Source organism: Lissotriton vulgaris, chromosome 10, assembly GCF_964263255.1.
Source record: "Lissotriton vulgaris chromosome 10, aLisVul1.2, whole genome shotgun sequence".
Classification (NCBI taxonomy): domain Eukaryota; kingdom Metazoa; phylum Chordata; class Amphibia; order Caudata; family Salamandridae; genus Lissotriton; species Lissotriton vulgaris.
The window spans coordinates 620231790-620303878 of NC_141698.1; positions in this window are offsets into that span (position 1 = coordinate 620231790).

A 72089-nucleotide genomic window follows, 5' to 3' on the forward strand; every position below is an offset into this window, starting at 1 on the left:
CAAGCTAGCCGGGCTGATGAGAGGTGTTACCTCGAAACCGGTCCGGTCCTCGGATGCTTGATTCCGGTCTGGGAAAGATATGGCTGTTGTAGTTCGGACTGGACTGTTCCCATGGGGCACAGGGTCAGAGCTGATTTGCATAAAGCCATTATCTGACCCAGGGTGGTGTGGAGTGCAAAAAACGATGGATTTAGGCCCAGATCCTTGTACTGGGGTGAATGTAAGACATTGATCTACATTCTGTCCATCAAATTGTTTTTTGTAATTTTCTCCCTGAGTGTACTGGGGTAGCTCAGACGTGGGTCCCAGAGCCTCCACACCACTGGAGTCAAGCTAGCCGGGCTGATGAGAGGTGTTACCTCGAAACCGGTCCGGTCCTCGGATGCTTGATTCCGGTCTGGGAAAGATATGGCTGTTGTAGTTCGGACTGGACTGTTCCCATGGGGCACAGGGTCAGAGCTAATTTGCATAAAGCCATTATCTGACCCAGGGTTGTGTGGAGTGCAAAAAACAATGGATTTAGGCCCAGATCCTTGTACTGGGGTGAATGTAAGACATTGATCTACATTCTGTCCATCAAATTGTTTTTTGTAATTTTCTCCCTGAGTGTACTGGGGTAGCTCAGACGTGGGTCCCAGAGCCTCCACACCACTGGAGTCAAGCTAGCCGGGCTGATGAGAGGTGTTACCTCGAAACCGGTCCGGTCCGGTCCTCGGATGCTTGATTCCGGTCTGGGAAAGATATGGCTGTTGTAGTTCGGACTGGACTGTTCCCATGGGGCACAGGGTCAGAGCTGATTTGCATGAAGCCATTATCTGACCCAGGGTGGTGTGGAGTGCAAAAAACGATGGATTTAGGCCCAGATCCTTGTACTGGGGTGAATGTAAGACATTGATCTACATTCTGTCCATCAAATTGTTTTTTGTAATTTTCTCCCTGAGTGTACTGGGGTAGCTCAGGCGTGGGTCCCAGAGCCTCCACACCACTGGAGTCAAGCTAGCCGGGCTGATGAGAGGTGTTACCTCGAAACTGGTCCGGTCCTCGGATGCTTGATTCCGGTCTGGGAAAGATATGGCTGTTGTAGTTCGGACTGGACTGTTCCCATGGGGCACAGGGTCAGAGCTGATTTGCATAAAGCCATTATCTGACCCAGGGTGGTGTGGAGTGCAAAAAACGATGGATTTAGGCCCAGATCCTTGTACTGGGGTGAATGTAAGACATTGATCTACATTCTGTCCATCAAATTGTTTTTTGTAATTTTCTCCCTGAGTGTACTGGGGTAGCTCAGACGTGGGTCCCAGAGCCTCCACACCACTGGAGTCAAGCTAGCCGGGCTGATGAGAGGTGTTACCTCGAAACCAGTCTGGTCCTCGGATGCTTGATTCCGGTCTGGGAAAGATATGGCTGTTGTAGTTCGGACTGGACTGTTCCCATGGGGCACAGGGTCAGAGCTGATTTGCATAAAGCCATTATCTGACCCAGGGTGGTGTGGAGTGCAAAATACGATGGATTTAGGCCCAGATCCTTGTACTGGGGTGAATGTAAGACATTGATCTACATTCTGTCCATCAAATTGTTTTTTGTAATTTTCTCGCAATTAGAGAAGGTGCGCATCGTATGTGTATGGTCGCTGATTTCAATCTCTTTCAGATCCTTAGTGTTCGGACACACAGCACAGTTCATACAGCGGTAGTGTCCGATCACGGGTGGCAATCCTAGTAGGCTCCTAGTATCTTTTTGGCTTATCACCACCCTACTCGCCTTCACCAAATGCTGCTTTATATTTTTTCCTTTCCGAAACGCAAATAGCGGTTTTGGAATATTCAGATGTTCTATTAGTCTCCAATTTTTTTAAATGATCTGTTTCACCTTATTAGCTTTAGGATTGAATGTTAGGACGCAGGTCAACAATTTTCCCTCCTTCTTTTCTTTTGGTGTCAACAAACTTTCCCGGGGCGTGTACCAAGCACGTTTAAGTGCTGCTCTAACTAACTTCCTGGGGTATCCTCTATTGCAGAGTTTATTCATTAGAGTTTCCGCATTATCAAAGTAGTCGCTTTTGTTGGAACAATTGCGAACGAATACGCAAAAATTGCCCATAGGGCAAGTTTTCTTTAAGATTCCTGGGGTGGCCACTACTGAATTCTAAAAGTGTATTCCGGTCAGTAGGCTTAGTGTAAAGATTAACCTCCAGGTGTCCCTCGCTGTTATAAATCCACACATCAAGGAAATTGATTTTATCATTGCTTGAACTCATTGTGAATCTCAAATAAGATGAACATGCATTAAGCCACTCATGAAACCTAGTGAGTTCCTCACTATTACTATCCCAGATTAGGAATATGTCGTCGATGAAGTGCACCCACCTCGACAACAAGTGCCGAAATGGGTGCGCTTCACCGAAGACATACACCTCCTCAAATTGATCCATCACCAGGTTGGCAATCTCCAGTGCAAACCAACGCCCCATTGCGACTCCCTTAAGTTGTAAATAAAGGAAGTATTTAAAAGTGAAAAAGTTATTTTTCAGACAGATTTTAGCCAGTTCTAAGATGAATTTCGTAGGGACCTGGTGAGGTCTACTTCAACGGGCTAACACCATCCCCATTACCAGCAGTGCCTCATCCTGTGGTATGTTGGTGTAGAGACTCTCGATGTCGAAGGTGACCAACAACTGCTGGTCACCATCGAACACTGAGTTCTCTACCTTCTGAATACAATCCATAGTATCACGCACAAAGGCCCTGGTGGTACAGACAAATGGCTTAAGGAATGTGTCGATATATTTGGCTAAGGGCTCAAGCATTGAGCCGAATGCCGCAATAATCGGGCGTCCTGGAGGCTTTTGGGCGTCCTTATGTACCTTCGGAAGTACATATATGGTGGGTGTCTTTTGTTCCGAAGTATTCAAAAATTCATATTCGTTTTTGCCAAGATATCCCATGTCTAAGGCTTCAGTGGTCAGATGAAGGATTTTGGCTCTCAACATAGGGGCAGGGCTATTGTCTATTTTACGATAATGTGCAGGGTTACTCAGCTGTCTCAGTACTTTGCTGTCATACTCATCACTATCCCAAAGCACAATTCCCCCATCCTTATCGGCTGGTTTTATCACTGCTAAGGGGTTACTCGCTAAACTGATAAGGGCTTGTTGATCTTCTTTCCAAAAATTTAATCTATAAGAGATTCTCTTTTTATTCAATGTATCCAATTCCCTTAACACCTGGTTCTCAAAGAATATCACTTCATCTGGCATTCTTGCAGAGTCAGGGTAAAAGGTGGATCTAAGTTTCAGTCCACTCACATTCCATTCTGTTGGTTGTTCTTGATCTAAAAAAAAAGTCTTTAACCTAACCTTTCTGAGGAACTGTAGGACCTCCGTTTTCGTATCTACAGGGTCTTGTATAGTTAAAGGCACAAAGGTTAATCCTTTCTGGAGGACTCTTAATTCCACTGGGGTCAAAGATATTTTGGACAAATTATAAATAGGTATAGGCTCCGTATTCATGGAGCCATTTCTATGATTACCACCAGGGCCCTGGAGGTTGTTGGTCATATTCAACGTGGGTACACTCGTTGTCGCGTCCGAAAAAAATGTGGATCTTGCGCTGGAACTGGCTGTGGGAAAGATTGGAAAGGTTGATATTGTGGTTGTCTCTACCCTCGTCTATATCCCTACCACGCCTCCCCCCTCTGTCTGCCAAGGGTGGCGGGTTTTGCTGGTATTGGTAGTGGGGCTGATATAGCGGGTAAGGAGGATAATAATAACCTCCGTCACTTTGATCTGAATCAGATGAGGAATTAGAAAAAGTCAAAAATCTCGTTCTGGATCTTTCCTTGTACTGGGTATTAAGATTACCCGGATTTGTGTTCTTAAAGAAGTCGTCCTTCAAATAGGGATATACCAGTTCTTGTTGAAAGTTTTTTATATCCCTACTTAATTTAGTTGTTTTCAAATTAACAGTATGGGTTTTTAAGTCAAAGAGGGTCTTGTCAATACTATCTAGTAAAGCTTTAATATCAACTATAGTGGAATCTCCCTGTATCTCTTCCTCCAATTTTTTAATCTCCTTTAACTCTTCCTCACTGATACGTAATGCTGTATTAATAGATAGAACTATCCAGTCCTGTGAGCATTTCGTACCAACCCCACTAAAGTCAATCAAATAGGGTTTATCTTGAAGAAAAAGCACTGGGCTATTTCTCACCTGTAACCCTACAGGTATATGAACAAAAACGGGGATAGGTGACATACTTGCCTGGTTCCCCAACCAATTGGGAATTCGGAAGATGTTTTTCCATTAACCCTAACTATCGCACCCGGGCTGTTGAGGAGCACCTCCACCCACTTCCTGAATTGGGGCCAAAGCCAAATCTCAGAAACGTCTCTCTCAAGGAAAAGCCAGTGTCCTTCTGTACATTGTTGACATCTCAATGGTGTGGAGGGTCCCTAAAGAGACACTGATCAATCTAATAAACTGAATGCAAAGCATTAATAACCTTTTCAGCCAACTTAATATTTTAACTTAAGGGGTGGTGTACCTTTTTATGCAAATGAGGGAGAAACATTGTAACAATGTACTTCCAAAATAGTCTTCACTAAACCACTTATGTAATAACTTTTTTACATGGGGCCTGCTAATCATCCCTTCTTGAGCTCTGCCATTTGGTGGGTATTGGGTGTGGGTAGTCGAAAAGGGTGCTCTCTTTTGTTGTGCAGAGGGAATCTACTAGGTAGGACCTGCCACTTTCTTGCTACACAGACTGCTAATCAAAATGTCTGATAACAGCCAAATGAAGTGTCTTCCCCATTCATTGTGCTCCTGTTTGGTTGGGTACTCTAGTTTTGAGACACACTTGACAACACCTGCTGTGAGAGCCATAACCTTCAACAAAGACTGCACATGCTCTGCAGAGGGAGAATGCATTTTTTAAAAGGAACCACTACAAAGTGGTTATAGAGCCATTCCAGCTGACTCAATAGCCTCTGTCTGGAAAATGAATATATGAGTGGGACAAAAGATAACCCCCTTGGTTCCAGTTTTCTCATGATCAAGAGAACTGTTGATATTCAGGGTTGGTATCCTTGACAGCTAACCCAGAGGTGAGAGCACATCTCCTGAAGTCTGTGCCATCTTGTTGAAAGAGCTGCAGGTCTGCATGGTGCCCGGGAACCTGGCTGGGAACCTGGCTGACCTGCTTAGAGTGGGGGAAGAAGATTCTGACCCTCCAAGGATACGGCAGCCCAAGGAGAAAAATGTGAGGTGCTCTGCTCACAGCATGGTACGGCTCAGAAGAGTAAACTAAATCAAGGGAGTGTAACCGGTGCTGAGTCTAGATGTGGACCTCTGGCATTCCAGTAAGCTTCTTGACTAAGTTTTTATGCTTGCACATGTAATAACTTGAAAGCATGACTATCAGCACAAATGTTACATTGCAACCTGCTGACAGTATTTGACTGACTTTTGCTACTCTGCCACGGGATGACACTGCAGTCAGGGGACCTTTGATCAGCAAAATCCAGCTGTAGGGAGGATACATTTCTTGTTTTTGGGTGGTGGGACCACCTGGGTCTGATCTGCTTTCCCAGAGCAAGTGCTTTCCTAGAATGGCTGTGGGAAAAAGAGGCATAGCCACCTGCCCATGCCACTAATGTAAACAAAAAGGACCACTCATTCTCCTGTTGTCTGAGCCTTGCACTCAATATTTCCAAGTACCTGACACTGCAGTTAAAACAACCAAGTGAACTAGAACTTTCATTGTGCTTCTACCACTATTCCGAATTGACGTTTTGCTCTTTATGTATTGAAGGCTGAGGAAACATTTATCAATGGATTACAAAACAAGGAAGGCTGTTCATCTATGATATTCTGATCTTGCACATATAACATATTCTCACTAGCCATTTTTGGTGTGATTATAATCCACTGGGCTGGATAGCATTTAGTGTTCCTGTTTCCTAACCATTCGAGTTCTCATGATGCTTATTGACAAGCCCCTTGCGCCACCCATACATCACTTTTTCCCATATTAAAGTGAGGCACAGGCGGTGCAAGTGGCTTGTAAATAAGCCCCTGAGTCTCTACCACACACTGCCTCCTCGAAAAGCCTTTAACTGCTTGCGCTCGCTACCCTGAGAGGAAATTGCATAAGGGGATGTGCTTGGCACACAGTTTTTAGTACCATACTTGTTCTTTCTCAGGACGTCTATTGTAAAAGGCCGAAACCAGCATAGTTAATGCCCAACAACATGCACAAGATGGCCCAGCACCCTTGAAATATTTTTCACAGTATTCAAAGACGTTTTCACAAATATTTATATCACAAACAATTCATGGATGACCAAATGTTTTCTCAAGGAGAAGTCAGAATGAAGGCTCTTCAAAACAGCTTTCAAGGGATAAAACTTACTCTCAAAATACCACAAATCATCATTGCTAAGAAATCATCAAAGTATCTCTCCCAGCGGCAACTATACCAGGCTTACCTTAAAGCACCTGAAGGCAAATAAATGTTCATCAGTCACAGCATATAAAGATGCAAGGAATCTGGATGCTCCAGAGCTAAATTTACTAAAATGATACATTAAAGACTTTAGAATGATAACATGCTATCTTATTCTTATAGAGGTAACACTTCTGCAAAGAATGCATAGAGTTACTGTTTATTCAATGTCTTAAGGGTGATGTTTTTTTTTAAAGACAATATCCCATTGCAACCGGAAAAGCAGTATATATGAAAAGAATCAAAATCTTGCCACATATGTTACCTTTAGTTTGACAGCCAATGCGTCTTTAGTAGGCAGGGTTGTGCTTTATAGAAATCTTTAATCGAAATGAAATGGTTGACAAACGTACAATGAACATGCTTTCTAGTTAAGCCCAACAAATCTCAGCGGCTTGGTACTGTGGCGAATGATAAAGGGCAGGCCAAGCACTTTTCAGTCGAGTGCAAGTATATTGTTGTGATCTGGGCAGCTGACGGAGATCTAACAAATACTTGCTGCAATAACATTGAAAACTCTTTTTAACATATTTTCACAATCCAATAAAGAGATCAAGAGATAAAAAAGGTTCATACACCAGTCTCAAAACATAGAGTACAGAACTGAAAATAACCATTTCATTCTACTAGAAGAAGGTATTCATCACATTTTGCATGTGTTATTTTCCAAAAACGATTTTTCTGGGACAATCCAACAGTCGCTTATACCGGAACTAAGAAACGATCAAAATGTAGTAACTAGACCTGGTGTGAAGGCATGATTTCAAGAACAATGGGTTTATACCCCTTGGAAAAGGAGTGAAGTCCTTTCGCTAAAGTCACAACTCCCCGACCCCCGAAAGAACCCTGCAGCTTACCATAAGGAGCTTACAGAAGCGGCCTCCTCAGCTGTTATGACCTTAGCTGATATAGAGCTATTTTTTGGGTTACTAGTCCCCGTTGACGTGTGGTGTCAGGTGCATGACCAGGACCATGCCGCAGAGTTGGGCGGGACTTGGTATCAGATTAAAGATTGGGATAAGGATCGAAAGACTGGTGATAAACCAAAACCCGAACTATTGGCTTTACCGGGTCAGATTAATACCTATATACATTCTTTAATTCCACCCCATAAAGTAGATTGGGACAAATTGACAGCGTGTAAGCGGAAGAAGGACGAAAGTGTTTCGGATTTCTTCACTAGATTTGAGGGTGTACTTATTGACTTTAGTAGGCAAGATTTGTCAGTGGAAGGTGGTATATGATTATTTGTTAATCGTTTCATGACAAATCTGTTACCAGAAGTCTTTGCACGACTACAAGCCACTGAGAGTACTCGAACCACTTCTACAACTTAGGTTATACTGAGTATGGCTCAGTATTATGAACATAGGGAAAATAAGAGTAAGGATGAGACGGAAAAGAAAACAAAGGATCTTAAGACACGAGTGTTGTTACAGCAAGTCATCAGAGGACGAGGCAGAGAGAGAGACGGTAGAGGGTTCGTCCCAAGGGGGGGCGGGAACTGGACGAGGCGGAGGACCAGCTGTTGTTTTGGGAATAAACCAGTGCGACTACTGTAAACAGGAAGGCCATTGGCGGTTTCAGTGTATGTTGTTGCTGGCTCAGAATGGGGCAATAAAAGGGAGAGGAAGAGGTCGAGGTGGTGTGGATCAGAGTCATATGGGGAGAGAGGAGACAACTCACAATGAATCTGAAAAGAATTATTTGATAATCCGAGAGGTAGGCAGTACTATTACGAAGACTGTGTGATTGATGGGACCGAAGGGTATGCTTACACGTAGGACAGCCAAGGACAGAGTAGGGGACAGGTGTCAGTACCCGTTCATCAGCAAGGTCCTTATATGCAAGGGCGGTTGATGGGGACATCTGAAAACTTTTTTGTTGATACGGGTGCGATGAATAGTTCCATTTCTCGTTCGCTGGTCCCAGGGGCTTCTCTGTCTGAGCAGAATAATGTTTCGGTGGGATTTTCTGGAATTCCGGTGGTGAGCCCCATTTCTAAACTTATTCCATTTACAATTGGTCCGGTTACAGTGGACTCTCCGTTTCTGTTGACTTCGCATTGTGGGGAGAATCTATTAGGATTAGATCTGTTGAAGAAATGGCATGCACAGATTCATTTTTCCCCTGATGGTGTTTATCTGACCATACAATCCCCTGGTAAACATACTTTGCAGTGCTTTGATAAAAATGAACGCCTCCCTCCTGAGTTTGCTGCTATCCCAGCGACACTGTGGGCCACAGGAGACACAGATGTAGGATTGTGAAAGATTCCACCCGTTTCTATTACTTTGAAACAAAATGCTTATTTACCGTGGATACCTCAGTACAAGATTTCACAAGCAGGCAAGAAAGCTCTGCTCTCCATCATACAAGATTTGATCCAAAAGTGTGTGGTGGAGGAAACGGCTGCCAATATATGCAACAGTCCCATTTTACCGATTTTGAAAAAGGCCCTTGTCAGGAGCAACTCTGACCATGTTGATACTTACAGCTTTGTAATTGACCTGCGAGAAATCAACAAGATAGTGGTGCCGCAATACCCTGTGGGTTCTGACATCACTACTATCCTCACGATGATTCATCCCACTGCTAAATATTTTTCCATTATTGATTTAAAGAATGCTTTCTTTAGCATTCCGATTCACCCTGATAGCCGTCATATTTTCGGCTTCTCCTTATCTGGTCACAGCTTCCGGTTTTGTTGCTCTTCCCAGGGGTACACTGAGAGTCCTAGTATTCATAGTCAGGCTTTGAAAGCATTATTGGATGATTTGAGCTTGCCTCCTGGTAATGTGCTCTTGAAATATGTTGACGATCTGTTGGTGGCCTCCGACACTGAAGAAGGATGTAAAGTAGCCACGGTTAAATTATTGTCTCATTTGGCGGCCAATGGTAATAAAGTATCTCTTTCCAAATTTCAATATTGTCGACAGTAGGTGACCTACCTTGGTCATCTTCTGTCGAAAGAGGGGAGGAGACTAACCCCTGAGCGTGTGACTACCATTTCTGACATGTCTGTACCTCGTACTCAGCGTGATGTTCGTGCATTTCTTGGCATAACTTCTTACTGCCGCCAGTAGATTCCTAATGTTTCTCTTCTCACTAAACCTCTCCTGTACTTAACCACTAAAGATGTGCATGAACCTCTACCCTGGACTGATGAGTGTCAAAGCTTTTGATTCTTTGAAATCTGCACTTTGCTCTGCACCCCTCTTAGGTACGCCTGATTACCGAAAACTTTTTGTGCTTTATGTACACAAGGTGGACGGTTGCTCGCTTTCTGTGTTGACACAAGGATTTGGTAGTAAGCAGAGACCTTGTGCCTATTTCTCGGCGGTGTTGGATAACGTCGCCAGAGCACTTCCTAGCTGTTTAAGGGCTAATGCTGCGGCCGCAGTGGCCATTCGACAGTCGGAAGGGCTAGTTCTGAATACTGACCTCACAGTGATGGTAGTGCACGCTGAGGATACATTACTGAACAAAATGAAGACCCAGCACCTTACGAGGGCGCGTCTTACAGGCAATGAATTGACTTTGTTTGCTCCCCATTTTACAATAAACAGTGTGCCACTCTGAATCCCACCATGTTACTACCCCTCCCTTCGGACGAAAAAAACAATGATGTACATGATTTTATATTTCGGATGGAGGAAGAGACAAAGGGATGGGTAGATCTCACAGACATTCCTCTATATGACCCTCAAGGGGAATTGTATGTCGATGGCTCTTGTTTCAAATTACCAGATGGCATGACAACTGCTGCATATGCGATAACTACTCTTCACACTGTGGTTGAGGCTGCTCGAGTACCCTATCAATCGGCACAGGCAGCGGAGTTAGTGGCATTGCTTCAGGTCTATAAGTTAAGTGAAGGATTGAGAGTAAATATTTACACAGACAGCCAATACGCCTTCGGCGTGGCTCCTAGCTTCGGGCGCCTGTGGGCGGAAAGGGGATTTCTCACTTCCCATGGTCAGAGAATACAACATGGCCCTTTGATTTTACGATTAAAGACAGCATTGACGTTACCAGAAATGGTGGCCGACGTTAAATGCAGTGCACATAAGACAGTAGTGGATACAGTAGGTGAAGGTAATGCTTTTTGCTGATCAGATTGCTAAAGAAACTGCAAAATCCAAAATGACCTCAATGTTCGTGACTACTTCTGCTAGATGGATGTTGGAGACGGACATGTTTGACAGTACAATGGAGAGTGTCCGAGAAATACAGAAAGAAGCTACCCCTGCTGAACTGGCTTATTGGGAGAAGGAAGTGGGGAAATTAGTTGCAAATGATTGCTGGATTGATTTATCTGAGAAATAGTGATGGTTGTTGCCCAATGCATTAGTAAATGCCGTATTGACCATGGCACACGGCTCAGCACATATTGGGGCAAAGGGTATTTGTGCACTTCTAGACCCTGTGTGGAATAATCCTAATATCCCAGGAACTGCTGCTCAATTGGTGCAATATTGCTTGGTTTGTTTACGACATAATCCTGGAAGGAGGGAACCTGTTTTGAGTGGAAATTTTGCACCACCATGTTTTCCTTTTGAGGGGCTCCAAATGGTTTATATCCAGCTGGAACGTGTGAATAATCTAAAGTATGTCCTGGTTGTGATGTGTTTCTTCAGTAAATGGGTGGAGGCCTACCCAACCAAAGAAAACACTGCTCAGGCAAAAGCAAGGGCTCTCATAAAGGAGTACTTCTCACGCTATGGATTGCCTAGGGTGATCTGGAGTGATAACGGGGGCACTTTAATGCAGATCTTATCAGTCATGTTTGTAATGGGTTACAAATTTAGCAGAAATTCCATGCGGCTTGACACCCTCAATCTGCAGGATTGGTTGAGAAGTATAATGGGATACTGAAACTTAAACTGGCCAAGATTCAAGAAAGTACTGGGTTGAGTTGGCCAGATGCCTTACCACTAGCACTGATGTCAATACGAGTTGCCCCACATTCTCATTCTGGCTTATCTCTCTACGAGGTGATCTTTGGGCGCCCTGCCAACCTTTGGGGCGTCCTGAGACCCAGAACATTTCGTGATATTGAATATCCTATGATGACAGATTATCTGTATGCCCTGACTAAAGATCTTCGTTCTATTCATCAACAAGTTTCAGCAGTTTTGCAGCCCCTTGCATTTTTTGGAACATGGACAGTTGGTTCTGGTCTGCAACTATCAGCGGAAATCCAGTGTGGACCCTCATTGGTCCGAGCCCTTTCAGATTCTACTGGCCACACGGACGGCGGTTAAGGTGAACGGCAAGAGACATTGGATCCATGTCTCGCACGTAAAAAAACTGCCTCTCCCGCTTCCTTATGATCAGCAAAACCAGGAAGGAGTTTTGACCCAGGAAAGTGAACGCACCCCTCGCTTTGTTCCTTTTTCTGTTGGAGAAGGGCTAGGAGAAGGAGCATCGGGCTCAGAAGGGGTTTTGTCATCTGCACAAGTGATTGCCCGGTATTCTGTTGCTCCTTTAGTTGAACGAACGGCTCGTAATACCCCTGTTGCGACAGATTCGCCATCCTCTTGCTTGTTCCCTGATCAGGAAACGCCTGGCCATGTTCGATACAATCTGCGGCCCGGAAAACGACACAGTACCCTAGGTGAAGATGGTAGGAGATAGGGAGAGACTTGAGTAATAGGGTTTGTTAGGTACGCTTCTGGGGTACTGAGCGAGACACTGGACTGAACACGCTGAGAGGCTTGAACATTTGCTTGCTCTATTCAGAAAGAAATTCTTAATTTTTCTGTTTAAGAGGGCCCAGGTTGTATTTTCTTCAAGGGTTGTGTGAGAACATAACTCCAACGTGAGAAGTTGTTTGGTTTTATTTGTGATGAACGATAGAAGCCTGCCTGTGAGGCTCTAGACGAACACCGGAAAGAAGCACCCTCCGGCAGGTTGGACTGCATTGCCCGAGTTTATTTTTTGGACTGTAAGCTAGCATGTATCCTTTTGCTCGTTTTGTCCCTAAAGAGGAGCGTCCTTTTGCACCACATCATCTCCCTGTAAATATGCCTGTCTTTTCTAGTTAGACCCAACGTGTTAAAGTCGCATTTGTGGTCATTATACCGACCTTGTTAATAATATTGATGGGAGTGTTTATATATTTAGAATTTCGCCACCCTATGCATACTGTCTTAGGAACCATTGCCCCGCCTCTGGAACATGTATTTTATACCTTGGCCCCACATAAGGAAAGGCACCTTCAGACTTACACAAAAAATGTATTTGTTGAAATGCTTCATCAAACACACAGTGCTACCAATACTACGAATTGTTGGGTCTGTGGCATTCTGACCTCTGTTATGCACAAGCACAATTAGTTTATATCTTTACCCCTGTCTTATTTAGGAAGTTGTGAAACTTGGTTTAAATTACTCTCTATGATGTATATGCACAATTCAGTGGATACTCAAAGATATTCAGAGAAGAATTATGAGATGATTCTAGCATATATAGAAATTCACCAAGGATTTGACCCAAAGGGAAATGATGAGGAGGGATCCCTAGATCCGAATGCATGTGTGAATATGTATACGACACATGAAAATATCAACTGGTTAAAGAATGACATTTTGGATTTCGCAGAGTTCAACTTCACCCAGTATTTTCAACAATTCAAAGAAAGAAATGTTACAGATGATAGGGCCATTCCAGTACCTATATTAAATAGTACCTCTGCATTTGTGTTCAGGGAGCAGAGTCCATCTCGGTAGGGGAAAGTCGATGCAATTATACCTATCGGTTATGTACCTTTAGTAGTCCACCATTGTTGACTCCCCCTAATGTATATTTCGTTTGTGGTGAAAATGCCTATACTTGGCTTCCCCGCAGCTGGATCGGCCATTGTTACCTGTCTTTCTTGTACCCTCCAGTTTATATAGCCCCTTTTAATTATCACAAGGATCATCGTTTAGATAAACGAAGCCTGCCACTTACCAGGAATAGAAGAGAGATAGATGCCACTGACTTAGACCAAACTGATACCCCTGAACAGCATTTCATCGATATTGTAAAGGGAGTATTTCCTATTTGGGGACCTATAATTACTACTAAGGAAGAACGGCGTTTGTCCAGAGTAGTTGAAAGGGTTTTTAACACTACTGCGGGCATATTAACCAATTTAACTGTAGAGCTTCAAGCGACAAGTCTGGTTTAGCTTCAGAATTGTATTGTTTTAGATGTTATCTTGGCTGATCGAGGTGGAGCATGCTGTGTGATCGGCAGTTCCTGTTGCGTATATATCCCTGACTCCGCCCCCTCTGTTCATTTGTCCATTCAAAAGTTACATCGACTGGCAGCTGAAGTACATGCGGAAACTGGTACCTGGTCCCTCTCTGGTTGGTTCTGGGGTCTGTTGTCCACTTGGGGATGGAAGATTCTGATGGTGCTGGCAAGTATAGCTGGTATCATATTCACCTGTTGCCTTTGCATACAATGTGGGCCCGCATGTTGCTCTTACTGTGCTACTAAACTCACCTCCTCTGTGGCTGATCCTTCCCCCGCTGCGGTAAAAGCCCAATTAGTTCAGCAAGAAATAAAGGATATAATGCAGATTGATGAAGGGATATTTGAAGACTGAACAATTTTAGTTAGCTACATCATGTTAAAAGGGCCATTCTGAGGGATAAAAAATAGATTTTGCAGAAACGGGGAGTATCGGACATATATATTGTGTTAGCCTGATGTAGGTATATATCCACTCTGCTTAATATGTACACAACATATTCCAAATATGCTTTAGCTGGCATTAAAGGTTTATTCTTAGTGCTGTGCTCCATACTAATAGAGCAGGCCGAGAACCATACAGACGCCTTATTCTCTCCTTCGTGCTAGAACACAAGCTGTGATCATGTGTTATTCTCCAGTAGTTGTCAAGTCCCAGTTCATTTGACCTACTGAGAGCAGCTGAAGGTAAACTGTTTTCCCTCTGTCCTGGGACTTAAGGTCGCATCTGGCTTTGGGTGCGATCAGAACATTCCTGAAGGCGCCATACCTACACTCCCGGGAACCAGGACGAAAGGGAGTCACCCCTCCTGACCTTCCCAGTAATAAATAGTAAAGCTTTGAACCAATCATGTGTGCCATATATGGTCCTTCCTTGGGGCTCAAGGGCCGAGTGGTATTTTTCCATTTACGGTGACTTCATGTGTTGAACTGAAAGTATATATGTTTGGTTTTGACTGTAAGCCAGCAGTCTTCTCCGCGCACCTGATGGGTGAGGGATGGAGAGGCTCCTCTATAGAGTATTTTGCTTAATAAATGATTGACCCTTCTTCACTGCCAACTGACTGGTTATTTGGTAATGGTATTGGGGCTATGTGGTAGGTATAGAATTTTCTGTTATTATTACTGTACATCAGTTTTTTTTAGAAAAATTTGGTGTTTTTGGTCACCTCTCTGGCCTTGGCCTGGCAGCTGTTGTTATCCAGGTCGCTGGTTGTGGGCCCCTTTCGTGTGTTGAATTCTCCTCCAGACCCCCAACCTCCTCTTCCCCTATTGGAGCATCTACTTTGTTGATATGTTCCAGGCCACTGTCTCCTCACCTTGGTAGGGGATCACCATGGTATCTTCCACAGTAGTAACCTTTTATGCTCCAGGCTCATAGAGTATGTGGAACTTCCAGCCAGGCCGGCGTTTTCACATGAGTATATGATTCCAGTGTCCCAAGGGGCAGAAATGGGCTTTTCATTGTTGTCCAGCCTTTGTATTCTGTTCTCTTTGGACTTGTGTGCCGTCTGGGTCATCCTCTGGTTGGGACCATACTGGATGGACCAGCATTGTGTCTCACTGGCGTCCTTTAAGCGGGATGGTCCACGGGGGCACCAGGCTGCCCAGTTTGGTGTCCCTCTGAATTCTTGCAGGATTTCATGAAAGCATCTTTCAAGGTTTGCCCTTTTATGTAGTGCGATCCTTAATGTCTTCTTTAGGGTGCACATGAAACGCTCAATGTTCTCATTTGCTTGAGGCCTCTGTGGAATGATTCGTTGGTTTCATATACCAACTTTTTCCAGGAAGTTTTGGAATTCTATCCCCTGAAATGGTGGCCTATTGTCGGTTTTGATCTCTTCCAAGAGTCCAAACAGAGCCAGGACCTTCTCGAGTGCAGGTCCGAAATTGGAGAATGCTGTTGACTCAATTAGCTCCATTGCAGGGTACTTCTAGTGACTGTCCACTAGTGCCATGGTGGTGTGTACAATGGGGAAAGTGTCGAAGTCGAGAAAGACCTTCCTCCATGTCATGTCACACTGCGTCTCATTGATTACAGGCCCAGGGGCCTCTGGGCTGCTGGTTACTTGGCATGTGTGACATTGTTGCACAAGGTCCTCCACAATTGCTTTCAGTCCAGGAAACCATACTTTCTCTCTTAGATGATCTATCTCTTGGTAGCTCCTCGGTGACCTCCTTGGGCTAGCTCTAACACGTGGTGTATCATCCCGTTGGGAATGACAATGCGGTGCCCCTGTAATAGCAGGCCTTCCAAGGTACTACTCTGCTCATGAGTGACTCTCAAGAGCTGCATCAGACGTTCTTTGTCAGGGATCCCTACTGGTTGATATCTTGTAGGAACCCATGCCAGTTACCTTTTTGCATGGTGTTGATGACCTTCACAAGTACTGTGCTTTTTGTTGTAGCAAGTCTGATTTCCTGTGGGTTAGTGCCTTCGGTAAGTTCCCTCAGATTCACAAGGTTTATGTACTCCCCCATTTGTCAGGCGTCATGTCCGGTTGTGTCTCCCTCTGGTGATAGTAGTCTGGAGTGGAAGTCTGCTGGTTTCTTGGAGCCTTGCCAGTATACAATCTCGAACCAGTATTGCTGCAGCCGTATCACCCATCTCTTGGTGGGAGAAGCAGTAGGGTTCCCTTGAAGAGTGTAAGCAATGGTTGGTGGTCAGTGACTACTCAGAATGTCTGCCCCAGAGGTACAGATGGAGGTGCACTTCATTGCGAGAACCTCTCTATTCTTTTCAGTCATATCTGGCTTCCATCAGTGTGAGGGCCCACCTGGTGTCGGCCCTCATAGGACCATTAGGGGTTTCGTGATGGTCGCTGTGTTAGGAAATAAGTGTCTGCAGTAGGTGGCCATCCCGAGAATGCTGAAAAATTCTGTGGCAGTTCAAGGTGCTGAGGCTTGTTGGATCACATGCAACTTCTGGGGGTCTACTTGGATTCCATTATTCGTAAAAATGTAACCAAAGAACTCTATGCTTATCTCAAAGAAGGAGAATTTCTCGTTGTGGAGAGGGACGCCTTGATCGCTCAACCACTTTGGGGTGGCTATAAAATGATGATTGTGTTCTTCCCCTTTCATGGAGAATATGAGGATGTCATCACTAATCTTCAAAACCCTTTGTAGGCTGGAGAGAATCTCTCGAATGGCATTCTAAAATCTCTCCGCCGCAGATGTGATCCCAAAGTTTCAGCGCTTCTATCGCCTCAGACCTGGGTGTGTTGAGAAGGTTTTAATGTATCTACCATCCTCATTGAGCTGAAGTTGGTGGTACCCGGTATTCGGTACAACCTTTGAGAACCACCTGGCCCCATGAGGTCTGCGATTATGTCATTCACGGTGGGTGTGATGTGCCTCTATCGCTTGATGACTTTGTTGGGGAGGCACATGTTCAGGCAGATCGTGCCCATCTGCTTGAGTTTTTCTACAATGACCATTTGGGACACACATGACATGAGGCCAGAGACTTTCTCAATGATACCCAACCTCTAGAACTTGTCCATATCCTGCTTGACTAATTGACGCAGGTGAAATGGGACTCTCCAGTGTCGGAGTGCCACTAACTGGACTCACTTCCCTACATGTAGTTATATTGGAAGGCCCTTCAGGCACTCCAGCCATCAAAAAAGGGGTGAACAGGCTTAGGTGTTTGTCTATCTGGAAGGCTTGAACATTACTGGCAAATAATATGAGGCCCAGGTCTTGTTCCGTGAGGCATCCTATGAGGATCTCGGCTTCCCCTGCAGTGACATGAAACTGTCTTAGGACTATACATCCATTGTTCCTTTCAGTGGTAGGGGCATCCACCCTCTATATGTGTAGATCTTGGTAGTTTATGGTGAGAGTATTGGCCTTGGGCAGAGGTGTCTGTATTGCTGGAGGCACATTACATTTATGGATGTTCCTGTGTCAATGAGGGCTTAGACTGCCGTGCCTGCCACATTAATTTTGCAGGTGAACTGTGGCTTCCGATTTTTCTTGAGGTGCTCAGTGAATAATACAAGAAAGACATCCTCGTCTTCTGATGGTGTCTCTTCCTGGCAGCTGCTCGGACACAATTGCCAGGGGACTAGACTCTGATCTTCAGGGTCATCCAATGAGAGCTGTAGAATGGCCTTCGCTGCTGGTGTACGTCCTCTGGACCCTCATTTTGAGGGCCCCTGCAGCACACTTTGACGAAGTACTTGAGCTTGATTCTGTTGGAGCATGTTTACCCCTGGGCTGGGCAGCTTTCTATGGGTGTTTGTCCCTTCCGCTGTTGTTGCATTGTGTGCTAGATGCAGAAGGTTGCTGCTGCCTCTAGTTCAGGTGGAAACTGCAGCTACGGTCTCCATTTTGTTGGTGGGTGGCCTGCCGCTGCTGTTGCTGTGGGTAAGAGCCATCTCTATCTCTTTGGCTCGCACTATAGAGAGGTTGTGGGATTGAGCCAAGATCAAGATGCCTTCTGTCTTCCAGGCTGATGGAGGGTTGTCACAGGATCAGACCTCAGAGGGTTTTAGACCACATATTTGGATAATTTGCAGTCGGACTTCCTTCAGCTGGTCATTGGCAGTGCAGGTGCTGCCCAATTTGTGGAGGTGGACATAGAAGCTCTCGTGGACTCCCTTTCAAGTTGGTGGCCTGTCATAATTCGAAAAGTTCGAAGTCTGGGTTTTGGGTTCAGTTGAGGGTCGAAATGTGCATTCAGGGCTTTGACGGCTGCTTTGTAGTCATCGTGTGCACCTGTGCCTGAGAGGGGTTTGAAGACTGTATATATTTCTTCCTATGTGTAGTGGACCAGGAGGGAACACTCGAAGGTGCAATCAATTTGGCTGGTTCCACTGAAGTAGTTGTTTAACTGTCCCACCCACATCTTCTATCTAGGGGGCAGCGGTTGCTGGGTCGGCCAGTTCACTGAATGGTTGAAGCGCTGCAACAGGGTTATGCTGCAGAGTTGCGTGGCATGTGTGTTGCATGTACTGAGCACATGAATCAGTCGTGACTGCCTGGCCCCGCAGGCCAAGGGGCATACTGATGGGCTGCTGCAGTGTGATGTCCAATGCAGCATAGCGTGGGGGGTGGGCAAGAGGCCGACATCATCGTTCTGTGGCCATGCGGCAGGGACAACCTTTATGGTGTAGCGTGCAGTATTGGCTGGATCCAGGCTCACCATGGGTATGATTGGCTCAGCGTCAGCTCCTGGCACTCGGAGCACACTGCGGAGGTGCTGTGCTGATGCACTGTCCCCGGACAGCTGGTGGCAGGAGACGAGGAGGCAATCATTGGCAAGTAAGGGGACTGTGTTATGGCCTGTGGCTTGCATGGACTGAGCAGGAGGCAACAAGGACACAGAGACTGATGCGCCATCCTGGGCAGTTGCAGGGGAATGGCTGCTGGGGTCTGGTTGAAATGAAAATGAAATGAAATAAAAAAGAGATTTATAAAGCTTCTCTTAACGAGGGTTGCAGAGTGCAGCTGCCAAAGGTGATGTGGGGGTACGATGGCGGTGAGAATGGCGGAGTTGCCTCATCACCAATGTGATGCGGTGCACTATGGGAAACGTAGGACGCACAGGAGGCAAGGAAAAACAGTTTCACACACGTAGCTCTACTGTAGGGCGGAAAACCCTGACCAGTCTTCCGCCCATTTATTTATACCATCGGGCCACACCCGGCCTCGAGGGTTGGGTGCAACTAAATCTGGGTCAGGGTCACTTGTATGGTGGTCATGTATATGTAGCTCACTACAGCACGAAGCGGTCAGGAACAGGCTGTTGTTCTGTGTGAACTGGAGAGAGGGTAGGATCATTGTGTACAAATCATGGGAGAAGGTGAGTAGCCAGAGTGTCCTGTGAAAGTGTGCCTCAAGCAGACATCTCCAGATGAAGCCCCGAGGAGAATACCAGGAACAATGTGCATGTTAGTAGAGGGCTTTCAGTGATTTCTCAAAGAAAGATGCCTTTTCTCAGAGTAGTCTGACATACTCCCAGGTTTATTTTGCATGAAAGATCCTTTGTCTGACATGCATCGGAACGGCGCGCTGTCTGTGTTTGCACTTTCTTTGAGTTAAATTTTCCTCAAAAAGCACTGCCTGAAGTTTGGCCCTACAGGTTTTTGCGCGTCACTTTCAAGAAAAGCACAGTTTCATTTTCTGTCTTCATTTATTAAAGTGCAGAACTTGATGAAAGTAAACATGTGTAGTCTCTCGTACAGTCTTTGGAGCAGTGATAAGTCTAAGTGATTTTTTGGTTACTTCACCTCTGAGGTTTCCCTTCCTATTCACCCAATTCAATTTCATTTAAATTAAATATAACTGGTTGGTCATAGTCTAAGAAACAACTATAATAAACATCCACGTTGACAAACGTATGTATGTCCGAGTACAGGCGATGCTGTTTTGCAAATACGAAGCATATGCTTATTGCAATCCTGCGCGGGTTGACCTTTCTTTTACTTTCTCTCCTTCGTGCCTCTCTACAGGGTGATTGGCTCTAAAGAGCCCTTGTTGGCTGCATTTTTTTGACTCACCTAAGGTATACTTTGTATGAAGACAAGCTTTGGCAAACTTTAAGCCATGTTTTACAACAGCCAGTCTGCTGTCAGCATTGTTGAAAGTGAAGAAGAAACTGACTGTCATAGCACTTTTTAAAAATTTTAGTCATACACATGGCTAAAAAAAACATTGAGAATGCCATTAGCTCTTGCATAGGCGAGACCTTTTTGCTTTACCAATGCGTGTTTATTGAGCAACTTTCAGCAAACAGAATGTTCACAGAGGATCTCAAATTTTGAAGATCGTCAGCGGAAACTAATACAAGCAATTTAAAAGGAAACATGACAAAGCACACATACATACCAAAAACCTATCCATCCATCTATATGACCTTATATCCAGAATTAGCAGCAATATTCCTACCAACTGCTGCCTGAATCATTTTGTTTAATATTTCCGTTTGCTTATTAGCAGCAGTGTGGAATAGACCCCATGAAAAAGTTACATCATACAAAGGTATATAAAAAAACACATAGGGGCTGATTCACAGGACTAATCTGAGATAAACACCTAAACGTACTACTTTTGGTATTCAAAGAAGGCATTTAGTAGTAGTAAAATTAGGACTACTACTAAACTAAGACAACATCCTAACTATATGACTTGCGGTATTCACAAATAGCATTTAGTAGTAGTAAAGTTAGGAGTCCTAACTTTACTACTACTAAACTGAGACAAAAGCCTAACTTTATGATTTTTGTTATTCACAAAAGGCATTTAGTAGTAGTAAAGTTAGCAGTCCTATCTTTTCTACTACTAAATGCCTTCTGTGAATACCAAAAGTAGTACGTTTAGGATTTTATCGCAGATTAGTTCTGTGAATCGGCCCCTTCGTGGAGACTAAAATGTACATATTTATCCTAGTATTACTTGATACACATACATTGGGAGCAAAACATCAGTGTAACATCGTATATTTATAATCTATATTGAGGCAGAGAGATATCTATTGGTGCAACAGGCCAACATGCAGGAAGACTAAAAAACCCAAGCATGTTTACATATAGATCTGTAAAAAGCTTTATTATAATGGTAATAGAGGTTGCATATGAGAAAATACCAGAGTAGATAGAGAAAGACACAACCACTCCTTTCATAAGTGGAAGTGGTATTGGAACAACAGGCATTTCATCTCTTTTTTAAGGTTTCATTGGAATGTGTTGTCCTGTTGGTTGGTCCAGATCAAGGGGGCATTTCGAGCAAGGACTGCTTTCGTCACTAGTGGTTTTGTTTTCTTGAAGAATATTATTTCTAAAACAGGGTTATCAGATCTTTGCAGCTGGATCGCTCCCCCTGATTTAATCAATTTCTGTGAAAGGTCATTTGGGGACCAAGAGTGGGTTGTTATGTGTCTTATGTAGGTTGGTCTATAGATAGCCATTGTCTCATCTGCGAGCCACTTCAGTATGATCAGATTTGGAGAGATATGGCGAAACCTTTTCGAGACAGTTGCCAGCTTAGCTGCTGAATTCTGGGAAACTTTTTGTAGATTAATGCTGTAGCTTCCATACCTTTCATTGTGGATCCTATGGTCAATCGCCAACAGCACCAGGAATTGAATAACTATTTGAAGTCATGTTTTGGGGTGAAGGATCTAAAACTGTGTCTCCGTGATCAAATATTTGATGTATGCCTATGGCTTTAGATTTCTGTCCAAGATTAATCCAAAAGATTAGTACATCTATTAGTAAAGGGTTTTCATGTCAGCACAGTTGTTCCATTGGACCACGCTTGAGAGGTAGTGCAGTTCAGAGGGGCGATCAAAAGGAGCTGTGTTTTCAGTGGGTTGAGTTTGAAATAGGGTAGAGTCATTCAAGATGTAATGTAATCCAAATTCTGGATTATATGCTCCATATCTTTAAGGAAGGACATTCTCAAATAGTGCTGAGTGTCACTAGCATTAAAGTGGTATGTGATGATAGAGTATTTAAGAGTGGAGGCAAGAAAATCCACCATTGCCTCATTTGAGCCGGTGGCAGCTGGTGGGTTCAACTGGCATTCATTTTTGGGGACCAGCACTTATTTTTCTCATCATAAATTTACAGCGAGCAAGAAAGGTAAAACACACAAAGGGAGAGAGAAAGACAGAAAAAACCATCACAAAGGGAGAAAACAGGAAACTGCAAAATTGAGATAAAATGGCAGGGAGTGTCTGTTAGTGAATTAAAGAGGCTCAAAGTGGATTTAAGACTATGTAACCTTGGTATTTGGCACTCTGACATTTATTTACACTGGTTGTTGCCTTCTGAGCAGAGCTTTGGACACCAGCACTCATTCTCACACAAATTAAGCCCTGGACTTCATAAAAACATGTAAAGTCTTGTTTTTTCTAGAGCCTTTGTTTATTGACCTGCATGACTGGGACATTGGGGTCCTGGCTTTCTGTAACCCGTGCATGCTTTCGTACAGTCTCTCTGTCACTCCTGGGCATTTTCTAAAGATCATTCACTATGGTTGTGTCTGTATATTACTCCTCAATGGCCCAGGAGTAAGTCTTTGCATCACCTACCTTGGCTTACTGTCTATGGTTCATGCCCATAAGTTGCTCATCTGTCACTTCTTGGTGGACTATAGGTAGAATAATTATTGGCTTCATGTAATCATTGTGTTTCTATATGCTGCTCCTGGGTGGATGGTAAAGGTCATTTACCCTTTATGCCTTTAGCTGGCACATGCCTTGAGCCACTACCTTTGCTCTTGGACAGACCTTAAATAGCATCTATTGTGGGTACCTGTAACCGGTGCAACTACTATGGCTTGCACCTCTGTTACTATTGGGGAATTGAGAATTATCCCATCAAGTGTATCAACTAAAGTGCAAAACCAGTGGGAATTCATTATTTTTGGGCGGGGGACACAGAGGAGCACAAAAAATGATCTGTAAGAATTTGCACGATATGTAGGCCAAATACCTCAAAGGGGTTCAGTTAAACATAGCAATTGATAACGCATGGTTCACTTCCTACTAGGCATGAACATGAATATAAAGAATAGAACATGTGTAACCGATTTGTAAGTTAAGAGTCCTCACAGACATATTATTTGCTGACTTATAAGGTTCTATACAAAAAGAATCACGTGAAGCCTTAAGTCTAACCAGTTGCTATGAGTATAATGTATAGGCTTCTGATAACAAGAGATACGAGGATTGTATGGTAGAAATGAAAATGTAATTTCAGAATTGCGAATATGAAGTAGCATTCCATTGGAGGCTACATTAGATTTGGAGAATAAATACTTTGAAATAGTTGACAAGGAGATCAGAATGGAATCCTGGGATTCCCTATTGTATACAACCAGTTCAAATAGTTAAGTTAGTTTTAAGAAATGCCGGTTTTATGAGTGATGACGACATGTTAAAAGGATTCAGCAATAAACAAAAAACCTGAAGTCCAACCAGAGAAAAGAAATATGAGACATACCCATCAAAGCAGACAGCATAAAGCCACACGCAACACAAAGAATATAGTTGCACAATACATTTGCTATTTTCCATGTCTAATTGGCCAAAGTTGAGGATATGTAATACAAGGGTGAGAAATATTGCATCCTCAAGTGGAGAAAGGATATAAATAATTCAAATAATACATTTTGATTTAATTGATCAAGAGTCCAAGTGGACTTGCATATGTTGAACAAACATCTTGAAAACTAAGAACAAAAATAACGGAACAAAAATCCACTGTAGGGGTTTGTGATATTAGATAGAACGTGGCAAAACTCTTTGAGGAAAATTGTCATCAAATATTCCTAACTTCATTTTCCAATTTTTTAAATGGTTTAAAAAAACATTTTGAGAACATGACATTGAAATGAGATTATTAAGGAGAGCATTTTAATGGGTAAAACAATTGAATAGGGAAGGTGGCTACAGGATTAATTGGAAAGTGGATGGACTTTTCTTCTTTTTATAATACTGTAAGATAAATGTGAAGGACTGAGATCACTCCTGAAGGAATTACTTATGTCATGAATGAGATATTGCTATAGTATCATATCAGTAATTGAGAGATTTTGGCATGTAGAAAACATTGACATTCATGTTTAAAATGAAATGAGGCATGCAGATAAAACAATATTGGCAAAGGCATCCCCTACAATGGAAATGGGAACACAGGAAAGACATAAACTCAGGCATCTGTGTGAATAATGATTTGAAAACAGATTGCACTTTATTAATGCTCCTTAGGAAGGCGGAATCGTCTTCTGAAAATACCAAGTTTAGAGTGTTTATTGAAATATGTATAGAACAAGAATTTATTTTGCTTTAAAAAATCTAATGTAAAAATAAAAAACTATTGAAAAATAGGTGGTGTAGTTTATTGGGATTTGGATAAAAACTCATTCTACAGATATTGTTCCTGGATGGACTCAAATAGCTATAGAATAGATGGCTTAATTCAGTGCATGCCTGCATGTCACTCCCTGTACTTCTGGGAGGAATATATATGGCCTGTGTCATGACTGCCTGCATATAATGTGTGCTTTGAGCTGCTCTTCTGTCATTAGTTGGCAATTCAAGAGGCCTGTTCAAAACGGGCAACAACGAATTCATGTAAACTGACTGTGTTCTATTACAACCTTTTCCCTTTGACATATCTAGGTGCTGTGACCTAGAAGTCATTGTTATTTTTATTTTCAAAAAGAGAATCTGGCTTTGAGATTTTATTCTCAAAAACAAAAAAAAAGATTTCAAGGAGAGTGGTACTGCACTGTCAAGTTGGCGGAGCTGCACGGCTCCCTTATAATGCATTGACAGGATCCTCTGTGTTGGTAGTTCTTGCCAGTGTAAGAGATATCCACTTGGGCTGTGGACATATCTAAATTCAGACTGCATACATATTACAAACTTTGAACCACCCCGCTAGGCTTAAAAAGTGAATACAAGAACTTATTAAGGGGCTGATTTAAGGTTCAGAGTATGTTATTTACTCCGTCAGGGCATCGGAGTCAAATACTTGGTTACCCTGACGGATTACAGGCTCCTGTCAAAGCATTGAAAATGAGTTGTGTGGATGTATCAGCATGGCAATATCTTTTTTTTTCAAAAACAAAATCCAAATGAGTTTTCTACCATGTCATGAGTGTCATTACATTTTTTTTTACTCTCACTTGCTGTCATATTTTGGATGATGTGCGGGTCATTAACATTTTTTACTTTCACTTACTGCCATATTTTGGATGGCAGTGTGTGAAAGTAAACCTGGCTATTTTGGCTGCCCACTCTAAATTGGGTAGGTGGTCAAATGGCCAAACCTCTGGCAGCCCTTACTCTGTTGAGCCATCAGCAGAGTATGTCACTGAGTAGTCTCTGTGCCTGGCATAATAATGTTCTGCCCAACTCTAAATGAGGTGGGAGGAGCTTCAGTATGGTGGGGAGGGTACTCCGTCATTTTTGATTATGTTTGTCCCCTTCCAATAATATATGACATGGTGTTTGAAGAGAGTTGGGTATACAGTTGAAAATTGGTCACTTTTTTAGTTATCACTTAGAAAGGACTACTATCGTATGAGCAGTTATTTTTAGTGTATTTGTTCCATAAATAAGCATATTAGCATGATATCTCATATTTATGGATTTCAGGATCATTATGAGATTAATGCAATTTCATTGAGAGTGAGGAAATAAAAGGATTTTGTATTTATAAAGAAGCCATTGAATTCAAATCACTGTGGCTGTTGGGAGCAGCAAATTAATTTATTCAGACATGTACTGCAGCATTCTAATGAAATCACAAAATGGAACAGCCATATGATCCTTTAAAGTGAAAAATCAGTAAAATTATATTTGTACACAAAAGTATAAATGTAATGGGCATTGTAGTTCCCATTGCATTTCTTATGAAACAAAGGTTGCCTCAGTGACCACCCAAATCCACCTTGATGATACAAAAAGGGGACAGTAATGTATTTATTAAAAATCAAAAAATATGATTCATGACATCCAGCTTCACAAAAACACAAAAAGTATGATTCATGAGTCATGGAATAGAGACATGAATATGTCCCTACAGTGAAAAGGACCCAAAAGCTTTTTTTCATTATTACAGGGTTGTCTTCTCCATGCAAAAGCAATATTATCTTCAGCTAGGAAACTGCTACAAATTTCATTCTTGGACTTTTTTTAAAACATTTATTACATGCCCAATTCAGTACTGGAGTCACATTTATAATTAGTATTTTGGAAAAGGAACTTTTACCAAGTTACCTTTTCTCTGCCAAAAAGCCTCTGGAGGGCCATTTGCCTGAGCTCAAACTGACACTCAGGAGCTCAATAGTCTCCTTAATGAGCTGTGAATTTGCTCTTAGAGCTGAGGCAAAGGCCTTGGGTGTGGGTAGGTGTTCTGTTCCTCTGGCAGAATGGCCATTTTGGCTTCACCCAGGAACTTGATTAAGTTCAAAGAGGTCTACCCTGTCACATGCAAATGGTATTGGACCCCAGGGCAGGGTCCCTCTTTGTTCCCCTAGTAAAGCAGGCACTAATCCCAGTGGGAGCGGAGTTGCCCCCAGAATGTGTTTGGAGTTACCACAGGGTATGGGTTGCTCATTGCACTGACTACACCTCAGGGGCAGGCAAACAGGCTCTCCACAAGGGGAGAAGAATTTCACCATCTTGCATTTAGGAAGAGAGGGGCACAGTGGGATTGTTTACAATAGGGTGCACAGGAAGTGCTGCAAAAGTAGGAAGGGTTGCAGCTGCAAACCTTTACCCTATTGGTTGGGGAGGGATCAGGAGTCATCCACATGCAAACCTAATAGACCCATGGAACAAAAGAAGAGGACTGGACCTGCTGTATAAGACCTGTGAAGATCCTTGAAAAATGGACCTGCTCTCCTTCTTGTACACTGGTGGACTCAAAGAGTCATCCACTTAACCTCCTGTTCAAGATACAGGGACACAATATGCTATTAGAGGTCTTTCCTGCAATTTCACAACTGACCAGTTCCAACTGGGACTATTCTGGACCTTGCTTCGGTCCTCTGCTGGAGTGAGTTTTTACCCAAGTGCTGTCTCCATAACCCTGAACCTCTTGGCTGGTGCCAGCATGTACTTCTAACTTTTCCTGAATTCTGGGACCAACCTGCCAACCCAATTAGACGAAAGTGCACTGACGCTGGGCCAAACATTTAGGTTTCTCCCATTTGGAGCTTTACTGCAGCAGCAATTCCAATTCAGCAGGACCTCACTGAAAACCTATCCAGCCTGCAGCCTTGCCCTACTGGAAGACTCCATGCTCCATTAAAGTGGGTAAGTCTCAAAGCAAAAAACTTCACCGGGAGAAGGCACCAGAAGTATCTGGCAAACACAAAGAGATGATGGACGGAGTGCTGACACTTTTCAGACACTCACCCCCAGTCACAGATCTGGGTTGAATCCATCATCGTTCTTTAGCTCACTACGCCACCTCAGTTCAGACCCAGCTATTTGCAAATCAGTCTTGACCCTGTGCCTCATGGGAACAGTCCAGCCCGAACTGCCAAACCAGATCTTCCCTGAACCAGAAACATGCATCCTGGGACTGGCTTCGGGGTAACACCCCAAATCAGCCAGGCTAGCTTGAATTCAGTGGCAAAGTGAGCAAGTGACCCACATCTGGCCATACCCTGACAACTTCGGGCGAACAAAGCAAATACAAGGAGATGATGGATGGAGTTCTGAAACTTTTCAGACACTCACCCCCAGTCACAGATCTGGGTTGAATCCATCATCGTTCTTTAGTTCACTTCACCCCCTCAGTTCAGACCCGACTATATGCAAATAAGTCCTGACCCTGTGCCTCATGGGAACAGTCCAGCCTGAACTGCCAAGCCAGGTCTTCTGTGAACCGGAAACAAGCATCCTGGGACCAGTTTCAGGGTAACACCCCTCATCAGCCAGGCTAGCTTGAGACCAGTTGCAAAGTGAGCAAGGGACCCACGTGTGGAAATACACTACCAACTTAGGTGGAACAAAGCAAACACAAGAAGTATTAGGCCAGTGAGGGACCTTATCTGGACATAAAAACACATTTCTTTAACTCGGAGTTTCCTTCCAAAGATCAAAGGCTTCAATGGGACCTTGTTCATTAGTTATCCAATGTCATGAAGCTCCTTTGACCACAGCCTGCAGCCTGCTGAGGATTGTAAACTTCCATTTCAGAGATCAAGGAGCATATGCGCGCAATTCAGTGCAACAAGACAAGATGCTGCACTGCGTTGTATGAATGGAAGATACCTGAAGAGTTCCATATTTGCAAAGATATGGCACTCTTCAACACTCTCCTACTGCTGGTGTACTTGTGGCTACCTAGCGTCAACGCAGGAACCCTGAGCCATGCTGCAAGGGTTCCATGCATTATGGGCAGAATTTTTTGTGTGCAGGAAGGGGTATCTTCCTGCACAATAGCAATCCAGAGAGGCATTTCCCTTTTTCTATCTGTGGTGCAGAATGCATTATGCATAGATACAGGACGTAACAAAGAGAAATAAACATATTTCTCCTTGTTATGCCTTTCTGTGGTAGGCATAACTGCAGCTTTACAAACCGTAGGAAATCTTGAATAGTATGAAATTCATAGATGGATGCACGGGTCTGCGCATGCTTCACGCACAGAATGCCTACCACTAAGAAATGTATTGCAAGCTTCTGCGTTGTGATACATTTCTTTACAAAGTCACAGAAGGCCATGCAAATCAAGCTGTGTATTACTCTGTAAATATGGACAACACAGAGGCTTGAATTGATGAACATGAGCCTAAGTCTTTTGGTAAAACTACAAATTGGGTCGATCTTGGTTTCTGTCGACTCATGCGCTATCACAGCCTGTATTAATTTTGGCCTAGGTACCGGTCAAGCAAAACCAAATGATGGCAGTTGTGGCTTAATGCTTTTTAGTGATATTTTTAAATTTAAACTTTAAAAATTCATTATTCTGCTTTCCTTTTTTTGATGTTTGAAATTATGGTCATTTTATTCATTAGACTTTATTCTATTGGTCTAGATTGTTTTGAGAAATTTCTTGTGTTGTGTTTTGACTTTATTACTGTTTGGTACTGCATGATTACTTTACACATTGCCTCTAAGTTTAACCTGCCTGCTTTATGCCGTAACGACCAGAGGTTGAGCTCAGGTTAATTTAGTGACTTCACCCTAACAGGGATTGCGGTTATTACTTGCGGTGGGTTCCCCCTCAACTAATACCCCGATTTCCTACACATATTATCAGCGGTCCCATTCTACTTATGTTAGGATCATCTGATCCTGAGAAAAGAAATTATGAGATGAGACCGGCCAGTTAACAAAGGTACTTTTTGAAGAGAAGGAGTAGTTGAACACTGTAATGATTGCTCTGCTTAATAAAAAAATCTTCCTTGAGAAAGTTAGATGTTCTTGTTCCGGGTCTGTTGAGCTTGCCAGGGTCTATAATTAAGTACCTGCTCTGGTGCCGTGCTCCCCTTTAAAGCACTAAGGGTCTGATTACGAGTATGGCAGTCCGAAGACTGTCGTACTCATGGTGGAAGCCTGACTGCCATCTCCTCGGTGTTCCGGCTGCCCTGTTATGACCATGGTGATCGGACTGCCACAAGACTGCCGCAACTGCCAGGATCCCACAACAGTGACATTGGGGAAAGTGAAGGGGATGGGAGGCTAGGATGATGCCAGCTCTACCATCCCAATTATGACCTGCCCTGTCACTGACATTTTCATGACACAGACCCCACTATGAAAAGGTTGGCAGGAAGGCAGGGAAGGGGTCCCAAACAGCAATTTTGCCCATTGGGCAAAGTGCATGGGGGCACATGTTGTGCCTTCTTCTTATTCCTCTGTTGTGCATGCTCTGTGTGCCATGCATGATATGGTGCATGGTACACACTGCACCCAACATGCAAGTGGAGCTGCCACAGCGGTGGCATATGCTTCAGACTCTCTGTGTGCCAAAGCATGCCACCACCATGGCACCACTGGCACAACACTGCCAGCTGGTGGTGTATTAGTAATGGGGCTGTCGGGATGCAACCAGCTTGGCAGCATTCTCCTGACCGCCGCATCAGCTGTCTGGCAGTCAAACCGCCAAACTCATAATCGAGCTTTAAGTCCAGTGTTTGCTCAAACACTACGGGCCATATGTAGGTAATCACTATTTACTGATTCTTAAATACCGAATTTTACCGATTCGGTATTTGAAAATCTGTAAATAGTATGTAGGTAAAAATTCTGTAACTTTTACTGAATCGGTAATATTTGGTATTACCGATTCGGTATTTACTGATTCGGTAATTCCCATTCATTCCTATGGGCCTGGAGGCCCATAGTAATGAATGGGAAGCCATTCACTATTACTGATTCGGTAAATACCAAATCGGTAATAGGGGGAACATATTCAAGGGTGGCAGGGTGTCACATTGACACCCTGTTGCATCCCTGAATTGTGCATGTGTGCACATGTGGCACACATACATGCCCTGCATGTATGTCTGCCACATTGTACATTTAAAAAAGCACAACATTGCTTTTTTAAAGGTTTTCGATATTTACCACCAACTTGTAATTGGTGGTAAATAACGAATCCTTAAATGAAAAATGCACTCACTTGACTGCTCCCTACATAGGACATAAGGATTCGGTAATTTACCCATTCTGTATTTTAAGGATTCGGTAATTTACCTATTCCTTAAATTACCGAATCAGTAAATTACCGAATCCTTATATCCTGCCACCTACATCTCAAATCCCTGAATACTGGTCGGTAACGGTGAAATTTACCAAATTTTACCGTTAGCGACCGGTATTACACCACCTACATATGGCCCTTTATAATTAGTTGGTGGTTCTTAAGAAGAAGCATGTTTATTGCTCTCCTGACAACCATCTCACTCTGGTACTATCTTGCAATAAAAAACCCTGTGAACAAAACAAATGCATAGAATGTCAAAATAAAAATAATGTATCAGGTTAGCTTGCAGGCCTCTTAATATTCACTCTTTTTCCTGTTCGCTTGGAACACGGTGCTTCCTTAAAAATACCTCATCACTCTTAATAGATTGATTAAACTGCAGTGCCACAAAATCATTGCGAAAGCGTTACCTGTAAAGGAATAAGATAAGACTTTACGTTTTATCACTGAAAGAGTTTAATGTATCATTTTAGTGACCTTTGCAGTGAAGCATCGCTATTTGTTTTACCTTTATCTGTTGTGCTTGATGGAGATTTATTAGCCTTCTGTCATTGGAAGGTAGGCCTGGTATTGATGCTGCTGGTAAGAGGTAGGTTTGTGATTACTTAATAGTGTTTATTGACAGTATTGTGAAAGCATGATAGTCCCTACAAGGTTTTTTGTTTCTCCAATGTCTGTTCCAGAGAGCATGGGCATACTTTCCATCAGCTACATTTAATAGCTAGTGGACCGCATACATGTTTATATGTATAACTTTAAAAATATGCATTTCTGCATACTTTATTTAGCAATGTTACGTGCCATTTTATAATTTAAGATCCATTGACATGATTAGCCTGACCTTCTGGAGTGACATGTTCAGTAGCATCAGACATACTGGAGCAATTTGCTCAGTAAGGGGTACAAGTACGAAGTATTTCTGCAGTTGAAAATGGCAGATCGGGCCGTTTTTGACTGCAAAAATGCATTTAAATATGTACAAAACATAAATTGGGATTTGGTACCACGTTACTGCAAAGTTTCATTTTTTCTTTTTAAATCTACAGCGTTTTCCTTTCACCCCTTCTTCGCTGCTAGGCCTTCCCCTGCGTGCTAAGTCTTTTTTGGCTATTTAGAGTAGTTCATGCTTAGGCCCCTCTAACTTTTTGTCTACATAAGGTATCTATGCATTTCAGAGAAGTAGATACAATTCTGAATTCAGCAAGGGGTATTTGTGTTTCCTATAGAATCCAACAGTTGAAATAAAAGAAATAGTGAAATTGAGTTGAAATAAAAACAGGCATTTGTGCCAATTTTTTCACCTGTAACTTCTTCTAAATATGGCGGATTTTCAAAAGCAATATACAGTTACGTCTGCTGGACCCTTCTCGTTGTGTTGATATATAGGACTTGTAGGTTCACCAAGAACCCGAGGTACCCAGAAACAAATAACTGAGCTGCACCTTGCAATGGTGTTTCTATGTATACATAGCAATTCATTTGGTAAACTATGAAGAGTGAAAAATAGGACACCCATGTATTTCCAAAATGGGAACAAAATATATAGTTTACAAGCAGTAGTTATTTGCACATCTCCAAAACTGTGGGTTTCCATACTAGCATGTGAATTAGATGATGTTTTTCAAAATGACTTATTTTTTACACATTGTCTTACTTTTGGAAGACAGAAATGCATAGAAAGTCAATTGGTAATAACACTTGTTCTACAATTCTGTGTTCCCCTAAGTCTACCAATAAAATGAGACCTCAATTGTGTGGGTAGGTCTAGTGCCTGCAAAAGGAAATAGCACCAAAAGCAACGTGGACACATCAAATTTTTCCATTGAAAACTGACCCGTTTTTCGCAATATGCCTAGCTGTGAAGTTTGGGTCCTAGCTCAGCCGACACCTAGGGAAACCTAGAATACCTGTCCATTTTTTACAACTAGACACCTAGGGGATGGGCGAGATTTGTGTGGCTCTCACCAGGTTCTGTTACCCAGAATCTCTTGCACACCTTAAACTTTGTAAAAAAAAAGAAAAACATTTTCCTCACATTTCTATGATGGAAAGTTCTGGAATCTGAGGGGAGCCGCAAGCTTCCACCCAACGAGCATTCCCTCAAGTCTCTGATAAAAATGGTACCTAACTTGTGTGGGTAGGCTTAGTCCCCGCAACAGGAAACCACCCAAAATGCAATGTGGGCACATCACATTTTTCCAGTGAAAACTGACCCCTTTTTCGCAATGTGAATTGCTATGGATTTTGGACCCGCGCTCAGCCGCCACTTAGAGAAACCTACCAAACCTGTACTTATTTGAAAACTAGACATCCATGGGAATCTAAGATGGGGTGACTTGTGTGGCTCACACCAGGTTCTGTTACCCAGAATCCATGCAAACCTCAAACTTTATTAGAAAAAAAAACATACCTTCCTCACATTTCTATGATGGAAAGTTCTAGAATCTGTGGGGAGCCACACACTTTCACCCAACCAGCATTCACCCAAGTCTCCCAATAAAAATGGTAGCTCCTTTGTGTGTTTAGGCCTAGTGCCCATGACAGGAAATCCCCCAAAATGCAACTTGGCCACATCCCATTATTCCAGTGAAAACTGACTTTATCGCAATGTGCCTAACTGTTGCTTTTGGACCCTAGCTCAGCCGGCACCTACGGCAACCTAGCAAAACTGTTCATTTGTTAAAACTAGAAATCCAGGGGAATCCAGGATGGGGTGACTTGTGTGGATCTCACCAGGTTCTGTTACCCAGAATCCCTTGCAAACCTCATTCCTTTGTAATATACCCAAGTATTTAAGTTTGTCTTTTTGCCAAACAATCTCATTGTTAGTTAGCATATCAAGTGAACAGCGACTATTTAAAGGGAAACATTCTGTATTATTAGTGAAATAGAAGAAAAAACACCAATCAGATTCAGAAATGGAGGAATGGAGGATTCAAGGTTTTGCAATATATAAAGGAATATCATCAGCATAGGCTGACGTTTTAATAGGCACATTGTTTATTTGAAGGCCTTCAATTTCAGAGCAATTTCTAATAGCAGTTAACAACGGTTCAATTGCAATCAAAAAAAGTAATGGAGATAATGGGCAACCTAGTCTGGTTCCTCTAAAAAGGTAAAACTTCTGTGAAAGTCTGCCATTAATAAAAAGTTTAGCTGAAGGACTATAGTAAAGTGCTGAAATCATAAGGATAAATAAGGAGCCAAAATTGAATGCATACAAGGAGCAATAAAGGTATTGCCAATTAATTTTTATCAAAAGCCTTCTCCGCATCTAATGCTAAAACTCCAGCAGGAAAAGCAAAAAATGCTCAAATTTCAATTGCATGAAATAATAGTATAATATTATTTGATGAATGCCTCTTTTTCATAAATCCTGACTGATTCATATGGATAATAGAAGAAAGTATACAAGTTGACCTAGACGCAAGGATTTTAGCATATAGTTTACAGTCTTGATTTATTAAAGAAATAGAACGGTAATTGGTAACCAATGAATGCTCTTTGTCTGGTTTGGGGAGGACAATAATCAGAGCTTCTGTAAATGATCCAGACATTGACTCAGTATCACTAAAATGTGAAACTAAAGCAAGCAGATATGATGAGAGTTCCAATTTAGTTTTTTATCTATTTGCGAAATGTTAGGTAACCTACAACCTTCCCAAAAATTATCTATAAAGGCTGTATCTAATGAAGGTGGTTTATTATATAAGTCTGAATAATAATTCATTAGTTCTTTAATAATTTCAGCATGGGATAAAGCGAATGAAAAACAAAAAGATGATGGACGGAATGTTGAACATTGTCAAACAGTCATCCACAGTCATCATTCTGGGTTTAATCCATTGTTATTTTGCTCACCACTCCACCCCAGTTCAGACTTAGCCATATGCAAATCAGTCTTGACCCTGTGCCTCATGTCCAGACCGAGCTGCCAAGCCATGTCTTCTCCGGACAGTTTCAGGTTTATTTTTTATTTGCATAGTTTGCTAAAACCATTGCAACACAAAAATATTTCATTGCCGACAAGTTTATGTATATAAAATCTCCCTAATTATAAAAGGATAACAATTCTATTAAAAATACTGTACAATAAAAATTCAGTTATTAGAAGTCCCTTATTTAGGCACGTTATAACCAGAAATGCATGTCACTTTTGTTTGCACTACAGTGTATTCTTGGATATATTTCTTTTTTTTTGTAAATGCACAGTTAAATTTAAAAGTTAGATTTCAGCCGATGCTTTAATTTCCGGCAACTTCTTTTGGCATGCTGTCAAGAATTTTACCAAAGCTCAGTTTAGTTGGGGATCACTTGGAGCAAAGCAAGCCAGGACAGCCTGCCTCCTAGTTCGAATTCCGTGCTGGTTGAATTTTACTTTTAATATTTGTAGCCGTTCTTGTGAGAGCTGTTTGCAGGAGCATAATAGATGCAGCAGGTCTTCCTCGGGTCCACCTTCTCCTTAAGCCAGGGTGGAGAGTGCTGAGGGCCAGGTATCAGGCCAAGTCTAAACTTCATGAAGCTAATTTTTGTGTGCTTGGCATAACCTGTGTTGAAATACTTCTGGGCTGCTTGCTCACTGTAAGTATTCAGAGTCATCCAACCATGAGATCTTTCAGCGAGTGAGGCTTTGTCCTCCAGCCATGATAGGTACTTGACTGATTTCCAAACTAGTTTCTTGAGTACACCGGAGCTGGTGGGAGTTTCCCACAGTTGGTTCAGTCCCAATTTGTGTAGCCCTTCTTTGAGGTATCTCGCTGCGAGTGAGGTAGTGTGTCTGCTTAACTCTTTCCATAACTGTGCATTTAGAGACCCTGAAGCGGCTTTTCATATTTTATCCCACGATATTATGTATTCCCCATGTCTCGCAAGAGATTGCTTCTGGATGCCAAACTCGAGCCTTATTGGCGAGGGGGAGGTGTATTTGGGCAGCCCAAATATAATCCTAAACGTGCTTGTAACTGTGGAGTCCAGTAAATTGGCATCTCTTCCTTTCTGTGCTTCACTTTTGTAAGTTATTGTTGGCAGTAACTTTGCACGTATCACCTCAACTATGGGCAGAATCGACGGGCCAGTTAGTTTGGAGTTCAAAGATTTTAGGGAGATTGTCAGGGCAATTCCTTTGTGCCTGATGCTGTTTCTCTGTGCAGTGAATTGACCTCCTTTATTGATCTTTACACCCAGGTATTTGTATTCCGTGGTACTCTCTATTCGGGGGTTACCCCAGAACCATACTGAGGGTTTTTCCCTTTTTTTGCTCACGATGATGGTTTTAGTTTTATCAAAGTTTTTCGTTAAACCGTTTTCTTTTGAATAATCATGTGTGGCATTTATAAGTTGTTGGAGGCCTACTCTCGTTTTGCTGATCAGTACTATGCCATCTGCGTATAAGAGACATGATACTAAGATGTCTCCCAGTTTTGGAGCGTGTGAGTTGCAGGCGTTTAATATCGGTATAAGATCAGCTACAAACAGGTTAAAAAGTGTTTGGGCCAGAACGCACCCTTGTTTGAGCCCTTTGTCCGTTGCAACGCGTCTCGACAAGTGTGATCTGTCGCCCAGCTTAATCTGGACTCAAGTGTTAGTTTGCAGGTTTATCAGGAGGTTTAGGAGGGGTTGGGGGAGCCACAGTCTGTTTCGTTTCACGTGATCGAAGGCTGCTTTATAATCAATAAAGCACAAATGTAGGGAGCTCCTAGTCGTTTCCACCTTGTCAAAGAGCATTGCCATCGTTATTATATTTGTGGTTGTCCCCACATTCTTTGCAAAATTGGTCTGGTTCAGGGGGATAATGGATTTTGGTTCTGCCCAGGCCTGGAACTCTTCCAGGAGCATTCCCGTGAATAATTTTGCCTCATTGTCGAGTAGTGCAACTAGCCAATAGTTCTGAGGCTCTGACCTGTCCCCTGACTTATGAATTGGTGCAATGATGGATCCCCTCCATGACTCTGGCAGAATATTTGTCCATTTGATTTCCCTAAACAGTGGTTCTAATGCTTCAGCCCAGAATGTTGACTCTTCCTTGTAGAGTGCAGGCGGTATATCGTTTGGGCCAGGGGCCCCTTCCCTCCTTCCCTTGCCTATTTGCCTTTTTATGATCATGGTTCGATTAGTTGGTGAGTCAGCAGTTAAGGTGTCATTTTCGGTTTTACATTGTGTGGTCTGATATTTTGTCCAGGCTGCTTCCGAAATGTTGGAGGTAGTTCCCTCGTAATTAGGATGAACAAATGTATTTATGGTTCTCCAGAAATTTGTGCTGTTTTTTGCTTAATATCAGCGTGTAGTTTAGCCCACATGAGTTCTCTTTCTCCCTTTTTGCATCCTTTTTTTGTTTTTTCAACAGAGCCTTTTGCTTTCGCAGTGAATTTAGTATTGTCGTATCTTGAGGGTTCCACCGTAGCTGTCTCAATGAACGATAGATAGCTCTCTTGGTGCGCTTGATTTCTTTCCGCGCAAATTGCGATATATTTCGCACTGCCGATTCTTTGTTGGATTTTTGGCTTGATGTTCGTTGTGTAAGCTGCCATGGTATCAGTGAAGCTTTCCCACTTTTTAACCTCGTCTGGTCCGGCTCTCAGTTCAAAGTGATCTTTAGCAATTCCCACCATTCTGCTATGTGTGGCGGCCACTATTTTAATTCTCCTGAGATTGATAGTATAATCTCCTCCGTGGGCGGTCCGGCAATGCTCGAACATATGGACTGTTATTCTGAGCTCGATTTCCTGTGGCCGGTGATCACTGTCCCCTTTGTCTCCTAAACGAAATAGGGTGATTTGATGAAACAGCTCAAGGGAGACAAAAGTGTAGTCTAGTATAGTGTTTATTCTGGATGAGCAGTATGTTGCTACGGGAGGATTATCTCCTCTTGATCTACCCTTTAGTGCTCTTAAGTTTAAGTGTTCCAAATCTTCCAGGGCCGACTGCCCCACCTTTGTTGGCTTGCTTGAGAGTGGTTCCCCTTGCGTTGAAATATTCCAGATTGTGTTTTGTATAGACATTTCGGCATCCTCGGAGGACCCCATTAAATTTAATTTTAGATCACCCGTAAAAATGAGCTCCACTGATGGTCCTTCTGTGATATACGTTTCTACCAACTTGCACGTTTCTTTAATTAATTTGCCTTTTCGCTTTGGTTGGATATAAACGTTGATTATTGTGATGTTGAGATCCGTTGCTCGTGTTGAGTCTGAGGAATATAAGTTTACAGCAAGAGCTGCAGATAAAGGAGAACCTAGATCACGGACAGTAAGATTGATTCCACATGCAACGTATGTGGCCAGTTCCCCCTGAAGATGGCCGTACTTTGCCTCAGCTAGTGCACTTGTGTAGAAGCGCAGAAATCCTTGCAGATGTGGGGGTTCACTCAGCCAAGTCTCTTGTAGTGCCACGATGTCAAAGGCCCTGATATAGTCAAAGAAGTCCGCATCCAACAGTTTGCTTGCCAGGCAGTTCACCTTCCATGAACATATCCGTAGAGACCCCTTTAGGTCTGATCTTTCATTTGTCCCGCTAAGTCGTCAATCTTTTTTCCTGTTATTTATTGTTCTTGAGATCCATCTTATATCAGTGTCCCATATCGGTGTTGTTGTGGGGTCTTGATGACTTTCACATTCTACCAAGAGGACTTCTGCATTTGTTTTACTTTGCCCCCTGGCTCCTTTCAGTACCGAGGTGATGGACCTACCACCGGGAGACGGATTTTCAGCTGTGTGTTTTGGCCTCAGAAGGTCGGGATATCGTAGCTTGATATGTGGAGTAATGGTTATCCCCAGCTCTTGAAGGTATCCCTTTCTCTGAGTATTCTTTGTGCAATAGTAGATGAACCCCATGAAGCATGCGTTTTTTCCCCTGAGGCGGAATCCTTGCATTTAATGAATTCGATCGAGACTAGGTCAATTGACGTGATTTCAGACAGGGATGGTATATGGGATAGTAAGCAAAGGATGTTGCCGCGATTCATAATGTCAAACCTGCCCTTAGAGATGTATTCTGGTGTGAACAGCAGTGCTGTCGTTTCTTGCCAGTTTATGCTGTTGGGGTCTGTTTCTTGCATATTTGTTTGTACGGCAGCGTAATTCTGGTGATCACCTGTTTTTCTATGAGTCCCGATTGCTCCTGTTGATTAGTTGTAATTTCCGGCTACAATCAGTTGACTCACAGGCTCTTTCTGATATTGTTCCATGCTGATGTGGTTGTGCTCTGAGGGTGCCTCAAGAAGCTGTTCCAGATGGTAATCTGTGTTTATCGAAGTGGGAATTTGTACTTCTGTCGTGACATTGCTTCGGGTTAGGCAATTGCTTGTATACTCTGTTTCCCTGTTGGCCGTCACCTGGTTGGGATTAAGGGTTATCTTTGTGATCGCTGAGTCTGTGCGTGTTATACCTTGGTTACCTGAGTTCACTTTGCTCCCCGCATTGACGTGGCCGTTGGTATTTGTATTTTGGACAATTCCTGGTGGCTTGCCCTTCTGGTTATGGCCTTGCGGCTGACTTATCCTAGTGTTTTCCGTTTTAGTATTTTTATTGTCTTTTGTAAAACTATCCCCTTCCAAAGATGTTTGTACTAATTCGGTCTCCGCAGCCTCTCCTGGTAGCTCCATCACTCTGGCTTCTGTGGTCCTGAATTTAAGGTTACAACTGAATGCCTCCCTTATAATAGGACCTTTAGTGTTAGTTGTCTCTGGTATTGGTGGATTTTCTTGATCAAGCTCACTTTCGGTTGGTGTTTTCCCGAATAGGCGCATGAATCCATTTTTTTCGCAGATTTGTTTTTGGTTCCGACCTTTGCGTTTTTGTGCTCGTCTTTGTTTGGCGTTCAGTTTGTTTTCCCCTTTCTCTTCTTCTGAGATCTCTGACACTTTATTTTCAATCTATGTTTTCTGACCAGATGTTTCGTTGCCATCAATTTGTGTTTGTTTAATCATAGTGGGGTCATTCTCACCGTGCGTGAATACTAATTGGTGAGTTGTCGTGTCTATGAGGTTTCTAGTTGAGGGCTTTTCCGCTTTTGACTCAGAGTGGTAGTTGGGTGCGCATTTTTTTACTTGTGCACACAGGACGTTTAGCATTGTTGGAAGAGTGGCTAATTTGTCTATGATTGGGCTGCAACCACAGTTTTGACAGTTGGCTAAAGCATAATCCTGAAAATTCTGCAGGGAGGTGTTCAGTGTTTCAAGCTTGCTATCAATTGCAACCACGAACACTGCCAGTGTGTTCATTAAAGTCAGTTGGGTGTCCATTTTGTCGGACTGATATTGCAGGGCTTCTACCAGGAGTTGCACTGTTTTTAATAAACTAGCCCAGGCGTTCCCATTCCCATTCTCCGGCTGGTGCGTGTTTTCTAATTGTTTCTCGGGTGCACTCTTTGGGCATCCTGGCGCGTTTGTTTTTGCTTGCGGTCCCTCTTCTCTTTTCTGGGACATGTGCCCCACTTGCTCCTCCAGCTTTGTACCTGCTTTGGTGTTGTTCCTAGCGTGATCTTGAGAGTAGGTTTCGAGGAGTGCCTCCCATTCTTCCTTGTCGAGGTCTGAAAAATTGTCCAGATTTTCGCTCGTGTCCAGTTTGCTCCATCCAGTTTGATGGAGTGTCACAGGAATATGTTGGGATAATGGTATATATACGTTTTTTTATATTCAAAGCCCTGATTTTCATTCATGGTTTCCAGTGCGTCCTCTGACTTTTTTATATTTTCCCTTGCCTTAATGGGCGAGTGGGATCTTTCCGTTGCCCGTTGGTTTTCTTCATGGCTATCCAGCTCACGAATGCTTAGAGCTTCTAGTATTACACAGTTGCCCCTTCCGACCTTGTATTGTACCTTGCTCTCAGGTGGAGGAGTGTTTGAAATGACGTTTTCTTCGAGGCGCTGAGGCCCTTTTCTTTCAACATCTCCTATCCTTGTCATTATGTGCATCTCCCTTGTTGGTTCCGTACCTTCTTCCATATGTTTATGTGTTACGGTCTCATACCTCCTGGGGGCTGAGCTTGCTAGAAATTGTGCGGGTATTGGTTTGTTTATCCGTTCTATTGATGGTAGAATGAATTGGCTATTTAGGCCGATAGTGTCCGCCGCACTGCTTTGATGTGTAATTCCATCGCCCTCTCTACTGCCAAGTTGGTTAAGGTCTGTAGGGGAGTCAAAAGGCCTAATGTGTGGGGAGGGGGGGAGCCTGAAAGAAGAGTGTCACCAGCATTTTTTAAGAAACAAAATTTTGTGTCTATTTTCGGCTAAAAAAAGTGATTCTTTGAACCTTTTTCCCCTAAAGTAGATTTGTTTACGTTTCCTGATTTTTTAATCTTTGGGGTTAGTTTGAGTATTGCAACAGGTAATAGTGTGGCTCGTCTGGTTTTGGACTGTGGTTCGCCAATGGAGCTTGCGGGTGCTTTCAGCTTCCTTTTCCACTTAATGAAGTTATTGCTAGATGTAACTCCACCGCGCACACGTCCTGACCTCATGCTCGGTAATGATTTGATAATGCTCTGTGATAATTTGATAATGCAGTGTCACTCCCGCAGGAAGGGAGGGAGTATGGCAGATGGTTGCGTAAGTCCTCCTGCTGCACCCCCCTCTCTCGCCGCTGCTAGCTGTGCTAAGCAGCGGGCGTTAAGCAGACTCCCAGCCAAAGAGAAGGGAGGGGAGCGGGGGTGAGAGCTCACACCCTCATGGCCCTTGTGATGCCAGTGGGTGGGCGGCTCTCCGCGTTGCAACAGCTTCCACACAACACCAGCACAGCCAGCAGGGCCCCAGCACGGCGCCAAAGCTTCATGGCGCCGGCTCTGCCCCGGGTATGCGGGTTTTGCGGCTTCTCACACCCCTTGCGTTTCTCGGGGTGCTGGCGCCGGTCTCCCTATTGCTTGCCTGCTACCTTCCTCTCTCTCCCTCTTGCTGTGAGCCTCTCGCAAAGCCTGGACTAAATCACAAGGGAGCAGTTTGAATGACTGGAAGAGCAGGCTCGCAAAGCCTGGACTAGATCACGAGGGAGCACTTTGAATGACTGGAAAAGCAGGCTGGGTGCGACTAGGGCTGGATGAACTGAGGGCTGGGTGGACTGCAAGGGTAAGGAGAGGCGAGGCTGGGTTTAGTCCAGGCGAGCCTCAGACCTCAGCCTCAGGCCTCAAACCTCAGCCCCCAAGCCTCAAGCCATCTGCCACGGGCTCCCCATGTACTGATGCACAGCCAGCCAAGACCGCTGGGAGCTGGTACCACCTCCGGGATGAAGAGCAAGGGATAGAGCAAAGGGGAGCAGAAAGTCAGGTGTATTCAAGATCCGTGCAGCGTACTGGAAACCAGCTGCGGCTCCCCCCATGCTCCTGCCGTCTCTCACCTCTCTGCCTTTGCTGCTCTTGCCCCGGGCCCTGGGCCTCAGTCCGGTCAGGTCCGGTCCGCAAATAGAAGATAGAAAATCCTTAAATCATGGGGGTCCCGGGTGCCTGCAGTGCCTCACGGTGCCTCCGTGTCGTGACCCGTGAAACGTGTCAGCTGCCAAACTTCGGTGGCGGAGTTCTCCTTGTTTGCTCCTTCCAGGCTCCGCGCTCCTCCAGCCCTCATCAGGCAGGATACCTTGACTCCAGTGGCGTAGTAAGCACAGGACCCATGTCTGAGAATGGCAATTGAGCCATTTGGGGAATGTATAGCATTAATTTGATTTTTGTAATTTTTAATACGGAGGTAATTAGCTAACATCCTGCCAAAGCTATTTGCACTAAAACAATATTTAGCTTTATTATTAGAAATCTGGATTCCAGCTCTATTACTTAAAATAGAATTCAATTCATAATGAAGTTTCTGTAAATTTTCTTTATATCAGAGTTTATTGGAAGTATTATATAGGCATTCGTATTTAGCTATCTGCTTTCCTAAGTCGTCAATTTTCAAATTAAATCATTTATTTTCATGTGTATTTTCAAATAGACTCTCCTCTAATATATTCCTTAAATGCATCCCAAAGAGTAACAATAGATGTGGAATCATCATCATTAAATGAAAAAAACTCTTTAATAGCTAATAAAAGTCTAGGTTTATTATTTCCATTGAGAACAATATTGGTATTCATACGCCAACAATTTTGACTATCCTATTGGGATTCATTGCATAAAATACACAAGATTAAAGCCTGGTCGGAAATATCTATATTCTGAATGTCAAGATTAGAAATTGAGGAAATTAAATTACGAGAAATTAAAAAATAATCCACCCTAGAATAAGAGTCATGAGGATTAGAGAAAAAAGTAAATTGTTTGTCAGTAATATTATGTAGATGCCAAATATCCACCATTTTGGTATTCTTAAAAAAATGCTTTAAGTGTGAAAAACGCCATTGGAGGACAAAATTTAGATTGAGATATTCTATCTAGTAAAGGGTCAGAAATAAGATTAAAATCACCTCTAATAATCAGAGGAACATTACCCAAGTTTAAAACCTCTGATGTAAATCTTAACCAAAACTCCAGGTCATCATTTGTAGGCCCATAAACATTAATGAGGTGAAAAAGTTTACTATCAATTTTAATCCTAGCTATAATAAAACGACCTTCCGAATCAGTATGTTTATGCAAAATATGAACAGGTAATTTCTTTGCAAAAAGAATTGCTACTCCATTTTTCTTATTGAGAGTCGGAGAAGAAATACCATTCCCAACCCATTTCTTATTATTATAAGATAGAACTTTAGCATCTACATGAGTTTCCTGAATTAACAAATATCCGCTTTATACCTCGCTAAATAATCCAAAACTTTAGTACGTTTAACAGGGTGCCTTGTCCTTTAACATTGAATGAAACAATTTTAATACCTTTTCTACTTGACATTTTGAAAGAAGAAAAAAGGAAGAGATGATAATAGATGAACTCGATAAATTAGAAAAAGAATAGTAGCTTGAAAAATTAAATGTAAAAGACACAAAAAATACTAACATACAACAAAAATAATATTAACCAAACAACATAGAAAAATATATATAGGTCTTTAAAATCGTGCACACGCATATCAAGAGTACGCCACTAAACAAGTCCTAAAAGAATACTCCAATCAAGTTAAACATACTGGCAGTAAATATTAAGCAATAATAAATTCATGTGATAGCTGCATTTGTTTCCATCAAAGACTGCGACTGCAAAACCAGAAAATCAGCGAAGATCTTCAGGATGCAGAAAAGATTTAGAAAAACCATCCTTCCAGATTCGCATAGTCAAACAAACCATATTTATAACCAGAATTTCTTAGCCTTGGACAAAGGTTTGCAAAATCTTTACAAACATTGACAGTCTCTTTAGCAAAGTCTTGATGACTGAAAATGTTATTCCCTTGACCATTAACGAAGAGATATCTCTGGCAGCCTTTCCTATTAAAATTAGATGGTGATGATGCTGCACTTTGAAAATCATTTGACAAGACTTATATTGTCTTGGATTGCGATGAGAGGGTATTCTATGAGCCTTATCGATTTCAAATTTTTCAGGAAACGTAATATGCAAAAGACCAGGTTTTCTAGATAAGCCCTGCAATCATTACCCTCCACATCATCTGGCAAATTACAAATTTGCAGATTGTAATAGTAATTTATTCATTGGCTCAATTTTGGCTGCGATGGGCAAAAGATGGTCAATCAACTTTATTGTCTTGAATTTTAATAGCATTGTCAGACAACTTCATAGAAAGACCAGCCATACCTTTTCGTAAATGTTTAAACTCAGTCGCAATATTATCAGTATTAGAATGCACAGCTTAAAGTTCCTCCAATAAAGTGGATAATGAAGGCTCATTAATATCTAGTAGACATACTGTGTGACTGCCTGCCTTCCATAAGTAAAAAAAGAGAAACAAATGCAGGCAGTACTAAAAGAGTAGTCAAAAGCAATATTGTCAACGCAATACTGATTAATGAGGAAAAGCAGCCTGAAAAAGCAATGTGCAGCAGCTTAAACCAGCTGTGGGAGTGGCCTAGGCCTCTCCCTCTCCTAAGCTGCTCTCCACCTCTCTGATAAGAATTCCTGGAAGACAAACTCACCAGCCACGGGGAGCAGCTCACCTCGAGGTCTCTCAGCTCTCCTTGCTGCACCAGGCTTCAAAAGGTATTGCGGCAAGCGTCTACATCCTTCTAAACATCGTCTTTATAGTATAAATCAAAATGCAAGCGTTAAATCAGTATAATTTTGATTAAAACAGGCCGATTTCGCCTCTGATCAGTGAGGGGTGGCCATCTTGAACCGGCACGCTCGCGCGACCCTCTGACCATGCCTATTGTGAGCAGCCCCACCCCACGTATTAAAATAAACACACAATCTTAGGTGCCTAATGGAATTTCTTCCTCCCCAGGGGAGCAGATCTGGGGCAGTTAGACCCATCTACCCCCTGGGAGGAAGAAAACTGTCCAATTTGTGTTTGGTTTTGGAGGCACTGTTATGCCCATTTTAGTCAGTCCTCTCCCCTACTTATAGAAAAAACATTATCTCTGCTGCATAATTGGCGTTCTGCCCTTACCGGAAGGGCAGGTCAGGGGCTATTGTCCCCATATACTGCCCGGGGGGGGGGGGGCAGAACGACTGTGGCTAATGTTTTTGGGGTGGGGGCATTGGTATATCCATTCTGGGCAGCCACCACTCCTACATATAAAACGAACAACATAATCCCTGGTACCTTGTGGGCTTTCTGCCCCCCTGGGCTATTGCCCCCATATGCTTCCTTGGGACAAAAAAAACGGTTTCTAATGTTTTGGGGAGGGAGCATTGGCATGCCAATTCGGGGCAACCCCCACCACTACGTATTACAAAAACAAAATCCCTGGTGCATAGTGGGCCTTCTGGACTATTACCCCTATCTGCTTCCTGAGGAGGCAGAAAGACTGTGTCACATGTTTTGGGGGAGGTCTGGGCATTGGCATGCCCATTCTGGGCAGTCCACACCCCTATGTACAATAAAAAACATAATCACTTGTGAAGAGTGGGCTTTCTGGGGGCAAGATAAGGGACTATTACCCCCATCCGACTCCTGGGGGAGCAGAGAGACTGTGTCTATTTTTTTGGGGGGGTAGGGCCATTGGCATGCCCACTCTGGGCAGCCCCCACTGCCACCATATAAAAAAAGCATAATCCCTGGTGCCTAGTGGCTGTATCCCTGCTTGGGTATCGCCCTGCAGTGATCCCCAAGCAGGGATCCACTAGGGAGGGGTACTATTGGGAAGTGGAGATTCTCCCCTCTCCAATGATACCTCCCCCATCTGTCTACATGCTTGGGGGGCTGAGATACCCCACGAGGACCTAGCTAGTAAAACTGAAACAAGCTCATTTCAGTTTCAGTGAAATGACGTCAGCGGGCCGTGTGCACTGATGGTCATTTCACTGAAAAAATGGGAACAGCCTGGGAGCCTCCCAGGGCTGATTTGATACATAGGAAATCGCTCTGGTGCCCGCACCAGAGGGACTTCCAGTGCCATTTGGTTGGATGTGCAGGAGTCATCCGACACACATGAGCACTTTTGCGTTGGGCTGCTCCCACTTGTCTGATGCATGCATTTAAAAAAAAAAAGATTGCTTCATTAAAGAACAATCACAGACATGGTGGTCTGCTAACCTCAGCAGGCCCCCATCCCTGGGATGGTGTTGATTCATAATGAGTCTCAAATTGCGACCCACCTCATTAATATGCATGAGATAGGTATATTTGCAAACCACTAAGAATTGCTAATGAAAATCAAAAGGGTTTCATACATTAGGAATACCAATTTCCTAAATGCAATTCAGAGCGAATCACAATTAGGAAATTGCTTCCTAATGTTAGCACATCTAGCTTGAGATGTATAGTTTTGCTCTTACTCAGAAATGAAGCTCTTCTCAATCTGGAAAAAATACTAAGGGGCATATTTACATGTTTTGTGGTGCAGGGCAGATCAGAAAGTCACCTTGCTGCTCTCCCCCTCCTCACAGGGAAAGGGCAGGAATGCACCATATTTAAACAAAACAGCACATCCCTGTCCTTTCCCCTTGCGCTGGGGCAGTTTTGGCAGCCTTGCACCAACGCAGGCACCCTCACACCATGGTGAAGGGTGACTGTGTTGCAGGCAGGCCCGGACTGGCCGTAGCGGGCACCAGGCAATCCATCGGTGTGCCACACAGGTGGGGGCTGGTTTTGGGCCCCTGGGGGCCATTTTTGTTACAGGGCCGTTTTTGCAGCAGAGCTGCAAAATCGGCCCTGCAACAACATCGGCAACAAAATCGGCTAAAAACCAGCCCTGTCAAAGAGCTCAGCGGCACCCCCAACCCCCAACCCCCAGGGGACGGCTGCCGAGCACTTTGCCAGGGCCGGTTTTGGTTTCCAGTCAGGCCCTGGTTGTAGGCAGGATCATTTTTGTGCAGGTAGGGGCGCCTGGCTGCATTAAATCAATCCTGAGAGGCTTTGACCTCTTTCTATGTGTGCTACAGACATGCAGCACATGAGAAAGAGGAAAAATATAGAAGAAATGAACATATTTCTCCATGTTATGCCTCTCCTGGGAGTTGTGTGCCTCAGTTGCGCAGAGTAATGCAATGCAGCGATTTGTGCTGCATTACATGACTCCATATTTTTAAGCCACACAAAGTGGTTTTGCATGGCTCCTAAAATATTAGTTAGAATTTGCGTCATGCAGGTACCAGCTTGCGTGGTGCAAGCATGACGTAAAGCTCTCATAAATATGCTCCTAATGCGTTTTTTCTTGACTGTTAAGCATCAATCTTTCGATGGTGTTTTTTTCTGCAAAGTATGAACTTTTTTTGTGTTTTAATGAGAGTAAATCTATTAGGGAATAAAGCATACATTTTTTAATTGGCCATAAAATATAGGCAAGTATAGAATGATGGATTTTGCAAAGGAAACTGTTTCTTCAAAGAGCCAAATTCCCAACAGTCAACATCACACTGAAGTGTGGAGCACATTTTTGCCTTTTAAGATATTTAAAAATGATTCCTGGAGCACTCCTTGCAATTTACAAACCTGCCCTCCCCACGTATTCCACAGGGCAGCCGCCACCATAGCACCCGAGCTACACCGGACCATCACCTGCTCCTCGAAACTGGCATCTTCCCCAGCATCTGGAAAAGGGCCGAGGTGAAGCCCCTCCTCAAGAAGCCCACAGCCGACCCTTCAGATCTGAAGAACTATCGACCCATCTCCCTCCTGCCTTTCCCGGCCAAAGTCACTGAGAGACTCGTCAACACCCAACTAATCACCTTCATCGAAGCAAACTCGATCCTGGAAGCCTCTCTGTCCGCCTTCCGCAAGAATCACAGCACCGAGACCGCCCTCCTCGCTGCCACTGATGACATCCGCCGGCTACTGGACCAGGGACAGACCGCAGCCCTCATCCTACTGGACCTCTCAGCGGCCTTCAACACTGTCTCCCATCACACTCTGGCATTCAGACTCTACGACGCCGGAGTCCAGGACAACGCCCTCGACTGGATCAGATCCTTCCTGACGGGCCGAACTCAAAGGTTCAGACTCCCACCGTTCCTCTCCAAACCCACCGACAGCATCTGCGGGGTACCCAAGGGGTCATCCCTGAGCCCGACCCTCTTTAACATATACATGGCCCCTCTCGCCACCATCGTAAGTCAACACAGACTCAACATTGTCTCCTACGCCGATGACACACAGCTTATCCTCTTCCTCACACATACCCCGAGGACACCAGGCGCAATTTCCAAGAAGGAATGAGGAACGTGGCTGAATGGATGAAGGACAACTGCCTGAAACTGAACTCTGACAAGACCGGGATCCTCATCCTCGGACCCTGCCAGTCAGCCTGGGACCAAACCTGGTGGCCCGCCTCCCTCGGCATGCCGCCCAACCCCACCGACCACACTCGAAACCTAGGCATCATCCTCGACTCCTCCCTTTTCATGCGTTGCCAAATTAACTCCCTGGCCTCCACTGCCTTCAACTGTCTTCGCATCCTCCGTAAGACTTTCAAGTGGATCCCCGCGGACTGCAGGAAGACCGTCACACACGCACTTGTCACCAGCAGACTGGACTACGGCAACACACTTTACGCCGAGACTAACAAAACCCTGATCCACAAACTACAAACTACCAGAATGCCGCCACCAGACTAGTGCTGGGTGCGCACCGTCCTGAACACATGGCTCCACACCTCCGCACACTCCACTGGCTGCCAGTGGAAGATAGGATCACTTTCAAGCTCCTGACCCACGCATGTAAGAGCCTCAACAATGCCGGCCCAACATACCTCAACGAACGACTCTCCTTCCACGTGCCCCAAAGAACCCTCGGGTCAAAGAACCTCGCCCTGGCAGAAGTCCCTTGCATCCGCAGACCCAGAACTGGTGTGTGGGCTTTCTCCTTCATCGCAGCAAAGACATGGAACACGATCCCTGCGAGCATCAGACGCTCCCCTAACCTGGAAACCTTCAGGAAAGACCTCAAGACCTGGCTCTTCAAGTGACAGGAAGCAGCAAATCTCCCCTCCCCCTAGCGCCTTGAGACCCTCACGGGTGAGTAGCGTGCTTTAAGCCCACAGATTGATTGATTGATTGCACATTTCCAACAATATTCACATATGCACATACAGAATTTAAAAAGTATATAATTATTTTTATTGAGTAAGAAAAAGAAAACGGTTTTTCCTTTCCCCCCACATTTTTTCTTTTTAATGCACACCCAAAACTATATCCCCCACCCTTCCCTATATTGTAATACATCACAAAACCAATCATAAGGAGTGTGGATAATAATCATTACAATTCGTCATTTAGCAACAGCTTCAAAGTGCAATAGTGCTATAAGTGCAAACAGGATAGTACAAATAAAAAAGGGTGCCAAATCTAATTCTGGTTTCATATATCGCTTATACGCTTATATAGCAGGGTAAGAAATCCACAAGTGCTAGTTCAAATACAAATCACAATTTTAATCCTTTTACCTAAATTATCTTTTAAAAGGCTGGTTCAAAAAGTGTTTTAGTGCAGATTGTATAACAGATATAATATAGCTGGAGCTGACGGTCCCAAAGTCTGTTTTTCATGAAGTTTGTCAATACCAAACAGATGCTATTTTAGACATCCAAGTGTTCTACCCAGTTGGCAAGGCGTTTCCAAATTCGTCTTCCTTTCTTTTAGACCTATGTCCTTTCGCATATATATAGCTCTCTGTAGGTCCCTAATAATGGAGCCAAACATTGATGAAAAGAAGGAGAAACAGAATTTAGCCATGCTGAGGCAATGCATAATCTATACACTGCCATTGCTATACTTACAAGGGTTCCTCCTTCCTGTACTCTCAAATTAGGTATTCCCAATAATATTAGCGGAGGAGTTACCTCAATCTGTATTAGCAATCTCCTCTTCTAAAAATAATTGATCTCTTTGATTAGCGGCCCAAGCTCTTCGCATGTAGCAAACTTGTGGACTAGGTCTCCTTTATAATGCTTGGACAATGCACACCTTTCCCCTCGCCCCATTTAGCAATCTGATAAGGTGTATAATAGAGCTCAAAGCAGGTTTTGTAATGCTGAGTTTTAAGGTTAAGAGGCATCAGGGTTACTAACGTGTTTGAGAAAGCACTTTGGAAAGCTACATCAGTAATCTCTAGCATTACTTGCGATTTGCTGGAACACTTTTCCATATCATCCTTCATATATTTATTCAGTATTTTATACAGGTTCCCTATGCGGGGTGGGACAGGTAGCATTATTTTATCCACATGTTCATTCTTCTTAAACCGCTCTGTTCCACCCTCCTTCCTCTGTAAATAGTTTCTGATCTGCAAATATTTTTAAAAACTCTCTGTGAGTGAGACCAAATTTCACTCTCAATTCCTTATATGTGACAATGCCACAAGTAGTATAAAAACCACCTAATTATTTTGTCCCAGTGGAGTATAAAAGTTTAACCTCCCTATTCCTAATAACAGGCATATCGATGTCCATACCTTAAATGCCGTGAGCAGTGTCTTAAAACGTACCCTTTTGTAATATCCATATAACACCATAGACACCCCCAGGCATTGGACCAATCAATAATTCAAAGGGTGGTGGATCCATAGTGCTATCACTGTTAGTATCTCCCCTCAACAGTATTGCGTATTGTGCCATTGAGGCTACCCACCAATACAGCTTTAAATTAGGCAGTGCCAGCCCGCTGTGTTCCCTTGGTATTTAAACGCCCTTCTTGGTCTTGAATATAGCCAAATAAATTGTGCAAAAATGCTTTCATTTTTTTTTAGCCAAAAGTTCAAGAAAACCAGGGGAGTTGCTCTTAAGAAGTAAAGTATTTTAGGAAAGAATACCATTTTAATTAGGGTACTCCTCCCAATCAATGTTTGGTGCAGATTGTCATCCCTTTTAAGCACTTTTTGGATCTCTTCGGCACATGGCCCCAGGTTTTCCTTTACCACCTCATCCAGATCAGAGCTTATCGTGACTCCCAAATAAACAGCTTTTTTTACTACTCAGCCATCGATTAGAGAAACAAATTCATTAATAATGATATGCGTATTATCCCTACTCAGGTCAGAACCTGATAGTGCACCGTATCTCCGTGCTACTTCTTCAACAGCCCGACAGCCTGATAGGGGTGAGAGGTTACTAGGGCTATATCACTGGCTTAAGCCAGCAACTTACTTTCCTGCTCAAACATGACCAAAGGGGGAATGTCTGCAGCCTTTTCCCGGTACAACAGAAAAAGGTCAATATACAACATGAATAAGAATGGTGAGCAGGGACACCATTGTTGTGTTCTTGTTGAAATTTTAAAGGCTTCTGTCTCTTCCACATTTATACAGACTCTAGCTTCAGGATCCTTATACAATACTTTAACTGCCCCAATGAAGCTAGTCCCTATCCCTTTCTTGTGCATTGAAATCGAGAAGAATTACCAGGAGACCCCATCAAATGCTTTTTCACCATCATAAAGATTGCAACCCTATGAATAACCTGTGAAAGGCGGGAGGCTAAAGCTTTTGAATATATTTCCACATCCTCATTAATTAGGGTTATTGGATGGTAAGACCCCGGTTCACAAAAAGGTTTGGATTTCTTCAGGAAAACTATGATCTTTGCGGAGGCCCAGAACGTTAGTGGAGCAGTTCCTTTCAAGATCTGTACATACATAATTGTCATAATTTCTTTTAGCTGCTCATGGAAAACATTATAGAACTCTGTTGGAATTAGGTCAGGACCCGCTGCTTTCCCTCTAGGCAATTTTGACATTGCTATCGAGATCTCATCCCAAGTCAATAGGAGATCTAGTTGCTCCCTTTCCTCCTTGGGTAATGTCTCCCCCCCATCGGAATCCAAGTACTTATGAATTAAATCCTCAGGCAGCCTTCCCATGTATAGAAGGTCTGATAATATTTATAAAAGGCAGCTCATATTTCTCCCTCTTCTGAAACCAGCCCCAAAGTAGGATCCCTCACCATGCTAATTTGTTTGCTTATAAGTTCCTGCCTAGTTCTCACTGTGAGTACATGCCCCACCCTTTCACTACACTCATACATTTCCTCTCACTCTGCCATTACCTTGTCTATTGCCCTTTTCAACAACTTTTCACCAAATGCAGCTTTAGCAAAAGCAACTTCCATTTGGGCTTCATCTATCCCTTCTTTCTGTTGAAGGGCAGTAATCAGTTTACCTTCTTTCAGGGTTAGGCTTTGTTGGGCAAGCCGCTTATAATCCTTTTCTTCTTTTTTCCTTCTAGCCGAGAATTGAATTGTTTCTCCCCTAATGCCTGTTTTTAAGGTTTCCCAAACTATACCCAATGAGGCTGTTCCCAGGTTCTTTTGCAGAAATTCTGGAGTACACACCATCATGTGTAAACCAGAGATTTCATCCAGTAGAGGTGCCCTCTCAAAGGTCCAAAAGGTAGGTCTTCCCCTAGGGCATCCACCCTCCACCTCTAGTACCATGGGGTTATGGTCAGGAAGAAATGTAGGAAAAGATTCAGTTATGCTCTTATACCTAACCAACCATGATACCAAAATGTAATCCAATGTAACATGTTTCTGCTGGGGATCAAAATAGTAAGTGAACCTGTGTTCTAAAGATCTCATTTCGGCCCATGCATCACACAGACTATGTGCCTGACGAAGATCACATAGTGCTTGAAACACCTTGGGCTTCCTCCCCATATATTTTGCCCAAGCCCCCAGTCACGTGTAAGGTTGATATTGAGGTCTCCACCTTGGGAAAAGGATATAGCCTACTTGCTAGGGTGGTCAACCTGAAATCTGGGGAACTGGGTCGAGTTTCGGCAATTACACTCAATATCCTGTGATTTTGGGCAAATCAGTTAATCTTCCTATGCCTAACAAAAATGAATGTAACGCAAATGGTGCTTATGTAAAGCGGTCTGATACCTGATACCTTTGGGTCAAGTTCACGCTATTTAAAACTTCGAAAAATAAAAAAAGTACAATGGGGTGTTGCCAGTGCACTAGTTCATTGATACCCACTCTACTAAGTTAGGATCATCAGTGTTACTACCATATAGAGATTATAATGTAAAGCAAGAGAACCCTGGGGCTCTACATTCAGCTATGACCCACTGCCCCGTTGCATCCACCCGTACTCGGGGAAACTGTGGGGTATATTCACAAGAACGTGTGATAACTACGGCAAGAGTAGCGTAACGCAACTTTCAACATCACAGCCCCTCACGGGAAAAAAACCCATTGTCAACGTGGAATTCACAACAAAGTGGAAGCATGTGATAGTCAACAGATAATGCGTCAAATGTCTGCGTGAAAATTAACACCACTCCGCAAAAATGCGAAAAGCGAACACAAGAAAATATGCGATGAGGCTAATCGCGGTACAAAACATCTGAGAAAACCAGCCACAGGCCTGTGAATCCCAGGCGTCTGCGGGGAAAATGCACTATCAAAGAAAAAACTGGGCTGCAACATGGATGCAACCGGACCAAGTGCAGAGGACAAGCCAAACTCCACAAACCCTATGGAGGCACTGCCAGAAACCCCATGTTCGGGGAAGGGTAAGGACAAGAGGAAGAGGAAGATGGGGTTCAGTACGCAGGAAGACCAGATCATCGTCACGTAGGCGATAGAACACCATCAACAACTGTTCGGCACCTCCACTGCGGCACTGGAAACCCAAACGGAAATAGGGCAGGGCATCATCACCAACGTCAATGCAGTCAGAGTGTCGAGGAGGTCACTGGAGGAGGTCAAGAGGCGCTGACATGAAGTGCACAGCTAAACCAAGGAGAAGCTCTCCGTCAACAGGAAGGCAGCAAGGGCGACTGGAGGTGAAAGTCCTGCTACACAGGAGGAGATTGATGAGCTGGAGGAAATGGTGGCCTCAGTCAGCAGTGTGGTGACAGTGGCAGGAATTGGGGGCCTGGACGCAGCACGATACGACCGGACCCAACAGCAACAGGGTGCATACTGCACACCCACAATGATCGTGGAACATGTCACTGATAGCCTTGGCACACTGCAGCACACAGAGAAACGCCAAGTAGGCCCCGTACACAATGTGCACAAAGGGGCCCCCCTCCAATTCACCAATATCACAACCGACCCATGCACATGTGCTGAATCCAGCAAAGAAGCGGCTCTGTGACCCACACTGACTATGCAAGTAACACTACATGCCCGATAGCATGGCAGCTACCGAAAAACATGAGATGGCCCATGAATCGACATGTAGGTAGCCCAGTGCGGATCATATCCGTATAGGGGCAGGTCACACTCTGACATGTCCATGTGCACACACAACCCATGAAGTACTATACATGCAGCAGACGAACAATGCACCTGGCCAAAAAATCTGTCAGAGAGCACATATGACCCAAGTCGAAAACAAATCAGGCCCCAAAAAGCACACATGTCAAAGGCACTCCGCTTTAAAGGGAGAAGGCTACACAAAATTAGAGTTGCAGGGGCAACTCCCCCACAATGCAGTACACACACATAGCAGACACAGAACATCAGCAATGACAGCAATGAGGTACAAAGTGCAACACCATAGGACCCGGCTCACAACAGGTCCCGTACATGCGTAGTAACTGGCCACTCACATTTGGCATTGCCTGACACTGTGTGATAATAATGCACGGGTACTACCACAAATCCGTCAAGTAGTTGAAAAACACACTGACTGCCATCAAATAGCCAGTTCCATCAAAACAGTGAAAATGTATATTGGCATGCAGTCTGAATGTAAACATCTGCAAATCCTTAACATACATGTGTAACTCTGTTAACCTGCATCTCCCCTTTCACATTGCAGAGGGACAAACAACACCCCCTGCAGGGCACACCACACTTCACATTATTGATGATTAATAGGACAACCTGCACATATGTCAAGTCACCTTCCAATGGATAATGGACAGCCTCCGCACCCCATTCCCAGGAGCAGGGCAGGCCAGCTGCCCCGAGGTGAGCCCACCACCTGCACAGACCACACAGCAGGAAATACACACCACCACAGCTGTCTCCCAGCACCCCTGACCAATGCATCGAGTTCCAACAACGTGTGTGGGGTTGCCAGGTAAAGTTGGCTGAACAGCTGCTGGTAGTTTTGAACTCCTGGCAGCCAAACTCAATGCCATACGTGGGTGTCGGAGTCCCATCAGGGACCACGTACATGAATTGAATACAAGAACTGTCTGGTCAGACAGGCACCAGCGATTACAGCACAGAGTTGGCACAGATGCGGAGGTCAATGGAGACCATGGAGCAGATGAAGGCTGGAAGTATGTCTGCCACGGCTGGACACTAACGAGTAGTATCTGGGAACTTCAATGCCCTACAATAATTCATCTTGCCGTTGCTGTCACTGAGCCATTCCCAGATGACTGCAGTGGAAATATCGCCACACACAGCTCCCAGCCTTGTTGTGTCCGTGGCACACAGTGATGCTACCCCATCACCTTTGCAGTCTTTTGTGTCAGTGGCACACAGTGATGCAGCCATCACCCCACCACACACACCGGACACACTGGACACAGAACCCATATCAGGGGAGTAAGAAGGGGATGGAAATTATTGTGTGAGGAAGGAGGCAGTAGCACCCATCACCGCCATATGCCCTGTCCCTGCCTGGTTATGACTTATGCATCAAGCCCTGGGAAATACCACCTACTGACCCCCGGAACACTTTGCGCCATTCACCCGGACCCAGACACAGACTCCCATTTCATCACTGCTGGCCAATTACATAGCAATCCTGCTGCGGACTGCACTCTCCCACTTCCTAATCACTTCACAATTCCCAAAGGTCTCTGGTTGACCCACCACTGGGCTTCCATCTGATGCGGGCTTGGATGGCTATATACAGCTCCAGCTCCGTCAATCACCTGAATGTGAATAAACCACACAGATGTATCATTACTATGTTCACTCGTGTATGGTAGTATGGCTGGATGTAGGGACAAGGATTGCACATGAAGGTACACCATAGTAACTGACATCTATGTGCATGTGGATCCCTGAGACACATGGCAAATTGGATGACTGTGAAGGTGAGTACTAGCTGTGTCCCCATTGCACATGAACAACATTCTCACGACCCCCCAACGTAGGCCCACGTCCATGTGTTGAATAGGGATGTGTGTAGGAGTGACCAAATCGGTAGCAGGCCAGAAGTGGTGTTCTACATCACATGTGACAACAGAACTTCACAACGCATACCTACTTACACATATCTGTGTGGACACATTCTGTCATGATATATGACATTGCTCCACATTGTCAGAGGTTGGACACCATACTCATATTGCTGAAGTCACGTAAGTGCACATGTTAGCCAGTACCTATCCTAAAACAATGTCTGACTCACAGAGGTTGAGCTTGCAAAAGGGACACCCCCCCATTGCACATGCGTCAGTCAGTTCCTCCCTGTGTAGGGACGATGCTCATTGTGGCACACGAGTGACAATCTATTCAACATACCTCACAGTTAGACTCACAGTTAGACTATATTGACATGTGCTTGTCTGTACAGACGAGCCAACGGCCACAACATGCAGGGACATGGTTAAGACACTTAAACACAGCATGGGTACATGTCGGGGTTCAGAAAATGTTGGTGCGAAAATGGACAACAATCATCACGGATGGCAATGCCCCACCTTGCCTTGCTGAATGAGTCATGTGTTGTTTAGCGTCTGCCCATTGCCCTGTGTGAGGAAGCATGACTCACTGCCCATGGTATCTACATAGTGCTCTGCCACCGGAGTGCACCGATTGTCTGCTCTGCTAACAGTGATCAGGTGAAAGGGTCCGACAGGTTCAGATTATGTGCTAGATTGCCATGTGTGTGCTCCCCCCAGCAGTGTGTCCAAATTGGCAACATTGCTAAACAACGCTGTGTTGCTCCGACCATGAACCTGCATCACCTTGCACAGGTGTGTGTACACATGCGCTGTTCCATGCACATGCATCCAGAGTCCAGATGATGGCAGACATATCCACTGTTGTGGTGGGATATGTGAGCAATCCCCATGATGCAACAAGTTGTTAAAACCTGTGCTATGGGTAACAATCGGATATGGCTGCAGGAACATAGTTACTCGTCCATGAATGTGAGGGCACCTTCAAGGGCAATGTGTTCCAATAGTACGCCGTTGTGGTGTTCAAGGAACACCAGCGTGAGCCAATCCCTTAACTGGTCCGGGCAGGTGTGCTCAGCCCATGCCGTTTCACCAATCCGCAACACAGCCCAATAGGGGAGCGCCTCGATGTGGTCACTGCACATGAGGAATTGTGCAATCTCCCATGCACAACTTTTTTATTTTATTTTAAAAGTTTTATATAGCGCTGACTAGACCCGTAGGTATCAGAGCGCTTCACATACACACTGTGAAAAACAGAAAGGTCTTACATTACATAGGATGCTGACAGTAGGTAAGCAAACCACGGAAACGAATACAGCATGACCAATAAATAACTGTGCAACGGAGGGTGAGAGAATAAAAAAGAAAACAAGGTGAATTAGCATAGTCCGTTCACCAACAAACCTTGAATGGGAGTCAACTCGGAATATTGAGGTCTAGGTTAGTTGACGTTGTTCAGGAAAGTATTTGTTAATGATCTGGAGTTTGAGGTCCCTTTTGAAATAGGAGAAGGAGGGGTTGCATCTGAGGACTCCAGGGAGAGCGTTCCATATCCTGGTAGCGTTGCCAGAAAACGATCGGTCTTAGGTGTTTTTTCTTTTTCATTTTTGGTGGAATGAGAAGGAGAGAGTTCGGAGCTTATCAGTGTTCTGGCTTGATCTGCTTTTACCAGTTTGTTGTTCAGGTAGTTGGGGGGCCGGAGAGTGAAGGGTTTTGTTTGTGATGCAGGCCAGCTTGTAAATACATCTCACTTCCATGGGAAGGCATTTGAGGGAGTTGAGAGCTGGAGTGATGTGTTCAAATCTTTTTACTCCAGATACAAGTCGAGCGACAATGTTCTGCACTGCCCTTAGTTGGGCTAGGTGAGCTTTTGGAGTCCCTGTAAGGATGGTGTTCCCGTAGTTGATTTTTGAGAGAACCAGGGATTGAACTACTGTCTTGAGGTCATCATGGGGAAGAAAATGTTTCAATCTCTTGAGGTGTTTTAGAGAGAAAACAGCACTTTTTGGGGAGTTTTTGATGTGGGCATCCATTGATAGGTTCTTGTCAAGGGTGATGCCTAGAGACTTTACTGCCAATACATACGCAGTATGTCAAGACATGCCATGCACAGCTGTCTCGGTTACACTCCTGTTCGTGATCCAACAGGGGGTGCAGACACAAGTCATAGTCCAATTCATCTACGGTTGTGTTAGATAGGCAAACTTCCATGGGACACTCGAATGTGCGTGTTCGGCAGTGGAACCAGGGCTGGACGCAGGTGACATAGGCAATGTGGAAGCTGAGTCAGTAACTGATCCGCAGCACTGCCAGTGGCACTGCGCCCAGTAAATGGAGCATAAGTGCATGGTAGTCTTCCACGTAACAGGGGTTGAGCATGTGCCCGGTATGGCCTGCCATTGCCTTGGCACGTCTCCTGGAACCGGCACTCTTCTGAACTGCTGCAGTTGTGTGGAGTATATGCCATAGCTCTGGGCAATGATTCGAATGTGTGTACAATGTTGGGCTGAATGGGTTGCTTTTTCCGTGAGTGTCAAGGACATCCCATGCAGGGGTCCCTCAGTCAGGGGCTTCTCTGTGTGGGGTGTGGATGAGTCGGATGGTTTATTTGCACAATGTGTGGTGTGGGAGTCACCCACATCTGCCATGGCATCTCTCTCAGGGTGTTACAGGCGCGTTCAGGACCAAGACAGACGTGCAGGTGTTCTCCCGCCTTCTGCATTGGAAGAACGGAGCTTTCATCCCTAATGTTTGTCTGACTACTACTTGCGTTTCCGGAATGTGATGTGGCTTTGGCGCTGAGATTGGTGTACGGATGGCGATACACACACACATGTTGGCATGTGGAGCCAGGTGCCCTGCAAGGCCTTGCGCTGCTTGTGCAATATCACTCCATCTCTCTCCCTCTCTCTCTCCCTCTCTTTCCTTTGTTCGGCGCATGGCTCACCTTCTTCTCTTGGATTTTGTTTTCCAGGCTGTGTCCTACGGGTTGTCCAGTGAGGACCCGCTAGGACTCATCCGAATGGTTGTTTTGGCTTTTGTTTGTATGGTGTTTTGTGTTAGTGATTGCATTGCTGTATGACTGATTCTCCATTTTCTGGCCACGTATGTGTGATGATTTTTCTGCTTGTGCGACATCAGGTAAAATATTTGTTTTGTGATTCGAGGTGTTGGTGTTCAGTTTCTTGGTCTGGGGTTGGGGTGGGCCCTGGGAGGTGTGGCTGGCCTGTGTGTGGTGTCAGTGGGTGTTGTGGCCCTCTTGGATGTCCGTGCTGCATGTTTAGTTGCTCGGGGCATCTGTTGTGCTTCGTGCGTGGCTCTGAGCTGTGCTCCCTTTTGTGGTGAAGACTGTGGTCCGACTTTACACCAGGTCAGAGCAGGTGTTAATTTCCTGCTGCTAATGCACCTTATTGCCTGTTTTGTGTTCTTATCGCGGTTCTGTCTGGTCGTTGTGAATGTTATGGTTTGGTGTTGTTGCGGCTTTTGTCACGGGAACCTCTACTCTGCAACTTATTAGTGATTGTTGCGGGGGTCCTCTGTGGCGATGTTTTTTGCGGCTGCTATTGCGGGTAAACTGGCGCTGTGGGCTGTTAGCACCAGCTTGTGAATGGGGGGGTAAGTTTATCACAACTTTGGCTGCACTAATATGCTGTTAATTCGGCGATAGCTCCTTTTGAATACGCCTCTGTATCTTTTGGTTGCGAGTTAGAATTGCAACTGCCCAAGTGCGAGTCCCTTGTGTTGTTGCCCCCACTATAGTAAAGCCCAAGTACTTTAACAGGGCCTTCTGTTTATCCTCTAGATGAGTTTCTTGCAGGCAGACAATGTCTGGCTGCAGTAATTGCAGCCCTTGTGCTACCATCAGTCTTTTTTCAAATCATTTAGCCCACAAATATTTATCGTTGCTCTCCACAATCTACCCAATTTGTATTCTTTTGACCTGACATATAATTTTAACGTTCAAAAGTCCACCTAAGCCCACCACATTACACCCGTGTGACACCGACCCTACAAAGGCCTTTACCTGTCTGCATCCTTCTACTCCCATGTGTAAACCTCCCTCCCCCATCCTCTACCCCCATGTATGTGGGTCATAGGCACAGCCTGAGCTATGTGCATCTGGCATACTGCTGCACCTTCTCTCTCAAAACAATATTAATATATCCAATAAAGCCAACTACTAAGTCCCAATATTCATCTTAGAGCCAGGGGAGCTCAACATAGCGGCCATCCCTTCATTTAGAGGGATCCCCCTTTCTGCTTTCCTCTTAGCTCTTCCAAGTATTCTTGCGCTTAAATCTCTGAAGTAAAACTACATATAGATCCTTTATATTTCATTTTGAGTCCTGCAGCATTTTGGAGGAAAACCTCATCCCCCATTTTTTGTAAGGGCTAAGACAGCTGTCGTAGGCGCCAGCGTATTTTCACTGTGGCATGGGCAAAGTCTGGTTCAATAAAGAATTACACACCATTGCTTGATTTAGGGGCATTGGGACAAGCTTGATAATATACTAGTTATCTCAGGAGAAAATTCCCGAAAAATACCAGCATCACTCTAGGTCTCTCTTGCTGGTGCTTTTAGATCATTAGTGGAAATCGATGCGCTCATTGGATTTCTTCAGGAGACTTACCTTATAAATTCTAGGATTGGTACCTTCCACGCCCTCCGGTATCGCTGAAATGCGCAAGTTGTTTCTTTGCGTGCGATTTTCCTTCTCCTCCAGCTTAAACATTACATCTGACATGATTTCTCCTTGGCCGGTACTTTGTTGTTTCAGAGATTCAATCTCAACTTTTAGAACCTCGCTTCATGGTTCCACAGAAGTCAACCATCCAGCAATTTCGCCACATTTTTTTTTACCTTGTGAATGCCATCTTCTACCTTTTTTGCGGCGACTCTTGCTCTTCTTCCAACGTTCCTGGAGCCTTCTTCTACTTGCTTAATGGGCATAAAGATAGCCATCAGAGAAGGTTCTTGGGATTGTGCATCTTCTTTTGGGACCACTTTTGGGTGTTCTTTGACCCTCTCTTCCTGAGGTATCAGTTGAGTGTCTGAGTAGTCCTATTTTAGCTGTTTGCTGGCACTCTTCCTCTGGTTATCTTTCCCCTACTTCTTCTTTTTTCAAACTGATTTCTTCCTCTGTTTCACTAAAACCTCATTGACTGATGTACTACTACCAGAGTCCTAGAGAGGCTCACTACTTTAGAGCATGTTTCCCTGGTCAGTAGAATCCGAATCATCTGTTAACGGAAAAAACTTCTCTCCTGGCCGATCAGGTAACAGCTCCCCTCTGCCTAGCTGTAAGGATTTAGAGGTCCCTACACTCGCCGGTATATCCAATTTTAAATCCCCCGGACCTCCTTTCAGCTGGCCAGGCATCACAGCATCAAGTATTTGCGTCGTAGACTCTGTCATGGCTGATTGGTTTATTCCGCCACTCTCTACTAAGTTCTCTGCAACGTTCTTAGGATAACAATCAGCTACAGCCTCTGGGGTTTTGAGGCCATCTACCCTACCATCCAGCAGCCCAAAGGATTCTGCTTCCACTATATCCCTCTCATTCCTGCTGCAGCTCTTCTCCGCCATATTTTCGACTCCCCCACCTCCGGTGATACACTACTTTTCTGCAAGTCAACTGTCAGGTGGAAAAACAAGGAAGCAACAGTATGTTGTGCTGATCCCTCCTCTACCTAAATTGCCGTTTTGACTGTTGCCTTCTTCACTCCAGTTTCTCTTTTCGGCTTTCCAACTCCACTACGCTGTCTCATGTTGGCCTTTGCTCCGTAGGTCTCCGCTGGCTGTCCTGCCACTTCTGTGCCTTTGCTAGGGATTCCTGCGGTCCATGTTCTCCCAGTTTTTCCATCTATGCCTGCCATTGATTGATTAGGTGGAATTCCACAGCGCCGCCATAGCCGCCAGCCCTGTCTGAGCGAAAGCAAATGGTGGTAGGGAGCAATCACAATGATCCACCATAGCACTACCTGCAACAGCGTGTACAAGGAGCAATTCGTCAGGATCAGTCTCAGGCTAAGCAGCTGCTCGTCGAGCCATTGATCCATCGAGAGAGATGGCAAGTTGTGCAGCTAGCTGAAAAAAACATTCATTTTTAGGGCTGAGCCTGTACGAGCATGCTCTAGGGCATGTGTCTTAATTGCGAAACCCCACTGTACAAAAAAGGGATTGGAGCCCCCCTATTCTTACCATTTGAGGGCTTCAATGTCATTCTTCTTTAAAGGCTCTTTAATTGAACAGTGCAAGTGAAATATCATTTCTGTGGAGCAGGGACCAAGCACAGATTGATTCAAGTTAACCTGTGCCCATCTGCTGTTCCAGACATGATTGAGGTACAGTTTTGTGCCCCCTTCCTCTCTCCTTTCCTGCTTCTCTCTTAGCAACTGTTCATAAATTGAATATGATCTGTGGTGGGAGGTGGGATTCAATACCTGGAGTGGAAGTATCCTGAGGTTCCAGACTGGACACTATATGGCGGCCATTTTTGCCCAGGGTGCGGTCTAGTTGTCGAACTGGGACAGATAAAAAGGGACCCTGCACAAGCCCACTCGACTGTATGACAGAGCAGTTAGCTGCATTTTTGTGTGTGTCCTTGCTCTTATTTTGTGTTTTTGCTCAGAAATTTGTTGCTGGTTTAGCCTCAGATGTTTTTGAAATGATTTTAATTTGTTTTAGCAACTAATCATAAACAATTTGATCCGTGGTGGGAGGAGGGATTCGATACCTGGAGGGGAAGTATCCTGAGGCACCAGACCGGACACTCTCTGGCATCATTTTTGCTCAGGGTGCAGTCTAGTTGTCAAACTGGGGCAGATAAAATGGGACCCTGCGCCCGTAAGTTTCCTGGAGGCATCCGACACCAGGAGAGCTGCCTGTCACTCCCAAGTAAGTCCCAGTAGAGCTAGTCTACTGGCCATTGGTAAGTGTGTGAGCTGCCTCTTCCAATTTTCGCTTACAGTAAACACTGACCGCCTTGTCCTAAATCAACGTAAGTGGATGGCCTTTCCCCCATAAGTCAAGTGTGTATAGAGGGCAGAGGGAATTCTGATTATCGCATACATACTTTAATCCTGTGGACAAAATAACCTACAAATCGGCTCTGAAAGTTCATTACTCCAAAGTCCGGGAGTAAAAGAAGCTCTTCCTGGCCGCAAAGATTGAACAAGCTAGACAGCAGTAAGGAACTTTTTTAATATTGTAAAAGATTTCTCCTTGCCGAACGCAGTTGACAGCCCATTCACTCCTACACTAGCGACTGGACTAACCTTATAGTTCACTATTTTTACAAAAACATTAAAAACATTTAAGATTCTTTCATGGTGCTCCTTCGAAAAAAAGGAAGTCAACTCAGGTCCGTTCCGGGTACCACCCCCAATTTAGGTGCATCCCTCTTGCTGTTTCCTCCCATCACGTTGGCCAAATCTCTCAAGATAATGAAAGTTCTTAAATCCGGCTGACCCTCGGACCCTTGCCCAGCGAAAGTACTGGCATCCATCACTGAGGTGATCAACCCAGCTGTGAATTAGGTTCTGAATACCTCTCTGTCGGAGGGATTAATGCCTGAAAGCTGGAAACATGGCAAAATTCTCCCACTTTCAAAGAAACCTTCAGCAGACCCGCTGGTAGCCAGTAACTACAGACCAATATCATGGTTGCCTTTCCTCTCCAAAGTTCTGGAGAAATACTTAAACACTGTCATCACAGAATTTGTAGAGGTAAACCATGTACTTCACCCGAGTCAATCGGGGTTCAGAGCCAACTTCAGTACAGAGACGGCCTTATTGGAAGTCTCTGAAAGGATTAAAACAACACTTGACAGAGGGGGCAAAGCGGTACTGATACTAATAGACCTCTCCGCTGCCTTTGATACCGTGCCCCATGATCGACTCCTGAAAAGACTGCAGGACTGTGGTATCGGGGACACGGTCCTCAAATGGTTTACCTCCTTTTTGGATAGTCAGCAGCAAACAGTATGGTCCCCTCCTTTCTCTGCCCCCATGCCCCCATGAAAGTAGGAGTCCCACGGGGATCAATTTTGAGTCCCACCCTGTTTAATGTATACATGGCCCCCTTTGCGCTCTTAGTTGAAGATCACAGTGCAAAAATAATATCCTACGCTGATGACATGCATCTGTCATTCACATGCAAGAAGGGCACCACACATAGAGGAAGTGAGAATAATGCCTGCCTGACAAAGGTGCTTGTCTGGTTCAGACAGAACCAACTGATATGTAATCCTGAAAAGTCAGAGATTATATTCTTTGCCCATAACCCAGGCGAGAAATGGCGCCAATAGTGGCCTCAGACTATGTCTCCCACGGCAGGTTCAGTAACCACCGTGAAAACTCTTGTGGTCAAATTGGACGCTGATATGTCCATGAAGTCTCAGGTCCAAACGGTGGCCGGTACATGCTTTGGGGTACTGAAAATGTTGAGACATTTCCTCCCTTTGCTCCCTGTCAAACACAGGAAGACGGGGGTCCAGGCCTTGATCACCTCTAGGCTGGACTATATCAATGTCCGGTACCTTGGCCTCCCAGACCCTATACTTGGGCGCCTGCAGGTAGTACAGAATGTGCCATACTTATGCTCGGCCCTAGGACACACATGTCCCCCCACCTAAGATCTTTTCACTGGCTGCCGGTTTGGAAGAGGATCCATTTTAAAGCCTTAGTACTGTCCTTTAAGGCCCATCACAACTTAGAGGTGCCTTACATCAGGGACAGGATTCATTACTATGCCCCACTAAGGACCTTGAGGTCATCTGCCCAGCAGCTGTCAATCATTCCAAAGTTTTTGTGATCTCGGATAGGAGGGCGCTCCTTCCAAGTGATGGCTTTGAGCTGTGGAATAGCCTGCTGCTTTCTTTAAGACCGACGCAGGATTTACTTTTCCTCAGGAGAAAACAAAAAACCTGGCTCTCTCAACATTAGAATGAGTTTTATCTGTCTTTGTGCACACTTTCTGTCTAAGGGTCATTTTAGTGCCAGACACTGTGGAGTAGCTGTGCGCTTTAGAAGTTCCCAGTAAGAGTGGAGAAGTGTGGCTCAATGATTAGAGCGGCAGACCCTGATGCAGAGGTCTAGCCTGGGACCAGGGTTCAATTCCCCACCTCGGTGGGTCTTGGGCTCAAAATTCCACGGACCTGATAATTCTCGCCTCTGTACCTATTCCAATCATGTAGTCCCACTCTGCAGCTCTGGGCAATAGCTTGCTTAATCTCCACAACAGCCCCCACAACGCTAAGATGCCTTGCCTCCACCTTGGGGGTGCCCAGGAGTGGACGCCTCACAGGGAAAGCCAGGACGGGTTCCACAGCGGTATTCGTACAAGCGCCTTGAGACCCTTGCGGGTGAGTAGTGCGCTATACAAGTTACAATTTACAGTAACATAACATATTGCTTATGCTTTTTTCTCGTAGTTTTTTAGGTCTCGGCTAAACGCGCAGAAGTGCGTTGTCGCCGAGAACTTATTGTTAGCGAGTGTGCTTCCCAGGAGACACTCCTGGCCGCGCGCATCGCCTTGGAGGGCGATTTGAAACGCGCACGCGCTCGCTGTGGGCAGCTGCTGTCGTGCATTCACAGAGACACACATCAGCGCCCATGCACGCACTTGCTCATACAGTGCCATGCTTCAAGGAAGTAAAAATAATGTGGAAAGAACGAATAAAATGAAGTTAAACATGAATGCTAAAGCTGTGATGGGCACTACAAATCGAAAAGCTAAATCAGATGTGTGAAATGATAACGTACCGAAGAAACCCTGAAAAATAACATGTGCATGAAACCCAAAAAATGAAAAGCAAGTGTTTTCCTGTGGATGCAGTCCGTGCGAAGCATTAATACAAATGTTTACATGCTGGCTTATGTGTTTAATCAAACGGAGAAGAGAGGATAAAAGCACAGTGCTAGTGCAATGAGTGAAACAAAACTGCTATATATGTCCTCCTAGATCCAACACACAGTCTTACATCGTAGGTGCCAAGAAATATATGAGAGTACCTACATACTGCATCTGGCCGTGAAGGGCATTTACACTACGGAAGGGAGAATGCAGAGTAGTGAGTGCAGAGTAGTGAGTGCAGAGTAGTGAGTGCAGAGTAGTGAGTAGTGAGTGCTGAGTAGTGAGTAGTGAGTGCAGAGTATTGAGTAGTGAGTGCAGAGTATTGAGTAGTGAGTGCAGAGCAGTGAGTAGTGAGTGCAGAGTAGTGAGTAGTGAGTTCAGAGTAGTGAGTGCAGAGTAGTGAGTAGTGAGTGCAGAGTAGTGAGTGCAGAGTAGTGAGTGCAGAGTAGTGAGTAGTGAGTGCAGAGTAGTGAGTAGTGAGTGCAGAGTAGTGAGTGCAGAGTAGTGAGTGCAGAGTAGTGAGTGCAGAGTAGTGAGTAGTGAGTGCAGAGTAGTGAGTGCAGAGTAGTGAGTAGTGAGTGCAGAGTAGTGAGTAGTGAGTGCAGAGTAGTGAGTGGTGAGTGCAGAGTAGTGAGTAGTGAGTAGTGAGTAGTGAGTGCAGAGTAGTGAGTAGTGAGTAGTGAGTGCAGAGTAGTGAGTAGTGAGTGCAGAGTAGTGAGTAGTGAGTGCAGAGTAGTGAGTAGTGCGTGCAGAGTAGTGAGTGCAGAGTAGTGAGTGCAGCGTAGTGAGTAGTGAGTGCAGAGTAGTGAGTGCAGAGTAGTGAGTGCAGAGTAGTGAGTGCAGAGTAGTGAGTAGTGAGTAGTGAGTGCAGAGTAGTGAGTGCAGAGTAGTGAGTGCAGAGTAGTGAGTGCAGAGTAGTGAGTAGTGAGTGCAGAGTAGTGAGTGCAGAGTAGTGAGTGCAGAGTAGTGAGTGCAGAGTAGTGAGTAGTGAGTGCAGAGTAGTGAGTAGTGAGTGCAGAGTAGTGAGTGGTGAGTGCAGAGTAGTGAGTGGTGAGTGCAGAGTAGTGAGTAGTGAGTAGTGAGTGGTGAGTGCAGAGTAGTGAGTAGTGAGTAGTGAGTAGTGAGTGCAGAGTAGTGAGTAGTGAGTGCAGAGTAGTGAGTGCAGAGTAGTGAGTAGTGAGTGCAGAGTAGTGAATGCAGAGTAGTGAGTGCAGAGTAGTGAGTAGTGAGTGCAGAGTAGTGAGTAGTGAGTGCAGAGTAGTGAGTAGTGAGTGCAGAGTAGAGAGTGCAGAGTAGTGAGTGCAGAGTAGTGAGTGCAGAGTAGTGAGTAGTGAGTGCAGAGTAGTGAGTAGTGAGTGCAGAGTAGTGAGTGCAGAGTAGTGAGTGCAGAGTAGTGAGTGCAGAGTAGTGAGTAGTGAGTGCAGAGTAGTGTGTGCAGAGTAGTGAGTAGTGAGTGCAGAGTAGTGAGTGGTGAGTGCAGAGTAGTGAGTGGTGAGTGCAGAGTAGTGAGTAGTGAGTAGTGAGTGGTGAGTGCAGAGTAGTGAGTAGTGAGTAGTGAGTGCAGAGTAGTGAGTAGTGAGTGCAGAGTAGTGAGTGCAGAGTAGTGAGTAGTGAGTGCAGAGTAGTGAGTGCAGAGTAGTGAGTGCAGAGTAGTGAGTAGTGAGTGCAGAGTAGTGAGTGCAGAGTAGTGAGTGCAGAGTAGTTAGTAGTGAGTGCAGAGTAGTGAGTGCAGAGTAGTTAGTAGTGAGTGCAGAGTAGTGGGTGCAGAGTAGTGAGTGCAGAGTAGTGAGTGCAGAGTAGTGAGTAGTGAGTGCAGAGTAGTGAGTGCAGAGTAGTGAGTAGTGAGTGCAGAGTAGTGAGTTGTGAGTGCAGAGTAGTGAGTTGTGAGTGCAGAGTAGTGAGTAGTGAGTGCAGAGTAGTGAGTAGTGAGTGCAGAGTAGTGAGTGCAGAGTAGTGAGTGCAGAGTAGTGAATAGTGAGTGCAGAGTAGTGAGTAGTGAGTGCAGAGTAGTGAGTGGTAAGTGCAGAGTAGTGAGTAGTGAGTAGTGAGTGCAGAGTAGTGAGTAGTGAGTAGTGAGTGCAGAGTAGTGAGTAGTGAGTGCAGAGTAGTGAGTGCAGAGTAGTGAGTGCAGAGTAGTGAGTGCAGAGTAGTGAGTAGTGAGTGCAGAGTAGTGAGTAGTGAGTGCAGAGTAGTGAGTGCAGAGTAGTGAGTGCAGAGTAGTGAGTAGTGAGTGCAGAGTAGTGAGTGCAGAGTAGTGAGTGCAGAGTAGTGAGTGCAGAGTAGTGAGTGCAGAGTAGTGAGTAGTGAGTAGTGAGTGCAGAGTAGTGAGTGCAGAGTAGTGAGTGCAGAGTAGTGAGTGCAGAGTAGTGAGTGCAGAGTAGTGAGTGCAGAGTAGTGAGTGCAGAGTAGTGAGTAGTGAGTGCAGAGTAGTGAGTGCAGAGTAGTGAGTGCAGAGTAGTGAGTACAGAGTAGTGAGTAGTGAGTGCAGAGTAGTGAGTGGTGAGTGGAGTAGTGAGTGGTGAGTGCAGAGTAGTGAGTAGTGAGTAGTGAGTAGTGAGTGATGAGTGCAGAGTAGTGAGTAGTGAGTAGTGAGTAGTGAGTGCAGAGTAGTGAGTGGTGAGTGCAGAGTAGTGAGTGCAGAGTAGTGAGTGCAGAGTAGTGAGTAGTGAGTGCAGAGTAGTGAATGCAGAGTAGTGAGTGCAGAGTAGTGAGTAGTGAGTGCAGAGTAGTGAGTAGTGAGTGCAGAGTAGTGAGTAGTGAGTGCAGAGTAGTGAGTGCAGAGTAGTGAGTGCAGAGTAGTGAGTGCAGAGTAGTGAGTAGTGAGTGCAGAGTAGTGAGTAGTGAGTGCAGAGCAGTGAGTGCAGAGTAGTGAGTGCAGAGTAGTGAGTGCAGAGTAGTGAGTAGTGAGTGCAGAGTAGTGAGTGCAGAGTAGTGAGTAGTGAGTGCAGAGTAGTGAGTGCAGAATAGTGAGTGCAGAGTAGTGAGGGCAGAGTAGTGAGTAGTGAGTGCAGAGTAGTGAGTGCAGAGTAGTGAGTGCAGAGTAGTGAGTAGTGAGTGCAGAGTAGTGAGTGGTGAGTGCAGAGTAGTGAGTAGTGAGTGCAGAGTAGTGAGTGCAGAGTAGTGAGTGCAGAGTAGTGAGTGCAGAGTAGTGAGTAGTGAGTGCAGAGTAGTGAGTAGTGAGTGCAGAGTAGTGAGTGCAGAGTAGTGAGTGCACAGTAGTGAGTAGTGAGTGCAGAGTAGTGAGTAGTGAGTGCAGACTAGTGAGTGCAGAGTAGTGAGTGCAGAGTAGTGAGTGCAGAGTAGTGAGTAGTGAGTGCAGAGTAGTGAGTAGTGACTGCAGAGTAGTGAGTGGTGAGTGCAGAGTAGTGAGTGGTGAGTGCAGAGTAGTGAGTAGTGAGTAGTGAGTAGTGAGTGGTGAGTGCAGAGTAGTGAGTAGTGAGTAGTGAGTAGTGAGTAGTGAGTGCAGAGTAGTGAGTGCAGAGTAGTGAGTGCAGAGTAGTGAGTAGTGAGTGCAGAGTAGTGAATGCAGAGTAGTGAGTGCAGAGTAGTGAGTAGTGATTGCAGAGTAGTGAGTGCAGAGTAGTGAGTAGTGAGTGCAGAGTAGTGAGTAGTGAGTGCAGAGTAGTGAGTAGTGAGTGCAGAGTAGTGAGTGCAGAGTAGTGAGTGCAGAGTAGTGAGTGCAGAGTAGTGAGTAGTGAGTGCAGAGTAGTGAGTAGTGAGTGCAGAGTAGTGAGTGCAGAGTAGTGAGTGCAGAGTAGTGAGTGCGGAGTAGTGAGTAGTGAGTGCAGAGTAGTGAGTGCAGAGTAGTGAGTAGTGAGTGCAGAGTAGTGAGTGCAGAGTAGTGAGTGCAGAGTAGTGAGTGCAGAGTAGTGAGTAGTGAGTGCAGAGTAGTGAGTGCAGAGTAGTGAGTGCAGAGTAGTTAGTAGTGAGTGCAGAGTAGTGAGTGCAGAGTAGTGAGTGCAGAGTAGTTAGTAGTGAGTGCAGAGTAGTGAGTAGTGAGTGCAGAGTAGTGAGTAGTGAGTTCAGAGTAGTGAGTGCAGAGTAGTGAGTAGTGAGTGCAGAGTAGTGAGTGCAGAGTAGTGAGTGCAGAGTAGTGAGTAGTGAGTGCAGAGTAGTTAGTAGTGAGTGCAGAGTAGTGAGTAGTGAGTGCAGAGTAGTGAGTGCAGAGTAGTGAGTGCAGAGTAGTGAGTAGTGAGTGCAGAGTAGTGAGTGCAGAGTAGTGAGTAGTGAGTGCAGAGTAGTGAGTAGTGAGTGCAGAGTAGTGAGTGGTGAGTGCAGAGTAGTGAGTAGTGAGTAGTGAGTGCAGAGTAGTGAGTAGTGAGTAGTGAGTGCAGAGTAGTGAGTAGTGAGTGCAGAGTAGTGAGTAGTGAGTGCAGAGTAGTGAGTAGTGAGTGCAGAGTAGTGAGTGCAGAGTAATGAGTGCAGCGTAGTGAGTAGTGAGTGCAGAGTAGTGAGTGCAGAGTAGTGAGTGCAGAGTAGTGAGTAGTGAGTGCAGAGTAGTGAGTAGTGAGTAGTGAGTAGTGAGTGGTGAGTGCAGAGTAGTGAGTAGTGAGTAGGGAGTAGTGAGTGCAGAGTAGTGAGTGCAGAGTAGTGAGTGCAGAGTAGTGAGTAGTGAGTGCAGAGTAGTGAATGCAGAGTAGTGAGTGCAGAGTAGTGAGTGCAGAGTAGTGAGTAGTGAGTGCAGAGTAGTGAGTAGTGAGTGCAGAGTAGTGAGTAGTGAGTGCAGAGTAGTGAGTGCAGAGTAGTGAGTGCAGAGTAGTGAGTGCAGAGTAGTGAGTAGTGAGTGCAGAGTAGTGAGTAGTGAGTGCAGAGTAGTGAGTGCAGAGTAGTGAGTGCAGAGTAGTGAGTGCAGAGTAGTGAGTAGTGAGTGCAGAGTAGTGAGTGCAGAGTAGTGAGTAGTGAGTACAGAGTAGTGAGTGCAGAGTAGTGAGTGCAGAGTAGTGAGTAGTGAGTGCAGAGTAGTGAGTGCAGAGTAGTGAGTGCAGAGTAGTTAGTAGTGAGTGCGGAGTAGTGAGTGCAGAGTAGTGAGTGCAGAGTAGTTAGTAGTGAGTGCAGAGTAGTGAGTAGTGAGTGCAGAGTAGTGAGTAGTGAGTTCAGAGTAGTGAGTGCAGAGTAGTGAGTAGTGAGTGCAGAGTAGTGAGTGCAGAGTAGTGAGTGCAGAGTAGTGAGTAGTGAGTGCAGAGTAGTGAGTAGTGAGTGCAGAGTAGTGAGTAGTGAGTGCAGAGTAGTGAGTGCAGAGTAGTGAGTGCAGAGTAGTGAGTAGTGAGTGCAGAGTAGTGAGTGCAGAGTAGTGAGTAGTGAGTGCAGAGTAGTGAGTAGTGAGTGCAGAGTAGTGAGTGGTGAGTGCAGAGTAGTGAGTAGTGAGTAGTGAGTGCAGAGTAGTGAGTAGTGAGTAGTGAGTGCAGAGTAGTGAGTAGTGAGTGCAGAGTAGTGAGTAGTGAGTGCAGAGTAGTGAGTAGTGAGTGCAGAGTAGTGAGTGCAGAGTAATGAGTGCAGCGTAGTGAGTAGTGAGTGCAGAGTAGTGAGTGCAGAGTAGTGAGTGCAGAGTAGTGAGTGCAGAGTAGTGAGTAGTGAGTAGTGAGTGCAGAGTAGTGAGTGCAGAGTAGTGAGTGCAGAGTAGTGAGTAGTGAGTGCAGAGTAGTGAGTGCAGAGTAGTGAGTGCAGAGTAGTGAGTAGTGAGTGCAGAGTAGTGAGTGCAGAGTAGTGAGTAGTGAGTGCAGAGTAGTGAG